Source organism: Musca vetustissima, unplaced genomic scaffold (genome assembly GCF_032173495.1).
Source record: "Musca vetustissima isolate MV318-11 ecotype Yass unplaced genomic scaffold, APGP_CSIRO_Mvet_v1 utg15604, whole genome shotgun sequence".
Taxonomy (NCBI): Eukaryota; Metazoa; Arthropoda; class Insecta; order Diptera; family Muscidae; genus Musca; species Musca vetustissima.
Genome location: NW_026881352.1, coordinates 2,157 through 74,245, shown reverse-complemented (window position 1 = coordinate 74,245; position 72,089 = coordinate 2,157). Strand labels below are relative to the sequence as shown.

At 34.2% G+C, this 72,089-nt stretch overlaps 1 protein-coding gene across 1 annotated transcript; it reads left to right on the top strand.

Annotated features, from left to right (window-relative positions):
- Positions 1-17,207: 17,207 nt before the first annotated feature.
- LOC133327326 (methylcytosine dioxygenase TET-like) lies at positions 17,208-64,893 on the top strand. The gene is made up of 5 exons (XM_061535889.1): positions 17,208-17,311; positions 17,976-18,018; positions 25,761-26,509; positions 26,570-27,826; positions 64,770-64,893. The coding sequence occupies exons 1-5, from the start codon at positions 17,208-17,210 to the stop codon at positions 64,891-64,893; spliced, it is 2,277 nt and encodes a 758-aa protein (XP_061391873.1).
- Positions 64,894-72,089: the final 7,196 nt, after the last annotated feature.

Here is a 72,089-nt window from a genome sequence, read left to right as displayed (position 1 = left end):
GAATATTTTAATTGACCAGCCGCCGATCGTATTTATTGTCTGTCGAAGAAAAAATCTTCTGTCAATAAATATCCTCTTATAGGAAAATATGTTCTATAGAAGTGGATTCTCATGTATTCAGAGACCATCAGAAGGCTGATAAGTATTTAGCAAAGGACCCTCGGAACTTGGTCTTGAATTTTTATATATTTTTGGAGGACCACCTAGGCTACTATAGTGCATTTTTAACACTAGATTTACGGATATTGACAATATATCTAATTTTACGGAAATGAGCCAGTATGAGTCAATACTAGAAAATTTAGGTATTTTGTAAAGAAAACTTTTCCAATTCAATATAATTAAAAAATCTATTTATATACACACAACATTAAGGATGAAATGTCTGTCAGGGTTGTATATATCTGCCAAGTGATGGTCATAATACCCATCCGTAAAGGGCTGAACAACACTGTTCTAGAACCTCCTCTACAAATGGTGAAAATGTTGCTGCAAAATAAATTTATTATATCCTGTGAGATGATTATCCGCTTTGACCCTAACTTTACATTATTTTATGTTCTTACTAAAACTATATCGAGTTCTAAGGTGATGGTCCTCTCCTTCAAGTACTTCAACCACAAACGACCCATTACTATCCGATCAGACAAAGAATTTTTTTTTATTAAATCATTGTGGTGTTTTTAAACAAAAAGTCGGAATGTTGTAAAAAAATATTTTTGAAGAACCATTCTAGCTAAAAGCGTGAATTTTTATACCATATTTTTGAAAGATTTTTATAGAATATTTTTTCAAGAAACCTCTGAACTATTTGTGAGCAGTTTTTAAGGATATTTTGTTAAGGTCCTTCTGAACTATAAGCATGGATTTTTAAGAAAATTTTTCATAGACCCACTGAGCTATAGGCCTGGTGTTTGGAAGAATATTTTGGGACCCCCTGAGCATTTTCTCTTTTTTCTTTTCAGGACCCTTAGAGCTTTGTGGAATAGTTTTAAAGTATGTTTTGTGATGGTTCTTCTGTCCTTTTACATCTTATTTTACCAAGGACCAACGGAGCTATAAGCATGGATTTTTAAGAAATATTTTTCCATTTTTTAAGAATATTTCTTCAATGATAATCTGTGCTATAGGCGTAGGATTTTAAAGGGAATTTTTTTCACCTATCATCTGAACCACAAGCTTCGATGTTTTGCAGAATATTCCTCAATATATCTCTAACCTATAAATGTTGATTTTCTGAAGAAAATTTCACAATAATCCTCTAGGCTATGAGTGTTGATTTTTAGGAATTTTTGACGCTCCAGGGTATGAAAATAACACCTTTTCTTTAATTATATTTACAGCGGTATATACCAGAGCAAAAAATTAGCAAATTTTTTAAATTATAATTTTAGTAATTCACCCAAAAACCGTATTATACCCTTCACCACACAGTGGGCAGGGTATTATGTCTATGTGCATATGTTTGTAACAGGCATAAAGAAACGAAATAGAACTATGGTTCATTTTGACAATATGCATTGAATCACTTTCTGAGTCGATTTAAGCATGTCCGTCCGTCCGTCAGTAGATGTTAAATTGTAAACAAAGTACAGGTCGCATTTATAATCCGATTTGGATGAAATTTGGCACAAGTCACTTATTTGACCCAAGGGCGAACCCTATTGAAATTGGAGAAAATCGGTTCCAATTTAGATATTGCTCCCATATATGTATATTTTTGTCGGATTAAAAACGCAAAGTTTGGCCGATTGACACACAATTTTGTACAATGTACTGAAGTTACTATAATTTTACGTGTTTTCTTGAAATCGGTTGAGTATGCAAATCTGATAGCACCCATATATACGTTTGTCCGATTAGGACGAAATTTGGAATACCATACACTTTTGAGTCTATAATAACGAGAGTTGAATTGCATTTAAAACGGTTCAGATTTAAATATAGCTCCCATATATATTATTCTCCTATTTTAGGTCAATGGTGCACCAAATCCTTATATTGAGCCTAGAATGATGCCTGGCTTCATTGAAATAGGTTCAGATTAAGATTTAGCGCCCATAAATATGTTCGTCCGATTTCATCTAAATGGTGCACCACAAAGCCGCATATAGAAATATATCAGAATGATTTCTATAGAACTTCCAAATATACAGGGTCATCTAGGCGTAGAATATCTGTATATATATACTCATTCGTAGACCTTCTTTAGACGAACAACCTCCCCCAGAACTTTCTTCACAGGACAATTTCCCTCCACAAACTCTGCATGGGTTATCTATAAGTATGCGTCTAACATAAAAATGAAAAATGATATCACTCTACATTTCTTTTTTATTAAAATTATACTATCCTAGAAATAAAAGATTTTTTACACCTGCTGACCAGACAGTCACTCATTTGGGGTAAAACATAAAAACATTTTCGAATTTTTTTAGATCATTTACTACATTTTATCCTAGAAAAATAAATATTTATGTTATTCTAGCAACGTGACGTCCCAGTTTATGCTCAAAGGGATGAGGGTGAGGAGAAGGTACATTACTTTTTCCAAAAATTATTAAATCCTTTTTACGTCGTTTCGTCTGCAGGTCTTTTTTGGGGGACAGGCAGACGCAAAAAAATCATTAATCATAAAACCATCATGGTCTGAATCCGTCAACTAAACCCAGAACCCCGTAGACAACTAACCAACCAAACAGTCCAATCTATTGTCAGCATCATTAGTAGATGAAAGGAAACGTTTTATTAAAACAAAAGTAACAACAACAAGAAAAGACAATGCAATAATAAAATAAGTTGGAAGTAAATGCCCCTATAGCTCCGCTGGATATGGTTGCTATGACCAAAAAGAACCCAGCGTGTTGCAAAAAAAATCTAAGTGCTAGACTGCAGTGACTGATGCCACTGCCGCTCACAGCAATAATTTCGATGGTAATGATGATGACGATTCGAATGCTGGCGGTGGTGGTGGCGTCTCCTTACTTGGTGTCGATGTCAAAACAACATTTATAATTTGTGATATCTTTATTATTTCGAATCGGAGACTTCCAACATGGTGTGAAATATGAATGAACTGAACAGAAACTTAGCCAAGCATTGGTTTTTGCTTTTTTTTCATTCGTCTGCTGTTGCTGAAACAATTTAACCCTAATTACAGATAACTTTTAACGCCTTCGTTTGTTTCAGCGTGATTGACAATCTATGGTTGCCACGATACGATAAAGATTATACAAATTGCAGGGTATGGGTGGATAATTTCTTAACATAGATATGGGAGGCGAGAGATGTTGCTGATGATGATGACGCCATCTACCCACCCGCATATTTTCGGCACGTTATATTTTTCGGTAGATGTGGTTGGCAGATAGTCTTTCCGGCGGTCTGTTTCTTTTCCCACTTACAATTCATTAATTTTCATTTTTCCCATTACCTGAGGCTATTATAAGCGTAAATTAGTAATTAATCTTATGCCCCAACATCACGATGGCATTAAAGATGATTTTCTTCTAGGAAAATGTTAACATTTATTGGAGCTTTAAGAAAACCTAAAGGTATTTGAAAAAATGTATATATTTTTTAATGCACCATTTCATTTGCTAATAATATTAACAAAAACCAACGTCTTTGAAAAAATGTTAAAAGATTCTCGCTATTATTAAATTGAATGAATAATTATCGAAAAAAAAATTAAAAAATTCACGCCTTTATATCTTTGAAAACGTATATTTAAAATATCCACGCCGTTAGAAAATTCAGTATTTAAAAATTCAACCCTTAGGTATCTGGCAAAAATTAAAGAAACCCACGCTTTTATGTATTTCATTTTTTCTACAAAAATAATAAATAAAATACTACGAATTTAAGATTTTGAAAAATTTTCTTTAAAAAATCCACGACTTCGTCTTGGAAAAAAAATTCTTTAAAAAGTCCACGAGCTTTGGTCTTTAAAAAATAATCTTTAAAAATTTCACATTAAAATTTCTTTATATTATTGAAAGGACATTTCTTTTTAAAAAATCGAATCCTTTAGATCTTTAAAAAAAAAAATAAAAAAAATCGCCTCCGAACCATAGTGTGCTAAGTCGACTTAGCATGTTTTAAAGTTCTTTACGTTTTTAGATACTACGGTCCTTAATTTAAATTCACTGAAATTTTGGTAATCATCGGCCAATCCAAACCAAAGTTATAAGCAAAAATGTACTTAGCATGTACGATTAAAGAAACTTCCATACTTTGAAAGCTTCTACTGAAAAATTCACTTTTCAGACTTAGCATGGTTCGGAGGCGTCGATATGTATCCTTACAATTGCATGTCAATGTTCCCTCGAAGGAACATACTCATGTCTTTCTGCAACCTATGCTAAATTTAATTTAATTCGGGCAGATTTAGATTCGTCCGCGTACCATGGGACACATTTTTGGAAAACGGTTTATAGAAAAATTGATACACGCTATTAGGGAACTCTGTACTATTAAAAATGTAATCTCAATCAGACACCCGTTCGAAATAAAAAGTTCTTCCCAATTTCGAAAAAGCTTCTTCCCAATTTTGATTGAAATCAAAAATGCGAAATGTACTTTGTTTACAATTTAACATGGGCAGACAGACGGATCGGACATACATAAATCGATTTTTAAAGTGATTCTGTGTATATTCTCAAAAGGAACCACGTGTCTATATCGATTCCTTTTTTCCTGTAACAAACATAGGCACAAAGGCATAATACCTTCTACCACAGTGTAAATTTAATAAAAATTTAGGTTTTTATGTATTTTGTATAGATTACCTGTGGAGGTTGTCTCTATAGAGGATCTCTACAAAGGCTTCTATATATTGAAGCCCCATTGTAGATATCCATGGGTCTTCTGTATATAGATGACCTATAGAATAGACCACTTCGAAGATTTTCCAATAAAATGTGGGTTAATGATCGAATGGTTATTTTTTAACAAAAAGGAGAGTATGGCTTTACCACCCTATGTCTCCGATAACCTTTAAAAATCGAATTTGAACTTTTGGCGTAGACTTTTGATCCAAAGGAAGAAGTCCAAAAACATTAAATAACAATATTTCGGTGGTCGCTTATAATCATATCCCTGAGAGATAAGAAGTAGGACCTAAATGACCCCGAAGAAACAAAGTTGTTGACAATCAATTAGATTTTAAGAAGTATTTTCTCCATAGAAAATCTCGATGTATATGGAAGACCTCAGATGTATTTTTCATATATGGAACCCTATATCTTTTATCTTTAGAATTTCTCTAAAAAATTATTTAAAAATATTTCTTGAAGCAGTTTTTTCTAAATAAAAGACCCTTATGTATACAAGACCTCTAAACAGGAGGGTCCTAGAATGTGTTCTATATATAAAAAGGTAAAAAGTCTTCTAAATACACAGGACGCCTAGAAAATCTTCCTCATAGATGGTCTTCCAGTTATAGAAGCACTTCTTTTTATAAGAAGCCATCTGTAAAAAATCCGCAGATTTTGTCTATCTATATAAGATTTATAAAAGATCTGATGTCTATGTAATATGTCTACATAGTCTTCCGTTTATAGGAGATTCGTAGAATATTCAGATGACCTCTTGATGTGGTTGATGTAAAATATCTGCTTCTATTTAAGGTCCTAGAAAGACTTTGGAAGACATCCAGAACTTTGTTTGTGTAATGGGATCCCTGAAGAGACATTACTCTATAACGATCAATAGAAATTTCACTTCACGTAGAGTTCATTACATTAGGTCGCTAAATGAATGATAGTCTCTTTATATACTTGTATTTATTATCCCAAATATGTTCTGTTTTTAATATATTTATCTATTATTTTTAGCCTAAGAAATCATTTTTAGATTCCAAATTTCAATTTAATGATAATAAATTGTTCATTCAACTAATCTCCATTTAGATTAACAACAACATGATTAATTTCGTCTTACACCAAGATAACAATTCAATTAATACGGTTGAAAAATGTTTATTGAAAATAACATTAAACATAAATCCCTCCACCTCATTGATTTCGATTGTTTTTCTGTAAACCAAAGTAAGATGGTGTACCATCGAAAATCTATTGGAAAACCTGTTACAATAACTTTACAATAGCTTCAAGCGTAAAACTTGTCGACCAGCTATACAAACTGGGTTAAATTGTTACTAATTGAATTGTGTTTTAGTCAAAACAACCGATAACCCAACCACCATACAACACTTTATTTTTTAAATGATACTCTAAGAATTAAACGTGCCGAACACCAGCAACAACAACAAATACCAAATGATATATCTATTTAAAATGAATGAACCAAAAAAAATCTCTCATAACACACAGAGCACCGCAACAACGACAACGCGAAAAACCCTTGGGGATTTGTACTTCTGCTCTCGTTCAACAATTAATAAATGTTTCATTTTTACCGCCACCAACAACAACAACAACAAAACAAAAACCGCAACAAAATGTTGAACTAACAACGTCTAGCATCTAACTTTTCTTATGCGGTTTAGTTGCGGGTTTAATGGAATAAATTAGACGGCGAGTACCCCTACCGCATAACAGCAACAACCCATAATTAACACTTTAATGCCTGCAAAACAAAATCTCAAAACGTGAATTGTTGCCATAAACCACCAAAAACGGCGAACCATTAAAATTCTCCCACAAATCGCATATTTTAATCGTTGGCTGTTGCAAAGCAATAAATTTTGGTCGATTTTAAGAACTCCATGCCATATCATCATACTGGAGGGGGAATGAGGAGGAAGTGGCGCTAGTAACATTACAAAGTCCACAAAAGAACTTAAGTTGTTTTCCTTCGTTTTTTCGCATTGCCAACAATTTCTATTTACTGCAATAAAACGAAATTGTATTTGCTTGCTATTCATGAAATGTTGTGTTTCCATTTTTTTCGCTCTCATGTTCGGCATTTCATATTTGCATTTTGTTTTCCATTGCCAACTATTTGAATGTTGAATTGAAACCAACACAAACTCATAGAAATATGAAGATCTTTATCACACCTCATTTGAGTGGATAAACAACATAGAATTTATATGAGAAAGTTGAATGCTTTTGGGGTATTATTTTTTTGAAATCACTCCCTTCTCTCTGGTTCGCATAGTCAAATATATATTCAGCCAAACCGAATAAAATAACAAAACGTACCGACATAGAAAAGCATAAATGCCAAATCTCATACGGTATTATTTGCAAAACATCAAATGTTCTACACACGAGATTGGTTTGTTTTTGTAAGAAAACCAACAACAATATGATATGGATCTAGCTTTGTGAAAAAAGAAATGGAAAATGTGTAATATATATATATATATATATAAAAGAGGAACGAGGTTGGATCTATTATATTAAAGATAACAAGTCAAAGTAGAAAATATTAGGTGCAAGGTTTGGATCGGCTGAAACGGAGTTGATAAAAAAATTGAGTTCTAAAATCGATATTTCTATAAGGAATATTTTTATACCCTTCACCACACTGTGGTACAGGGTATTATGTCTCTGTGCATATGTTTGTAACAGGCAAACGGAAACGAGATAGACACATGGTTCCTTTTGAGAATATGCATAGAATCACTTTCTGAGTCGATTTATGCATATCCGTCCGTCCATCTGTCCGTTTGTAGATGTTATATTGTAAACAATGTACAGTTCGTATTTATGATCCGATTTGGATGAAATTTGGCACAAGTCACTTGTTTGGCCCAAGGACGAACCCTATTGAAATTTGGAAAATCGGTTCAGATTTAGATATAGCTCCCATATATAGTTTTGTCCGATTTTATGTAAATGGTGCACCAAAGTCCCAATATATCTTTCGATTTGCATGGAATTTGGTACTGCGTACTGAAAAGTCTAGAACGATGTGTGCTAAGTTTCGGGAAAATCGGGCCAGATTTAGATATAGCTTACATATATATTTTAGTCCGATTTAAGGTAAATGGGGCACCAAAGCCCCTATATATCTTTCGATTTGCACGAAATTTGGCATAAAGTACTGAATTAGGTCAATAATGACGTGTGTCAAAATCGGATCAGATTTATATATAGCTCCCATATATATTTTCGTCCGATTTAAGGTAGTTTCCTTTAATTCGGTTCAGATTTAGATATATCATAGCTTTCATATATAATTTCGACCTATTCATGTTGAGTGTAAACCAAATAATCAATAAGTGATATTACATTTTAAACAATGAATCGTACCAAATAGTATGGAGTAGATTGCAGAATGGCATGTGTAAGGATTGATGTTAGTCGGTTTACTTATAGATAAAGATCGCATTTTTAAGTTCGTTCAATTTCATGTCAATGTTCCTTCGAAAATACGACATCTGTAAAGATACATATCTAGAATATCCCCAATGTGGTGAAGGGTATCATATAGTCGGCCCAGTCCGACTTTACTACTTTCTTTATTGGTTCTTGTATCAAGATGTACGAGGTCTCATAAAAAACTATAATATTGAACCAAAGCCAAATCATAACAAAGAAAACGCCCTGACAAAATGTGCAGATTTACGAACTGTTTTCTTCGTCCACAATAGTATCATATAAAACCGTGACACGAGGAATTGTTCAGGGATGTTTTGAAAATAGGAACTTTAAAGGGGTAAGATAGTTATTGATGAATAAATAAACGGTTAATGTTTTGATCAGCTCATTGTTATTTTTTGATGACACTCATTAAGACTAAGGGTATAAACATGGTGGAAATCTTGCAGCCACAGTTCACAGAACTCAAGAATTTTAGGGTCTTCGTGAAAAACCTTACCGGACCGTAGTCCAAAAATGGGTGGACAAATTCGAAATATTGAATAGAATAAAAACATAATGAGTATTTTCATAATTTACTCGATTGGGTGTAATCTAGCATTTCGTTGTTTGTTTGTTTCAGACACTGCATTGCTATTATAAAATTCGCATATGTATTTTCCAAATTCTTTTGATATAAATAACAGATATGTCAAGCACTCGGTTGCTCAAAATCATTTGGAAAATACATATGCGAATTTTATAATAGCAGCATTGTTATATATGATAATTGTTCTAATAGTGACTTAACATGCGAACATAGATGTTAATAAGACAACGAGACAAAATATAACACAATAGAAAATAGGAACATTTAAAATGCGGAAAGTGTCTGTCCATAGAAAAACCTCCACCACCCTATCACACTCCAAAGTTGTTTTTTCTCTCTCTATTTCTGACAAGAATCCAGTATTTACAGTTTTGTGAATTGCATTCATAAAATGCAGAACATTGTGAACACTATCAAGAACAAAGTGTTGAAAAAATCAATGTTTTTCCATTCATCATCGTGGTATAGAATTCGACAAACGACATGATACCTGTTTTTGCATAAACACATGGGGCCTAAGGTGCATAATTTTCAGTTAGCATGAGATCTCTAGCCTAATGTAAAAATATATAAAAATTATCCGAAATTCTATCTTAAAATAGTCTTGACTGATGAGGGCTATTAATACACCCTGGATCTGTATTGGAAAAATCTGCCAGGTGTACTAATTTCCTCTGAGAACCCGGCATTTCAAATTTCTCATTTTGGTTTGAAAATACTTCGAGAATCTTAAAAAATGCCTCAAAAAGGCTGATCCTGTCAAAAAAGTGATTTATATTGAAATGTTTCAGTCAAAAATGTTGTTATGTCACACCCTACATACAGGGAATCTTTATGGAAAGAAGTCTATAAAAGTCTGTGAACCCGAATTGGAAAATTACATTCACTTTAATGGGGGACAACTTCCAGAACCTTAATAATCCTCCAAATAGGACAAACTTTCTGTATAGGGGATATATAAAACCATGGACCTACATAGAACATTTTTGCAGTGAGAACCCGAAGGACCAAATTAATTATATGGAGTTTGTCTCAAAACATGATTCCAAATATCCCGTTTTCATTTTTTCTATATTCTCCACCATAAGGCGGAGTCATTCCAATTGTAAAACCTCGATGTATTCCATGAGACCCCAAATTTCCACCCTAGAGGGCGAAAATATAGCGCTGATCGCTTTGAAATTTTCCATGAGGTTCCAAGTATGGTCAAGCACAACGCCTATAATTTACGGTGATGATCAGATAATAATAATGGACTGATGTGGACCGAAAATTTAAGTTTTTGTGTTTTTTTCCCCCAGTTGATAGGCCACAATTGAAAGCCGAACATCACAACACAAATCACGGTGAAAGTAATCTTGACAAGTACTTAGAAGGACTGTACTGACTATTAGTAATATTTGTTGACCTCTAATCCGTAAAGAGGATTGCGAAAATTTTGCCCAAGCTCAGAATATAGAACTACAGATAGTTAGATTTTCGTGGACGTTGTGTAGGGTATCATATGGCCGGCCCCGTCTGACTATACTTTTCCGCTGACTGGTTATTGACTTAAATTTCGGAGCAAGCGCCCTATAATCTCTCGAATTTCGGTAGCATGAGAGCGCTTCTCAGCCGATTTGAGCTTTTTATTAGGTTTCCGATTGATTTTACATATGTATTTTGATTGTCCATCTCATGGTGAAGGATAGAGTTTTTTATGTCCAGCTTTTTGTGAATCGGAATCTGGCATTCCAATCTCCACCTCAAGGAAGGAGAATGGTATTAAATTTGTTATTCTGTTTGCAGCTTTTTGAAATGTTCATCTAAGCCCCTATGAGGTATATCTCTGGCTTAACATGAAAAGGCAATAAGTCAAATTTTTCTGGAATTGAGATTTTGATATAGATATGTTCAATACCTCGATTTGTTGTTGTTGTTGTAGTTTTGTAGTGATGAGTTAAGGCGCATTCTATTTCTTGTCTCTCCTGAAAATTTTTAAAATTTGGTATATAGTGTTATCACTGGGTAGACTATGTTCCTATATATCGCTACATTCCAAATTTCGGTATTCGGAGAGTTGAACACTTGTTTCAATCAAATTGACTCTTAGTTGATTATTTAGGTTCTCATACGTTGTTAAATGTCCAGACAATTGTTACCAATATAGGTTAACGTTTTCGTATAGCTGCCTTAAAATGGTATCAACCCGTTTTGTTAATATTCCTCATTCGATTGAACCGAATATATATGATCTCGAAATTAACCTGCACGAACTTTGGAGTTACCAGTAAATAAGTCATTGCAACATAACTCGAAACTTGACCTGTTCTCTTTGCTCCCTAATATACTCATCCTCATAAGGGATTATTCTAATCCCCCCCGACCATGATGCTCGATTTCAGATCACATTAAAATTAGTCTTTGTTGCCCAGATAACTTAAATCCTTTTTTATATAGATTGTATAAATGATGTACATATTCTACCAATTAACTTATCCCCGTCGTTATTTTTACATCCCGAGAATTTTTCTGCAATTTTCATCCAACCCTACTCCCTCTTTTACAAATCATAGCACCAACCGACAATCGCAATTCATATAACATAACTGAGAGAATATTTCATAAAGCAACGGGTTCGCATACTTTTTAATAAAGCTCAGAATTTTGAAGAAGGATTTTGTGTTATTTTTACACACTCACACACAGGATGATACAGATGTGTACTTGATGCTACTCCCAGTTTCATATCCTGTTTGAAGGATTTTCAAAATGTAATACAAATGTTTGTATTAGTCACAAGAGAGAGTTGAGGTGAGATGAACAGCAGGCAGTAGGTGGCATGATATGGTGACCACTCAACATACTCCCAATTGTGGCCCCATGCCATGCAATGGCAATGCCATAAACGTCATGAATGAGTGTTTTTTTCTGTAAATACAAGGATATATCAGACACACACTCACGTGTATGAAAACAAAAATCTCTCATTCCGTTTAAAGTACTTGCCATTATTTATATGTTTGTCTATTGGCATGGGTATTTCGATAAGAAGAAGACTAGAATATGCTTAAGCTTATTATGGGGAATTCTTGGCAAAACAAAAAATATTGTTCGTGCACTGCTTGCTGGTGGGATGTTCGTGGCGGGAAAATAAACAACTCTCAAATCGGCAAATGCCATAACACAGCATTCACAATTTTTATTGGGCTGATGAGGGAAGGGGTGTAGCAGGGGAAAAATGGAATCATTCCTGGGAAAAATACATATTCTAGAATTAAATTTAAGTACTACTCCTCTGCGATTGTTGTCGTTGTTGTAGAAGTAGGTGCCAAAGTTGAAGTTTAGGGGGTAATATGATACAGGAAATTAAGGTGTTTGTTGGTTGGGCAGACACTGTGCTGTGGGATTAGCAATGCCATGGGGTTAAGTTCATTGTTTTTATAATGACAGGCATGAGGCATGCTATAGATGTGAAGCAGGGAGTGTGGTACTTGATTGCTATTTTTATAGTTGGCAACTTATTTTAGAAAATAACCCACAAGTCATGTGAGCAAACAAACATTCTCATTCATTTCACTGGATGTTTATGATATATGTATTTAGCTGCGAAAGATGTTGGGATGGAGGAGTCTGCATGCGTTTATTTTCCAAACAATTCCATTTTCATAGCTTGATGATTAACTACAACATGTAGTTATGGGAGTCCCATGTTAGAGATAACATTCCTCCGTTTGCCTTAGCAAATAAATCACGGGAAGTGAGATTGACAATCTTCCCCTTTTTCAAAGCATTCCTATTAACTACGCACCTATATGTTTGTTGTTGTGTTTTAATAGATAACAATTGAGTGTGTTTTTCATAACTGGCTCCCCAACATGACATCCTACCGAACCATTTAAAAACATTACAAAGCTGCAGGTGACTGTTTACTAGGTAGGTGAATGAAATCAACACATCATCCCCTAAAGAACACATCATTCCCCTACCAACAATAAAAATGCATCACATCGAGGGGCCACAATTATTGCTTTGCTCGTACTCCTCATGCATCCGCATCATCATTATCACCTGAAATAACGAACGTGAAAACGTGGGCCATTAAATTGCAATATAAAGAGCTGGAAAAATTAATGTCACTCCCGTGATGAAAACGGTCACTATAAAAATATCTCTCTTGTTTTTGATATTTGATTTTTTTTTTGCAATTCAAGCACTTTTAAGAATCGTATAAGAATATTAAATTAAGAACTCCTGGTATTCAATTGGTTTATGACAAAGATAAACATCAAAATGATTTAAATTTAAATTAAAAACAATAAAATAATAAATAAACATTGTTCATTGTACACCGTCGGTTTTTTAAAAGACGTGGGTTTAAAAAAATTAAACTTGCATTTTTTTTTAAATATATTCAGTGAATTCTCACTGAAACAGATGTATGGTCGTAGGCTTCCATTGTGGAAGGTAGGTCAATAATTTGGGACACATAAAAACATGTTGCATTTGAATAGTAAAATATATGTGTATGAATAAACACATTTAAGTTCTGTCGGGCTGTGCTTTTTAAAAGCCCCATCATGAGGTGGATATTATTCAAATTTCTGTGGGTTATTACCCCAAAATCTATCGATATTCATAATTTGTGGACGCAAATTTCCTTACTTACATAGTTGGCTTGTGGCTGAACTTTCGTTCCATAGGACGAGCTTAAAAAAGATTTCCAGGCGCGTCGGTCTATTGCGCAGTTTTTCCAGTTTGAAAGATCATATTCGGCAATGTTGTCTTCCACTTCCACCTTCTGCGTGAACCATCAGTTGGTTCGCTATTATGTATATCCCTTTGGGCTGGGGCATCTTCATCCATTCTCACAACATGACCTAGCCAACGTAGTCGCTAGTACCCATGCTTCAGACCAATATAACAGCACGGGTAGTATCAGCGAATATTAGATTCGATTACAAAAAAAAAAAAAAATTAGTACTTCAAATGCATGGATTAAAAAAATATCCCCTAAAGCGGAATGGCGTTAAAAAATATTAGTTGAAGGCCTCTGAATGACGCGATTTTTTTCTAAAAAAAATTTTTTTAAAAAGCCTCCAATAGGCGTAGATGTTCTGAAACATAATTTTTTTAGAGATTTTTTTAAAAATAATTTTCAGATGCTTCTATTAGGCATGGGTTTTTTACTAGAGACTAGAATAAGGCGTGGATTTTTTGACACCGGAATAAGGCGTGGATTTTTTAGAGACCAGTATAAGGCGTGGATAAGAAGTGGCGTGGATTTTTTAGAGACCAGAATAAGGCGTGGATTTATTTAGAGACCATAATAAGGCGTGGATTTATTTAGAGACCAGAATAAGGCGTGGATTTATTTAGAGACCACAATAAGGCGTGGATTTATTTAGAGACCAGAATAAGGCGTGGATTTTTCAGAGACCAGAATAAGGCGTGGATTTTTTAGAGACCAGAATAAGGCGTGGATTTCTTTAGAGAATATTTTTTAGAGACCAGAAGAAAACGTGGATTTTTAGAGACCAGAATAAGGCGTGGAGTTTTTAGAGACCAAAACAAGGCGTGGATTTTTTAGAGGCCTGAATCAGGCGTGAACTTAAAAAAATATTTTTTTAGAGACCAGAAGATGACGTGGATTTTTTAGAGGCCTGAATCAGGCGTGAAATTAAAAAAAAATATTTTTTTAGAGACCAGAATAATTCGTGGATTTTTAATACAATATGTTATCAAGGGCTCCAACAGCCGCAGTTTTTTTAAATAATTTATCAAGTGCTCCAATAGAAGTAGATTTTTATACCCTTTACCACACTGTGGTACAGGGTATTATGTATTTGTGCATATGTTTGTAACAGGCAAAAGGAAACGAGATAGACACATGGTTCCTTTTGAGAATATGCATAGAATCACTTTCGGAGTCGATTTACGCATGTCCGTCCGTCCATGTATTTTTGTGAACAAAGTACAGGTCGCATTTATGATCCGATTTGGATGAAATTTGACATAGGTCACTTATTTGGCCACAATAAGGTGTGGATTTTTTAGAGACCACAATAAGGTGTGGATTTTTTAGAGACCACAATAAGGCGTGGATTTTTTAGAGACCAGAATAAGGCGTGGATTTTTTAGAGACCAGAATAAGGCGTGGATTTTTTAGAGACCACAATAAGGTGTGGATTTTTTAGAGACCACAATAAGGCGTGGATTTTTTAGAGACCAGAATAAGGCGTGGATTTTTTAGAGACCAGAATAAGGCGTGGATTTCTTTAGAGAATATTTTTTAGTGACCAGAAGAAAACATGGATTTTTAGAGACCAGAATAAGGTGTGGATGTTTTAGAGACCAGAAGAAAACGTGGATTTTTAGAGACCAGAATAAGGTGTGGATGTTTTAGAGACCAAAAAAAAAGTGGATTTTTAGAGACCAGAATAAGGCGTGGATTTTTTAGAGGCCTGAATCAGGCGTGAACTTAAAAAATATTTTTTTAGAGACCAGAAGAAGACGTGGATTTTTAGAGACCAGAATAAGGCGTGGATTTTTTAGAGGCCTGAATCAGGCGTGAACTTAAAAAATATTTTTTAGAGACCAGAAGAAGACGTGGATTTTTTAGAGGCCTGAATCAGGCGTGAAGTTAAAAAAAATATTTCTTTTGTGACCAGAATAATTCGTGGATTTTTAATACAATATGTTATCAAGGGCTCCAACAGCCGCAGTTTTTTTAAATAATTTATCAAGTGCTCCAATAGAAGTAGATTTTTATACCCATTACCACACTGTGGTACAGGGTATTATGTATTTGTGCATATGTTTGTAACAGGCAAAAGGAAACGAGATAGACACATGGTTCCTTTTGAGAATATGCATAGAATCACTTTCGGAGTCGATTTACGCATGTCCGTCCGTCCGTCCGTCCATGTATTTTTGTGAACAAAGTACAGGTCGCATTTATGATCCGATTTGGATGAAATTTGACATAGGTCACTTATTTGGCCCAAGGACGAACCCTATTGAAATTGGGAAAATCGGTTCAGATTTAGATATAGCTCCCATATATATGTTCGTCCGATTTAATGTAAATGGTGCACCAAAGTCTCTATATATCTCTCGATTTGCAGCGTAATGAATTAGGTCTAGAATGATGTGTGTTAAGTTTCCTGAAAATCGGTTCAGATTTAGATATAGCTCCCACAATAATTTCGTCCGATTTAGGGTAAATGGTGCATCAAAGTCCCTATATATCTTTCGATTTGCACGAAATTTGGCACAGCGTACTAAATAAAATACAGAATGATGTTTGTTAAGTTTCCATATGTTTTCATCAGATTTTAACTGAACTATATTTTCCATCGTTTTAATGTAAAGTGTACACTAAAGACTCAAAGTTTGTACGATTGATACACAATTTTGTTTAAATCGGTTCAGATTTAGATATAGCTCCCATTTGTATTTTCGTTGGATGTTAGGTAAATGTTGCACCGGTTGACACGAAACGTATCAAATTGAGACCAGAATGACGTTATAGATTTTTTAATTATGTAGCAGATATCAGATGCTGACATAGCATAGGTTCCAGAAGGATCACATATTCAAGTTTGTTCACTTTTATGTCAATGTTCTTTTGAAAAGACGGAGTCTGTTAGGAGACATACGTAGAATATACCCAAAGTGGTGAAGGGTATCATATAGTCTGTCCAGTCCGACTTTACTACTTTCCTTACTTGTCGGCTTTAGTTTCGGCTATCACTTCATCATCTTCTTAATAGCCTATTTTTCGGCTACCACTTTGTCAAGTCTATTTTTTGTATGTGTATTTACCAAAGTTCGCCATATTACAAAGGTCAATTTTGTTTACATACACCTTTTCAATTTCACTAATTACAAATATTACTACCAACCTCCCCCACACCTCTTGCATATTTTCATTACCATATTATTTTCACTGAAATCTCAAAACATCAATGAATATCATTAGAATTGCTTTGATTTTTTTGTTTCGTATTGTTTCCATTACTAATAACTATTTTCCCTCCTTCCCATATCTTTGCAGATAAAATTGTTTGTACAAATGTTGCCCCACAACAAGAACCATAACATCAACAACGACATCCACTCATCATTATTGTCAGCGTCAACATTATTGGAACTAAACATTCCAAAGCAAAGGTTGATGATTGTAATGACAGAACACGAACTACGTCAGTGTCGCAACTACTGAAAAGAAGAAGTAAAGATAAGGATTTTATTTGTTTGTGTTCTTTTTTTTTCGACGCATATTTTGCGTAATATTTTATTTACAAAATTGAGAATCCTATTGTACATATAAAGGATATAAAATGTTAAAACGTTCCAAATCAAATCGTTCGCAACGAACAAATCGCAGGTCAGCCAGTGGTAAGGCCCAGCAGCAACGTTTGGAGACTGTGGAGGATAGTAATAGGTAAGTGTTGGTATTAAAAATACGTTCAGAAATTAATATTACAATTGAAATGAAAAAATTCGGACCGTGGACAAATTAATGCCCTTCACCGCAGAGGTTACATGCAAGAGGTGTTTTTAAGCTTTATATTGTATACATATTGGGAAGACAGGATTCAAAACTAAATTTTGTGACCTGTGTCAAATGTCAAGTTAATCGGACAATTGTCATCGGTGCACCACTTACATAAATTCGGACGAAAATAAAAATGAGAGCGTAATTTAAATCTGAATAGAGTACGAAGTATATTCTCATCAAATGCTCAAAGACATAAGACGCTGTACCACGGCTGATTTAAGACATAAAATGTCTTTGTCCAAACAAACACACATCCCCTTAGAAAATACGTCCCATAAAAGATGTTTGCAAAGTAGAAAGTTTCACATAAAACATCCCTTTTAATAAATTTTTATAAATGTAACAACACCACCAGTTTGTGTCTTTGCTTATTCCTAAAAAGTAGTTCATCCAACATATACAAGCGACATCTACATATCAACAAGAAAATTAAGTATATTCGAATATATGTGGTTCTTGACTTAGCTAATTTTTACAATTTTTTCGAAATTCTGTGTGGTTATAACTTGTACTAATAAAACTGTTCTCATTTTTTGTTTCATTACAGGCACAGCGATGGAGATTCCTCACAATCATCTGTAACAGCACCAGTAAAAAAAAACAATTTCTTGTGGCGGCTAGTGAGAATAGGCGTTCCCAACATTGACACAGGGTGTCTGACAATAACTGTTGGGTTGAGTCTTGACTATTTAGTACAATTTCAATCATACTGTATAATGGTTCGTGGATATGATTAGTGGATGGATAAAAAATTACATGTCTTCCCAGTATTTGCCCAACAATATTTTTGGTGTTTTACATGTATAATATAATACCGATTTTCATTACTCGGTAAAAATTGAAAATCAATTTTGAACAGGATTACCGAAATCAAAGGACGGAAAGGCGACATTTTAACAAAAAATTAAAATAGACTCTTTGGTCGGAGGCAAAAATCGTAAAGGCTAAAAATCGACTTTTGGGTTTGACTACGTAACACCAATGCGTTGGCACCTTAGTCATATGGTTGTAGAGGCTATTTATCATTTGATAATGTATAAAGTGTACCAGACGAACTACTGATTTCAAACTGTATATTTTATCAAAAGGAAGAAAACCCAGAATGGCGCCCGAATTAAGTTTTCCAAATCGTTAGGAAGCTCTCCCACACATGGAGCCCTTTTAGGCTATACTAAAGCTACTTAATATATTTGTGGCCAAATAATTAAAGTTGGGAATATTTATCATCAAAAACAGGTTTATTTTCCTTAATATATTCACCAGCATGATTTTTACACTTAGTCATGGTCTCATACCCATTGTCGAAGCATCATTTCTACTCTGATTAGGACACTTTTTCTTGCTTTTAACTGCAGGCAAAAGAATTGTGGTGTTTAATTCCGAATTGCCCGCCTATGTTGTCCCAGGGGAAAATTCGTCACATGTCCAGCTTTGCCATTTCGTTCGAAGTGCATTCAATTTTTTACAATCTTCGATTGAAATAATCACCATATCATGCCTTTTTATACCCTCAGCCTTATGGCTAATATGGGCAAAAATGTGTCTCATCGAAATATTGCTTTCCGACCCCTTGTTTCTTTGGACCAAATCCGTTTCAGACAACTTGGAGTCGATTTTCAATTGTACGTCCGTCTGCCTTTCTGGCCGCCTCATCCATACTTTGCACATGCATATTTCTTCCATGATGGGGAATATCGAGCCAATCCTTCCGATAGCTCCCCCACAAAATGGTCACGAGTTTCCTCATAATTAATTGTAATATCATGCGATCGAACTATCCGATTTAAATAAACTTTGTACAACTTATTCTCTTTACCAAGCTTAGATCAAGTCCAAAGATGGGACCCATTGGTGCACTCCTTCTGGTATCTCCCACATAATAGACCATTCAATATTTATAAATCCAATATCATGCGAATAGAATGTCCGATTTGAACCAAACTTTCACAACCAATTATATTTACTAAAATATAAATTTCGAATAGGGGACCAATTGGTCCACTCCTTCTGGTACCTTCCCCACAAAGGGTCAATATTTTATAAACTTGTAAATTTAATTTGAATCGAATTGAATAACCGATTTGGTCAATATTAAATCCGAAACCTCTTTGATAAATACGTACATTTTAGATAAAGCGAATAATAAAACCTGTGTGTAATACCGAAGATCTCCGCAAACAATAGGCTGAGGGTATATATCTGTCGGCAAAATCGAGTGACATTATTTTACTTGTTATACCCCCTCTTTAGACCACCTTGTGTTGGAGTGTGTTTGAATTTGTTTTATTCGTTTGCAACAGCTCAAAATATTCTAATGAGTTCAATGAAGTATATATTCTTGATCGGTATACAATTCTATGCCGCTTTAGCCATGTCCGTCGATTGAAATAGAGCTCATATTATTAAAATGTGCACTACTGCTCTCAGGTTGAAATTGGAATTAAAAATGGTATATTTCGATCCATAATGTAGGTTAGCCCTCAACCTAATCATTTGTAATTTGGTATTTCGGGTTTTCACTGTATTGATGTTGTACCCAATATTGCTTCACTTTTTAGGGTAAACCCCATATAACGCTACATTCCAAATTTCGTTTTTTGGACACGTGTTTCAAAATTATTGGCTGCAATTTTGTATGTTGGATACTTAATATTGGTCCAAGGGTCCGGTTAGTCTCCAAATAATAGTAACTGACATTGTTGGCTGTTTTTGGTGTTTGGACTCCTTCATTGGACTCATTTGGACTCCTTCTTCATACAAAAAGTGTCTGTGTCGTTTTTCGTTTGGGTATAGCTCTCATATAATGGTAACGATACCCCTCTTTCTGGAAAAATTCGAATTGTGTCTTTGCAATTACAAGTTGCGTTGGTTGAGCTGCTTTGTGGGTTACAATTTTTAGCATCTGTAGGTCCTGCTGTAGAATCTTTTCTTTCTTTTATTTCTTTTATTTTTCATTTTTACAACCTATAGGATTTGCTTTTCTCGCTGCTCTACTGTACTTTATTCTCAATGACTGAATGGCTTGAAAGTGCTTCAATCTGCAGTTTAGCGACTCCTCCGGAAAGATCCACGAACCATGCTGTTATATAGGACTATATGAATTTCCCATTAAAGATAGACCTAAGTTCCTAACTGCAGCAAATACATGCTATATAGAAGTGTGGCATACGTGTTTTAACTTTTTATTATTATTTAGTTAAAAAAGTTTTCCAAGTTGTGTCCTCTTTTATCCACATGCTTAAACATATTGTTTCCAAATGTAATTTTCCCTAATTGCCAATGTCATGAACAGGGAATTTTTTCCATTCTCTCATTTTGGTGTCAATTAACATTAATCATTGAAGAAATTTGCTCCCTAAATAAAAAGAATTCCATTACAAAATACATGTAACTCTTGGAAAAATTCTTCAAAATCCACTTGGGCGTTCCTTCAATTTCCTTGGATGCAATCTATAGTATATGTTTAAATTAATTGTCAGTGATCTCGACAAGCAACCACTGAAAATCGAAAAGCGAATCATCTCTAAAAATATCTCCCGAAATGTACACACTTATCATTCATTTATGATTGACTGGATTGTGCCACAACGCTACACTACCACGACAGGGAAGGCAACAATTATTGTTCTGTGGCTACTGGGCCACCAAAACATTTTATGATGTCTGTTGTCTGTCAGGGACATACATACACAGCCACACACACACCCATCAAGCATCACAATGTTGCACTTGTCATAAAAATGGGCATTTACATCAATTCTTCTGTTCAGGACAACATTCGTCATCGTGTTCTTTTATTTGGGTTACATTAAAATCAACACGAATTCACGTTTTTATACCCTTCACCACACTGTGGTACAGGGTATTATGTCTTTGTGCATATGTTTGTAACAGGCAAAAATAATCGAGATAGACCCATGGTTCCTTTTGAGAATATGCATAGAATCACTTTCTGAGTCGATTTATGCATGTCCGTCCGTCCGTCCGTCCGTCTGTCCGTCTGTCCGTCTGTCCGTCTGTCTGTCCATGTTAAATTGTAAACAAAGTACAGGTCGCATTTATGATCCGAATTGGATGAAATTTGGCACAAGTCACTTATTTGGCCCAAGGACGAACCCTATTGAAATTGGGAAAAATCGGTTCAGATTTAGATATAGCTCCCATATATATATTTAACCGATTTAATGTAAACGGTCCCTAATATCTTGATTTGCACGAAACTTGGTACAGCCTAATCATTTAGGTCTAGAATGATGTCTGCCAAGTTTCGTGAAAATCGGTCCAGATTTAGATATAGCTCCCATATATAGTTTCGTCCGATTTCATGTAAATGGTGCACCAAAGTCCCTATATATCATTCGATTTGCACGAAATTTGGCATAACGTAATGAATTAAGCCTAGAGTGATGTCTGCCAAGTTTCGAGAAAATCGGTTCAGATTTAGATATAGCTCCCATATATAGTTTCGTCCGATTTCATGTAAATTGTGCCCCAAAGTCCCTATATATCTTTCGATTTGCACGAAATTTGGCATAACGTAATGAATTAAGCCTAGAGTGATGTCTGCCAAGTTTCGAGAAAATCGGTTCAGATTTAGATATAGCTCCCATATATAGTTTCGTCCGATTTCATGTAAATGGTGCCCCAAAGTCCCTATATATCTTTCGATTTGCACGAAATTTGGCATAACGTACTGAATTGAGCCTAGAATGATGTCTGCCAAGTTTCGTGAAAATCGGTCGTGATTTAGATATAGCTTCCATATATAGTTTCTCCCGATTTTAGGTAAATGGTGCACCAAAGTCCCTATATATCCTTCGATTTGCACGAAATTTGGCATAACGTACTGAAGTGAGCCTAGAGTGATGTCTGCCAAGTTTCAAGAAAATCGGTCCAGATTTCTATATAGCTCCCATATATACTTTCGTCCGATTTCATGTAAATGGTGCGCCAAAGTCCCTATATATCTTTCGATTTGCACGAAATTTGGCATAACGTACTGAATTGAGCCTAGAATGATGTCTGCCAAGTTTTGATAAAATCGGTTCAGATTTAGATATACCTCCCATATATAGTTTCGTCCGATTTCATTTAAATGGTGCCCCAAAGTCCCTATATATCTTTCGATTTGCACGAAATTTGGCATAACGTACTGAATTGAGCCTAGAGTAATGTCTGCAAAGTTTTGATAAAATCGGTTCAGATTTAGATATACCTCCCATATATAGTTTCGTCCGATTTCATTTAAATGGTGCCCCAAAGTCCCTATATATCTTTCGATTTGCACGAAATCGTTCTGAATTAAGCGTAGAGTGATGTCTTCCAAGTTCCGAGAAAATCGGTCCAGATTTAGATATAGCTTCCATATATAGTTTCGTCCGATTTCATGTAAATGATGCACCAAAGTCCCTATATATCTTTCGATTTGCACGACATTTGGCATAACGTACTGAATTGAGCCTAGAATGATGTCTGCCAAGTTTCGTGAAAATCTGTCCTGATTTAGATATAGCTCCCATATATAGTTTCGCCCGATTTTAGGTAAATGGTGCACCAAAGTCCCTATATATCCTTCGATTTGCACGAAATTTGGCATAACGTACTGAATTGAGCCTAGAGTGATGTCTGTCTTGTTTCGTGAAAATCGGTCCAGATTTAGATAGAGCTTCCTTTTATTATAGATTGATTTTAAGTAATTGATGCACCAAGGAACCAATAGGCTGATAGGAACAAAACTTTCTGAAATTAGTATAACCTAACCTGTGACAAGTTTGTTTGAAATCGCCTAATATTTCGATAGAGCTTCCATATATATTTTCGCCCGATTTCAAGTAAATTGGGCATCAAACTCCTCATGTTAGTCAGATTGAAATCAAATTTTGTACAACTTACAAAATTGAGCATAGAATTACGTAGTTGCGTTTTGTAGAAGTACAGACATAGCCCAACGGATGACCTATTTATATTTGTTTGAAGTCGATTTACATACTTTATGGATAGATTTAGGTAGATTCACATTTAGATAAATATCACATATTTTATTTCATCCAATTTCATCTTAATAGTCCTGTTTAATATACCCATAGTGGTGAAGGGTATCATATAGTCGGCCCCGTCCGACTTTACTACTTTCCTTACTGGTTGTGTGTGCGTTTTTGTTTTATTGGCCATGTGTTTCGTCATGGGGCATTTTTAAAAAAATATATTTTTTAATTATTTAAGAGGCTTTTAAATGTTGATTCATTATCTTGCTAAATATTTTGCTTCGATAATATATGATTGATGATATTCAAATTTGTGTTTAGTAGATCACTAAAATTTGGGTGTTATGTTTGCGATATATGTCACAGAAGTGATGCATAAACCATAAATCCACGCCTATATCTAGTCATTGAAAAATAATTTTTAAAAACTCCACGCCTATGGTGGCTAGTCCTTGAAAAATAATTTTTAAATCCACGTCTATGTCTAGTCCTTGAAAAATAATTTTTAAATCCACGTCTATGTATAATCCTTGAAAAATAATTTTTAAATCCACGTCTATGTCTAATCCTTGAAAAATAATTTTTAAAAAATTCACGCCTATTGCGGATAGTCCTTGAAAAATAATTTTTAAATCCACGTCTATGTCTAATCCTTAAAAAATAAATTTTAAAAAATTCACGCCTATTGCGGATAGTCCTTGAAAAATAATTTTTAAAAAATTCACGCCTATTGCGGATAGTCCTTGAAAAATAATTTTTAAAAAATTCACGCCTATTGCGGATAGCCCTTAAATAATAATTTTTAAAAAATCCACGCCTATTGCGGATAGTACTTAAATAATAATTATTAAAAAATCCACGCCTAAGGCGGCTAGTCCTTGAAAAATAATTTTTAAAAAATCCACGCCTAAGGCGGCTAGTCCTTGAAAAATAATTTTTAAAAAATCCACGCCTAAGGCGGCTAGTCCTTGAAAAATAATTTTTAAAAAATCCACGCCTAAGGCGGATAGTCCTTGAAAAATAATTTTTAAAAAATCCACGCCTTGATATGGACCTTGAAAAATAATTTTTAAAAAATCCACGCCTAAGGCGGCTAGTCCTTGAAAAATAATTTTTAAAAAATCCACGCCTAAGGCGGCTAGTCCTTGAAAAATAATTTTTAAAAAATCCACGCCTAAGGCGGATAGTCCTTGAAAAATAATTTTTAAAAAATCCACGCCTAAGGCGGCTAGTCCTTGAAAAATAATTTTTAAAAAATCCACGCCTAAGGCGGCTAGTCCTTGAAAAATAATTTTTAAAAAATCCACGCCTAAGGCGGCTAGTCCTTGAAAAATAATTTTTAAAAAATCCACGCCTAAGGCGGCTAGTCCTTGAAAAATAATTTTTAAAAAATCCACGCCTAAGGCGGCTAGTCCTTGAAAAATAATTTTTAAAAAATTCACGCCTATTGCGGATAGTCCTTGAAAAATAATTTTTAAAAAATTCACGCCTATTGCGGATAGTCCTTGAAAAATAATTTTTAAATCCACGTCTATGTCTAATCCTTGAAAAATAATTTTTAAAAAATTCACGCCTATTGCGGATAGTCCTTGAAAAATAATTTTTACATCCACGCCTAAATCCTTGAAAAATAATTTTTACATCCACGCCTAAATCCTTGAAAAATAATTTTTAAATCCACGCCTAAATCCTTGAAAAATAATTTTTAAATCCACGCCTATGTCTAGTCCTTGAAAAATAATTTTTAAAAAATCCACGCCTATGTCTAGTCCTTGAAAAATAATCTTTGAAAAATCCACGCCTATGTCTAGTCCTTGAAAAATAATCTTTGAAAAATCCACGCCTATGTCTAGTCCTTGAAAAATAATCTTTGAAAAATCCACGCCTATGTCTAGTCCTTGAAAAATAATCTTTGAAAAATCCACGCCTATGTCTAGTCCTTGAAAAATAATCTTTGAAAAATCCACGCCTATGTCTAGTCCTTGAAAAATAATCTTTGAAAAATCCTCGCCTATGTCTAGTCCTTTAAAAATAATCTTTGAAAAATCCACGCCTAGTTTTATACCTTCTAAAATTGTTTTTTAAAAATCCTTATATCTATGCTTTAATAATATTTTTTTAAATAATCTGCCTTTTGTTTATTTTTAAGTTCATTGCCAAACTCTTCCACTATGACCCTTGTGTTTGTCCTGATGTAAAAAAACAAAATAACGCAGAATTTAATTTAAAACCAACAGGAATTTTTAAATGTTTTTCCAGCTATGATGATTACAAATTCCGTAATTAACAAAAATATTTAACATATTTTTCCATTTTCTCTTATTTTCATTTTCATACCACACGTCCAGGCCTCTGTCCATCGTACCAGGCATGCGGGTATGAAACGCAATGATGCTGCCACAATCAACAACACATCGGCAGCAGCCACTAACGGAACTACAGCCGCCATTGTGCATACCACGGGGAATACAATGGCAGCCGGTGTTAGTGGTGGTTGTGGAGGATCGGGAGGTGGTGGTACGACAAGTAGACCATCATATCAACAGTATCAACAGCAAAGAAGAATGCAATTTCAACAACAGCAGCAACAACAAAAGCAAATGCATTTCCAACAACCCTACTACAGTGTAAACATTGCAAATATGCCAAAGACCAAATGTGCAACGAATATTGGCCAACAACAACAACAGCAAATAGTTGGGGGTGCTGGTCCAGTCTATGATGTACAACAGAAACAACAACAGCAAAATCATTTTTTGCAAACTTCAGCCTTACATCACAATCATCAACAACAGCAGCAACGTCTAAACCATTGCCAACAACAGCTAACATCAAAATCCCTAAATTCCCAAGCAATGAGCCGCATACCAATCCAACATCAAAAGATGCAACCACAACCACATCAGCAGCTACAAAATCCTCATCACCATCTAAACCAACAGCAGCAGCAACAACAACAGCATCAGCTACCGACAACATCAACATTCAATCACATTTCAAAGAATGCCACAAATCTCCTGAATGATATCTACGAGCGTAACTTGTTGAGTCAGACAACGTTCGGAACGGAAAATGAGCAACAACAGCAGCAATTCATGTTACAGCAGCAACAACAACAACAGCAGCAATTCATACAAATGCAGAGAAATGCAACCAGGCCTCAAATACCTTTGCCTCCGGCAGCTAATGGATCACAAAATTGGTCACAAAAGTCCCGAGAATTAAAGACTTTTAATAAAATTATAGCCCCACCCACGTCGGGCGCCACTTCTATCTATCAGCCATCACATTTTCAATTTAGCGATTCCTATGTGGAACCCGTTGATACTAAGAAACATTTTCTGATGGAATCACAACCGCCACCACCACCTGCTCCGCTAAATCATGTCTATGAAACAATCAAGGAAAGGCCTCCGCTACCCTTACCTCCTCCACCACCCGAACGTAATCAAAATGTAAATAATACACCTCCGCCTCTACCTCCTTCTAGGTTACTAAAGAAGAAATTGCTAGCGGCTGCGGCTGCAGCAGCTCAAGGTGAAGGTAACACTGGTCGGTCTGGTCATAAATCTCACAAAAAGTCCAGCCATGACAAACAGCTGGAACAGGATAAGAAGTCACACCACCACCATAATAACAAACTGGCACACAATCAGCCGCCGGCTTATGTGGCGCCACCGCCCATAACCATGGCATCCAATGTCAGTAGTACGAAAAATCCTGCCCAGCCAGCACCATATAATCCTCAGCAAAGGACCAAAGCCGATGGAGAACATAAATCCATGTTGTATCAGCAGTTGAGGGAACAAAAATTGCAACACCATCAGCAGCAGCAACAACAAAAGTTAATGCCATCCACGGAAAGTGCAGGAAATGGAGGCCAGCATTTAAGTAATAACATGCAGAAACATAACGCGGACAAGTTACCCGTGAACGGAATGCGTGAACATCCTTTAGGTGCCCATGATGAAGGCGTTACAACGGACCAACCGACAACCAACAATAATCACAACTCACAACCGGCAGCCGTTGTTCCAACCTCAGGGCAAAATGGCGAAACAATTACAAATGACATAATAGACATGGAACCAGAATGCCAACCGGATACCGATGGCATGCAACAACTGACTGTGGAACAGGCATTACATCAGGCAGGTCTATTGCCAAATTCCAACAGCAACAATAATAACTCATCTGCAATAACTGCCACTGCACAAGGCAGTAGCAACAACAATGGACACAACAATCGTCCATCTGCCTTGCCCATTGTTTTCGAAGAGGACACCGGTGAATTTCAGGATGTACTCGTGCTCGAAGAGGATGGCACAGCTAAATTACCCTATCGTCATGGCAAAAAAATCGAAGTTAGTCTGGAAACAGCGCAGGCCATGGCTGCAGCAGCCTATTATGCCAGGTAAGTGTAGTAAATTTGATAATTCCTGTCCCAATGAAATGAAAAGAAGAGAACAAAAAACGGCAGGTTTAATTAGATTTTTTTACACGAGGTAATGGGTGTGGTGGGGTGTGTAAACCCATAAAAACCAAGTCAAGCATTTCCCACCCAATAACAGTGAAAGTAATTTCCTCAACATCGCAACGACCAAATTCGACAATGGAACTCCATCTTAATTAAGTGCAGTGTTGTGCCTTTGTTTGTTTTTTTTTCTGGAACGCTTTTGTGTTCGAGTACCGCCTGACTGCCTGCGGTGCATCTTTGAATACAGATTAGTTGCCTATTTTGTGTGCATTGTTTGCAGTGTGGCGTGGAACAAAAAGTTGTTTTGAAAAGAAAATGCAATTTGTTTTGTGGAGGAATTGATGGAAACGCTTTTCTAAGGAAATTGCTGAATGAGCTATTAATGAGGTTTTCGGTTAAACGACATTTGAGAATTTTAAGTGGGAGAATTTGAATGGAGGCATATTGCTTTGATGAATAGGAAAGCGATGGAGGGTCTATAGATAATTATCTTTTTCGCAAAAGTCTAGAGAATTAAGGACCCAGATCGATATTCTATGAAAAAATCAAAGAAAAATTTGTCTTTTAGGTGCCGAACTGTTTTCACAAAAGTCTAGAGATTTAAGGACGTTTCTGAAAATTATTGAACATCACACGTTGGGCGCCATCAACAGTTAGGCACATAAAAAACAATTTAGTCTTTCGCCAAACACGAATTATCCATGGATGATCGATTTGGATCTATAAAAAATCTTTTAAAAATCATAACAATTAGAGGCATTTAATTAAACTATTGCATACCCCACGTTGGGCGCCAACAACGAATGCTAATTGTAGTTTATATGGTACCTCAATTTTTGGGCGTAAACAATGACTATAAATTACCGATTAGGATGTCGGTTGTGTACTTATAATCGCTCTTCTGTAGAAGATCCAGAAGACTTCTAGAGGATTCCCTATTGTAGAATACTTTTTTAAAGAAGTTCTGTAGAGCAGTATGTATCTATCAATTAGTTGAAGCAGGGATTTTGTGTAGAAGATCTGAAGGCCAGTGAGTATTTATAGATGAGCTAAATATCAGGGTTTGTGTATAAATGAGCTGAATGTCAGCAGAGTCTTTATAGACAAACTGAAGGTTATAAAGTCTTTGTAGACGAGCTGTCTTCAGAGGTGAACTAGAGTTCAGGGCGTCTTTTTGAAATAGCTGGAGGCCAGGGAATCTTTATAGAGGTGCTGAAACTTAGGATATTTCTATATAAACTTGAGAAGGAAGTATTTGTAGACGTAATGGATATCAGGGTGTCTTTATAGAGATGGATATCACAAAGTTTTCTCATATGAGCAGATGTAAATGGGCCTTATTAAGCGAAGTGAAGACCAGGCAGTCTATATAAGAAAACTGAAGATCAGGTAGACTATTTAGGCGAGCTGAATGTCAGGGAGTTTATATGGGCGAGGTGACGGCCAGTGAGACTTTATAGATGAGGTGGAGGTCAAGGAGACTATATGGACGAACTGAAAGGGATTCTTGATAGACTAGCTGAAAGGAGTATTCAAGAAGAGCTAAAGAAGGAAGTCTCTATAGAGCAGAAGGTCAGTGAATCTTTGTAGAGGAGTTGAAGGTACTGAAGACTTTCTACCCGAGTTGATAGGCTTTATAGACGAGATCAGGGAGCCTTTATGGGTGAGGCGAAGGTCAGTGAAGCTTTATTGGCGAGCTAAAGATCAGTGAGTCTTGTATGATCTAGCTAAGGGTCAGGGAGTTTATATGGGCGAGCTGAAGGTCAGGAAGTCTATATGGGCGAGCTAAGGGTCAGTGAGTCTTTGTAGACGAGGTGGAGGTCAGCAAGTCTTCTTATACGAACTGAAAGAGATTCTTTATAGGCTAGCTGAGGGGGGTCTCTTTAGACGAGATAAATACATTAGTCTCTATAGGCGTGATGGAGAGCAGGGTGTCTATATACGCAAGCTGAAAGTAAGTGAGTTTTTATAGACGAGGTGAAAGTTGGGGAGTCTTCATGGAGGCCAATTTAAGGTCAGACTGTATTTTTAGATGAGCAGAAAGTCAGTGAATCTTTTTAGAGGTTTTTATACGAGTTGAAATTCAGGGAGAATTAATAGACGATCGGAAGATCAGAGAATATTTATAGATGAACAGAATAACAGGAGTTGAGGTTAAGAAAGTCTTTAAAGACGAGTTAAAGGTAAGGGAATATTTTTAAAAGAGCTAAAGCGAGATAAATGTAATGGAGACCAATTGATCCGTGAAAAAATTCTTTGCTGAAAACAATTTGCTATCTGCGTTATATGTGTATACGACCTCCAAGTAAACATTATTAGGATATTACTGAACTCTCCTTTTCCACAACTGTTTTCATCTTCCACATCATTAAAATGATATAATCCTAAAAATACTCTTCTGCAACAAAGGCGTAACAAATTCCCGATACTCATGAACATGGAATGCCATGACAAATTTGTCTAACACAACATTGAACTTCAATCTGAAAAAAAAAAACATTTTTGAGAACTAATAAATGAAATACTTCGACATGGTGAATGCATCAGCAAGCAGCCACTTCACTTGATAATGTTGGGCACGCAACAAAATTTTAGGCTACATTTACAAAATAAACCATTAACAACAATGATGGCGACAAATCCGCTACTACTCTTCACAAAATTCCGACCTAACATAGGCGGAAAGACAGGCAGCAAGAAGTGGCAGGAAAACTCATAACTTCAACATCATTAACTTGTTCATAATTCCGACAAAAGCAATTGTGGTGGTCTTCTTGATACTCAGTTTTATGTTGGTTTGGCTTTGGAAGATAGGCGAACAAAAAGGGTGTTGGTGTCGAGGGGATTTTGGGAGCCAACGACAATGTCAAAATGATGAAAACTCATTTGACTTGGGGAGAAATCTTTCCTGCGATAGGCCTTTTTGGAATAGGCCATCATAAAATACATAACAAACGGCCATCATTGCCTTCATACACCATGGTATCTTGGTCCTCATAGCTCTTGTTGTTGTTGTTCTTGTTCCTGCCAATTTCTTTTGTTGTTTCTTCGTTAAATCATCTTGTCAACAGACACTTTTCACACTTCATAGTTCGTTGGAGAGTGTTGAAGCCGTTCCCCATGAATATGTTGATGATGAATCCAATGAAAAGACATGAAGTGCGGATGATGAAGATGACGAGATGACTATGACGGCCAACGCCACCACAAGGATATGCATGAGTAAATCTATGACGAATGACGAATGGAAGACGAAAAAATGGCATATGAAAATCCCTTGAAAATTGAAAATAATTTTAATTAATAACTTTGACAGTCGGTGTTTTTTTTTTTTGGTTCGATGGTTACTGGGTGGGATGTTGATATTACCGCAGATTGGTTCTGTAGAAAATTTTTACAGAAGAAAAATGAGTATAAGGATAACTTGTTGTGGTTTAAAATTTACGAGATCGGGTAATATTAAGAAAATTATATTTCAAAATTTAGTAGGTGGTTTTTGAAATGCGTGCAAGATATATCAAAAATCGGTAATTTGTGATACCAAATAAGTAGTCTCTATAGACATACTGAAGTGGGCTTTTTTAGTCCATCTGCATACGGTCTTTATAGACATGCTAAAGACGGTTTATATTGGCGAACTGAAGGTCATAGTGTCTTTATAGTCGAGCTGAAGATCAGGGGGTCTTTGTCGGTGTGTAGAAGGTCACCGGAATTTATATATTAGATGAAGTTCAGGGAGCCTTTATAGAACTGAATGATGGGGGTATTTATAGACAAGCTGAAGGAAAGGCTTGAAGATGGTGGGGAGTTTATAGGCGAACTAAATCTATATACGAACAGCCTTAAAATAGAGAAACAAAGTTTCTGGCGAGTAACTGTAGATGTCCTAGCGGAATACGACACCTCTCCTGTGGACCAATTCTGGCCGTTTCTGGTCAATTGCTATCTTCAAACGGTCCAGTTGTTGACGGTAGAGATCAGAATTTAGCGTTTGACCATATGGAACAACTCATAATAAATAATCCCCTTCCAGTCCCACCAAATGGGTTATCGTATGTCATCCATTTCTCATCTCCAGTCACCATCCCTTTTAAGAAATGGGTCTATCTCATTCCTTTCGGCCAAGACTTCGCAGATGGTAATTCGATTGGAGTGGCACCCATATAATACATAGCACTCTATCTTAAAACAAGATTGAATGTTTCGGAACCAGACCTTAGATTTCCGGAGCTTTAAATAGAAGTTGTATATATATATATATATATATATATAATGTTGATTGATTTAAAAAAAAATTCTCACCCAAGGGTTCCGAATTTATGCTTTAAAAACCAGTGAGCGGAGAAGTATAGCCGGGGGTCTATACAACTACCATGAAAATCTAGATTTCTATATTCTGAGCTTGGGCAATAATTCGCGATATTTCATTCCTCTTGATCGGTTATAGGTCAACAGCTCCACTTTTAAACCTTGACCGAATATTGACCGATCATCATCTAAACAGCCGTTCTAGGTATTTCGTGTAAAATATCTCATGTTCTGCATATAATAAAGGTATCCCGAGAGACAATAAAAATCTGACAAAAATTAAGTTTTCTGTTCATTTCACCCCATAAATATAATCTCAACATCACCGAAAATTACAGGCGTCGTCCATGACCATAACTGGAACTCTAGTGAGGTAATAGTACTACTAAAAAATATCATTACGCATAGACACCTTTAAACAGGGGTTTTAATTGACCGGAAATCCCCTTTGGCCTTTATTAAGTCTTAAGTCCAGGACCAATATTTAATACCCTGACATCATAGTTGTGTAGGGTATAAAAATCGTTGAACTTGGACTAACGAAACTTTTAATACACTTCACCATGAGTTGTGCCTTTAATAGAATCGGCGCGGGTTATATCAAAAGCTGGGCCTGTTTGTCATAAAAAAAAATATTTTAATTTAACTTGTTTGAGCTTTTTTCCATATCATTATCCTAAACCCCGATTTTTCTGACCCTCTGAGCTAGATATGCCCACAATCAAAGTCGAAAATTTGAGAACATGCCCTTCGAATTTTCATAATACGACCTAATATATGTAGCACAATACGACTTAGTACACATTCATACTTCCAATTATTTCCTACCATTGCATTTTTCTCTCATCTTTCGAACACCAAACAGAAACGCTGATCCAATTTATAAAGTCATTGTAAGTAACTTCTTCATATAGTTTTGAAGTGGTGACTAAATGTGGAGAACATGGCAAATGGAAATATAAAAATTATTTTTGATGAATTTCCTTTAGTTGAATAGAATAGTGACGTCAAAAAACAGCAGCATCAACAGCAACAACATCATCTACAGCGACTCTAAAACTAAATGAAGCGCAGTGCCTTTTTTAACACTCGTAAATATTTTAAGTGGCATCCCAGAACATGCACGTAAACGAATGGCGGGCGTAGCCACTCATCTTCTTCTAGTTGTAGACCTCTTCATCTAGAAATTGTTTGTCTTCTTGATCTAGAAATTATTCGTTTTCTTGTGCCACGAAGTTCGACAAACAAATGCTGTAACAATGTCACTTCAGAGCTAAAATTCAGGCTGAATTGCTGCTACTGATGGGGTGACTAACTGAATGGCCGTGTTCGAAAACTCATTTTTATGACTTTACAATTCCACTCAAGATTTTCATGCGACTGCTGCTGAGGTCTTCCTTTTTTCTTCTTCTTCTTCTCTGTTGTGCTTAACTAAATTTAGACAATTCAACTAGAGTGCTGTTGAGGCAGGAATATAAACTAAAGTGTAGCCTGGAAGTCCTTAAGAAGTTACTTTAATGGGAATTAACTGGGAATCAACTTATTGCTCATTATGCCGTGCAGAAAAAAATACTTGAAGTTTATTTTCCACGTTTTGGGTTCCTTTACAAAAAATAAATAAAATTTTGTGATATCTAATTAGAGGAAGAGAAGAATGGAGAGAGCAAGGAATTCCAGCCTCCGGCCACATTTACTTTTGAAGTTTAAATGTGTGCTGTGCTGTTGTTGTAATGGTTCCCTCGAGTATTTGTCATGTGAAATCTTTGGGTGAGGGTGAAGATGAACCCCAGACACGTGCGTTTGTGTATTACGTTTCATTACATCTTATTTTATTTGGGAAGTTTTCTTCCACCTGTTCTTGTTGTAAACAAAAAACAATTAAACACGTAGCCAAAAATATCTTCAACAAATGTAAAAGGCAAAAAAAAAAAATCTCTTCTGATTGGATTTTTTTAGGGGGAGGTTAAACTAAATGGGTGTAAACCATTTGAAATATATTTGTAATTGGAGTATTTTAGATTATTGTACAAACGAGGGTCAAGGGTCATCCATGAACAGGAAACATTTTTTTCGAACAGACTAAATCGTTTATTTGTTTTTTAAATAAATTCTTGATTTTTTAGTGGCATTTGGGGACTTTGGGGATTGGTTTGTGTTTGATTTTTTTTGTGCAAGTGGGAAAATTCTGAGGGGAGTAATAAAACAGATGTTTTGTCATAAAACATGTTCTTTTCATATGTATTATAATATCTATGAAAAATCAAAAACAAAGTAGAAATCGTTCTATTGTTTCTTTAAAACAATATTACAAAACTGACAATTTATTAGTCTTTGAAAAATAGTCTGAAAAAATCTTAATCTGAAAGTCCTTAACAAATACACGGACTATTTGTCATTAAAAAATATTATAAATTAGTAAATTCAAGTTTTGTTTAATGTTTTTTAATTAAATAAATAATTAAATCCGCGATTTTAATCCTCAAAATCCTTAAAAAATGTCATTAAAAAATCTGCTCCTAGTCCTTAAGTAGAAAAGTTTAAAAAAAAATTCTGCACCTATGGTTCTGACGGCCCTTAATCCGCTGTGCACGTTCTAAAAATATATATTTAAAAATCCCCGTATATTTCTCAACTCATTTTTTTATATTCACCCAAAGCTGATAAAAATGATATTTAAAAATATATTTTAAAGTGATTCTGGTCTCTAAGAAAAAAATTCACGTAACTATGCCCATGACTTGCTGGTCCATAGGCCCGTGGCTCTGCTGACCCTTAAGAAAACAAATCATAGAAATCCAAACTAAGACTTTTACGAAAATATCAATGGTTTAGATTTGCTGGTACTAATGAAAAATAACTGTAAAAGTCCATGCCTATGGCTCTGCTGGTTCTTGAGAAAAAATTCTTCAAAAAATATACGCCAAAGGTTCTGTCGGTCTTGATGAACAAATTATTACAAATCCCCTTAAAATTACAAATTTTTAAAAAATACCAGGCCTATGGCTCTGTTATTCCTTAAGAAAAAAAACCTGGTCCTTAAGAAATTTTTTTTAAAGAAATCTACGCCTATGGCTCTGTTAGTCCTTAAAAATTTTTTAAGAAATCTACGACTATGGCTCTGTTAGTCCTTAAGATTTTTTTAAGAAATCTACGCCTATGGCTTTGTTAGTCCTTAAGAGTTTTTTTAAGAAATCTACGCCTATGGCTTTGTTAGTCCTTAAGAAAAAAATCTTTAAAAATTTCCAAACCTATGACTCTGTTAGTCTTTAAAAAAAAAATCTTTAAAAATTTCCATGCCTATGGCTCTGTTAGTCCTTAAGAAAAAATATCTTTAAAAAATTCCACGCCTATGGCTCTGTTAGTCCTTAAGAAAAAATCTTTAAGAAATCTACGTATATAGCTCTGTTAGTCCTTAAGAAAAAATCTTAAAAAAACCCACGCCTATGGCTCTGCTGGTCCTTAATAATTTATCTTTAAAATCCACATCCACTGCTCTGCGGTTCATTAAGAAAAAAAAAGCTTTTAAATCCACTCCTTAAGAAATATTTAAAAAAATCCACTCCCATTGCTCTGCTGGTCCTTAAGAAATATCTTTAAAAATCCATGCCTATGGCTCTGCTGGCCATTAATAAAACATCTTCAAAAATCCAAGCCTGCGGCAGAGTTGGTTCTTAAGAAAAACTCATTAAACATCCACGCCCATGGCTCCGCTGGTCCTCAAGAAAAAATCTTTAAAAAATCCACGCATCAAGAAAAATCTTTAAAAAATCAACGCCTATGGATCTGCTGGTCCTTAGAAAAAATCCTTAAAGAATCCACAACTATGGCCGTGCTGGTCCTTAAAAAATCCACGCCTATGACTCTGAACAAAATCTAAAAAAACTCTGCAGGTCCTTATGAAAAAAATCTTAAAAAATCCACGCCTACGACTCTGCTGATTCTAAAGAAAAAAATCTTTAAAAAAATCCACGCCTTTGGCTCTGCTGGTCCTTAAGAAAATATCCTTAAAAATCTGCAGGGCCCCTATGAAAAAATCTTCAGAAATCCACGTCAATTCTGGAGGTCATTAAGACAAAAATTTGTAAAAATTCCACGCCTATGACTCTGCTAGTCCTTAAGAAAAAAATATTTAAAAAATCCACGCCAATGTCTCAGTTAGTCCTTAAGAAAAAAACTTTTAAAAATCCAAGTACAAAAATATATGCCTATGCTGCTCCTAAAGATAAAATTCTTAAAAAAAGTCCTCGGTTTGGCCTTAAGAAGAAAATCTTAAAAAACCTGTTTGTGCTTTAAAAAAATCATTTAATAACTCATGAAGGTCCTTAAAAATCCACTCTAATACCTCTGCTAGTTTTTAAAACAGAAAACATTAAAAACGATGCCGAGACTTTTGATAATCATTAAGAAAAAACCATTAAAAAAACAGGCTTATAGCTCTGCTTAAATAAGTTTTCTAGAAATCCACGCCTATGTCTCTACATTTATAAGTCCCTAAAACCTTGAAAAACATATTCTTTATTACATTCAAAGTTGGTAGCTTTCACATTTTAGGGATGCCTTTGCACATATTAGTCCATATTGCAATTAATTTCCCAAATTTAATTTCTCTTACAAAAAAACGAGAACTTCCTAAAAAAATTGCGTAATGAAATCATATTAAACGAAATATCCTGGAACAGAAAAAAAATATGGCCAAACCTATAACAACTTTGTCACATAACACAAACAGGATAATAGAAATATCCCGAAAAAAACGGAAATATGTTTCTTTTTTTGCCGTTGTTATTACATTTCAAATGCTAAAACACGTAATGGCCTATTCCATTAAATCAAAATGTATTAACCTAATGAACCAACAATGTTTTCTTTATTTGAGTTGAGCTCTATTTTTTGCTTCTTTGTGCGCAGGAGGAATAATTTGACTGAATGCCACCACCCAGTCAACATAACAGAATTATAAGTTCCATAACAAAAAAAAAAAATATATATATACGGTCGTAGGGGACATCTAACAGTCTAAATAGGTAATACATTTCAGGCATCCCTGAACAATTGTTACAACAAAACAAATTGCTTAATCCACTTAGGAAACTTTACAAATTGAAGAGACGAATAAATCCAAATGCCACAGCAGCAGCAGTTACAAAATAGGGAACACACACAAAAAACAAACTTTTTCTCAAAATCCCTCGCACATACATCCTCATCTTCCATTCCCCAAAAACACAATCCACAACAGAAAAAAACTGCAAAGAAATTACATAAAACAAGAAATTCTAAGCACATTTTCATCAACTAAATGACTTTCGAAACATACGACAAAGTAGAACAACAACAACAATATAAAGCCCTGTCATCGTTGTCATACATACCAAATGACTGGCAATCCCTGGCCTTATGAAGGCCATATTGAAATGCCAAAATAACGAAAAAAAACTGTCGCGTTTCTCATCAAAAACTGTGTTGAGGTACACCATCAGTTTGTACGCGAAGTGCGCGTAGCCTCCAATATTTGAATTGATATGAAACCATGACAGCATCAACAAATCCTCCATTGCCAAAGACAAGGAATATTGAATTGATATTCCAGTGATGGCCACAAATGCAGATATCCAATATTTGAAACAGATGAGAAAAAACCAACAACAGCAACAACAGAATCCTCCTAATTTATATATCATTGATTACTTTGGTAACCTAATGTCAAACTTTAATCAAATTCAGCAGCTTATGTCAATGAAACGGACAAGAAGAATACAGTGGGTGCGAACTTTAAAAATTTTAAAGGAGTTATATTTAATACTCCGTAATGAAATCATTTTTATCAATCAATTTTATTTAGGGTCGCAGAATTTTTTCTTAAGGACCAACAGAGCTATAGTTGTGGATTTCTTAAAGAATTTTTTTGAAGGTTTTTTGAAGATTTTTAAATAATTTGTTTTTTAAGGATTAACAGATCCATAGGTCTGTTTTTTAAAGATTTTTTCATAAGGACTAGCAGATCCATAGCGTGGATTTTAAGGGGTTTTTTAAGAAAAGAGAACCATATGATTCTTTAAATGTTTTTTTTTTTCTTAAGGACTTACAGAGCTATTGGCATGAATTTTAAAAGATTTTTTTAAGGAACATAGGCATGGATTTTTTCTTAGGGGATAAGCGAGAATTTTTTAAGAAAAATTTTCTTAGGAACAGAGTCATATTTTTTAAATTTTTTGTTTAGGTCCAGGAGAGCAAAAAGCGAGAGTTTTAAGAAGTTTGTCTAAGTGCAAGTAGATCCATTGGCTTGGAATTTTCAAGAATTTTTTCTAAGGAACAGATGAGTCATAGGCGTGGATTTTTTACGGATTTTTTCTTGAGGACCACATAGCCATAGACGTGGATTTTTAAAGATTTTTTCTTGAGGACCAGCAGAGCCATAGGCGTGGATTTTTTAAAGATTTTTTTCTTGAGGACCAGCAGATCCATAGACGTGGACCACCAGAGCCATAGGCGTGGGTTTTTTAAAGATTTTTTCTTAAGGAACGGCAGAGCTGTAGGCGTGGATTTTTTAAAGATTTTTTCTTAAGGAACGGCAGAGCTGTAGGCGTGGATTTTTTAAAGATTTTTTTCTTGAGTACCAGCAGAGCCTAGGCGTGGATTTTTTAATGATTTTTTCCTGACGACCACCAGAGCCATAGGCGTGTATTTTTTAAAGATTTTTTCTTAAGGAACGGCAGAGCTGTAGGCGTGGAGTTTTTAAAGATTTTTTCTTAAGGAACAGCAGAGCTGTAGGCGTGGATTTCTTAAAGATTTTTACTTAAGAACCGTCAGAGCAATTCTGTGGATTTTTAAAGATTTTTTCTTAAGGAACAGCAGAGCTGTAGGCGTGGATTTCTTAAAGATTTTTACTTAAGAACCGTCAGAGCAATTCTGTGGATTTTTAAAGATTTTTCCTTAAGGACCGTAAGAGCAATTCTGTGGATTTTTAATAATTTTTTTTAAGGACCAGCAGTGCCGTAGGAATGGATTTTTTAAAGATTTTTTTCTGAAGGATCGTCAGAGCAATTCTGTGGATTTTTAAAGATTTTTTCTTAAGGACGAGCAGAGCCGAAGACTTGCGGTTTTTAAAGCTTTTTCTTAAGAATTTTTAATTTTTTAATGACCAGCAGAGCCAGGCATATAGTTTGTTAAGATTTTTTTAATGATTTACATTTCTAAAGATTTACAGAACCAAAGGCGTGGATTTTTAAAAGATGTTTTCCTATGGTTCAGCCAAGTCATAGGCGTGGAGTTAATTAAGATTTTTCTTAAGGATTTCCAGAGCCATGTGCGTGGATTTTTAAGATTTTTCTTAAGGATTTCCAGAGCCATGTGCGTGGATTTTTTAAGATTTTTCTTAAGGATTTCCAGAGCCATGTGCGTGGATTTTTTAAGATTTTTTTAAGGGTCGGCTGTGGAGTTTGTTAAGATTTTTCCCAAGGGCCATATAGGGCTATTTCTTCTTTAGGACCTGCAGGGAGCCAAACGCGTGGAGTTTTTAAAGATTTTTTACGAATTTCCAAAGCCAAAGGCGAGGCATTTTCAAAGATTTTTTTCAAAGATTACCAGAGCCATTGCCGTGGAGTTGTTTAAGATTTTTTCTTTATATAGGCGTGAATTTTTAACATAATTTGTTTAAAGAATATTTTCTTAAAGCAAATCGCCAGTTCCATAGTCTTGGATTTTTTAGAGAATTTATTTAAGGCCCATCATCTTCAAGGTGTGGTTTAAAAATATTCGATTGTACCAACAGTACCCTAGACATAAATTCTTTAAATAGTATTTTTCTTGAGGTCAACTTCAGGTTTAGGCCAAGATTTTAGAGAATATTTCTCTTAAGGGCAACCATAGGTTTAAGAGCGGTTTCTCAAAGATCTTTTTCTTAAGGTCTAACAGAGCTAGAGGTATCATTTAACCAAAAGTTCTTCTGATGGAAACGAAATAACAAACAAATTCTAATCGGATACTGGGCGCTCGTATAAAAGGCCAATATATATACTTATAGAACTTCAAAAGGTCTTCTTATCTCCCAGAAGCCTAAGAGATTCTCTTATAGAACACCAACCGGTCTTCTTATAGAAGATCCAAATGTTTTCTTATAGTGGACCAAAGGTATTATAAAAGATCCGACGGTATTCCTATAAACATATATTTCGTCATCTTTAATAAGTTCCGTTACTTCTCTCTAAGAACAACGTCATAGATATTATGTTCTCTATCCACTGTCCATTCACCCCATGATGAACTGCCATTGACGTAATATCATACCACACCAAAAGTTCATTCCCTCTACTTATTGAATATCGACATTGGCAACAGTTGTGAAATTAATCTCGGCTAAGTTGTATTTTTTTAAAACTGTTTAAGGAAACTTCATCAAGTGGCTCGCTCCAACGACTACTGATGATGTTTTCATAGTAACCAATGCCATCCTTGAGTAGAAACAACACAAATGGCCACTAAAGTGCTGACATTGATTGTTTTTCTTTTTGTTTTTGTTTTTTTCTGAGTGGCATTAGACGATGCCACAATCAAAATGGACAAATTGTTGATGTAAAAACAAAATCCAAAGTCATTTGCATGATTCAGTGAGGGCGCAGTGGTTACAACGACCTTTCCCTTGCGATGTGGACAAAATGAAAAATCAATCAAAAAAGATAATGATTCCAATATACACACATTCATACAAGGAGACAATGGAATCAAATTCAGCAAAAGAATGAAGACATTTTCTTGTAAAACAAAAAAACAACAGAATTGGGAAAAACTGATGACATTGAATGTCTGAGGTTTTTCGGATGCCTTAATTTGGTTGTTGGTGTTTTTTTGCAATTCGAAGATTTTCTTCAGTAAAAACTTGTTTTTTTTCTCAATTCAAATTTTTGATGTTTTCGTCATTCCTGTCTGCCATGTGGTGGCGTCTAGAAATACTCTCAAAAAACAAAAAATCACAGCTGTCATACATCCCATCCTGAGTTATTGCCAAAGAAGAAGTTGTCACAATATTTGTTTGCAATTTTTGTTACTTGTTTTTCCTTTGCCTTTTTCTCATGTTATTGTTATTCCGAAATCAATAGAGTAAGTCAAGTGGAGCCATCTATTCATTCGTTACGAATCAGATGATTTGAACTGCAAGCCACTTTTCGTCGCATCATTCAGTCGTTCAATCATCCATCCAGGAAGACAATAAACCAAACTGTTTTTCTGTTCCTTGTTCCCATTTTTGTACGTTTTTTGCTGCTCTCTTTTTGGTATTTTACCTTTTAACTTTGACTATTGTTGCTGATGTTGACAATTGTCATTGATGTAGTGAACAAAGAAATAAATAAATGAATGAATTGCATTTATTTGCTGAACTTTCTTTTTTCGGGCTAAGTTGCACAATAACAAAAAAGAAGATATCTTTCTTTCGAGGAAGTTATTTTAAAGTTAACTTTTATTTCATTCACACTTTTTGTTTGGCAATTGCCAATTCATCTTTTAACGTAGTAAATCGATGAGTATTTTGTTAAGGTAGGTGACTCATGAGTATTGAATATAGGTTTAAACGAAGTGACGGAATGGTAGCAAGTTTGGAAAATTTTATAACAGAAATCTTAAGAAATGTACAGTATAAAATTATTAGTTTTATGCTGTAAAGTACTTAGAAACTATTGAATATAAATATATATTTTGTTTTGGAATTTGACGTAGAATATTTTATTCTTTGACTTAATATGCCTAAAATTAAGTTTCATGTCACTTTAATGCGCATAGTCGAAAAAAAGTACTGGGGAATGTTTTTGAAAAAAAAACATTTTGATTTTTTTTCTTCAAAATGTAAGACTATATATACGATATATACACAGATTTCTCTTGTTCAGTGAGTTATGCCAAAAATTGATGCCATCGTTCTAAAACGGCATTTTGTAGGAAAAATGCTCAAAAACTGGCAATAAGTTCGTTTTTAACCCTAAAATAATTTTTTTGTTTTTAGGGCTGATTTTTTGAGTTTTAGTCTGTTCTTAGACTTTTAGTAAAACATTATGGCGAATATTTCTGTAGAATATTCAGAGCAGCTTAAACCCCGTTTTGAATGAGTTTTCAATCACTTCTGGTAAAGGGGACCGAAAAGACCCCTTCAATGAGTCGGTTGAGGGTTAAAGTTGGTATTTTCTTAAAGACCAAGGAGGATATTTTAAAGATTTTTTTTCTTAAGGACCTGCGGAACCATATGCACTGCTTTTTAGTTCTTGAGATCAGTAGAGTCGCTGACCAGCCAGATGCCAGCGACTTGATCACCACCTCTCAAATAGCAATCACTTCCGCGAACGGCTTGAGACGACTTTTGAAAATTGTCCCCAATATCTTGTGGTATTTGGCCGTCTAAGTGACGAACATAGTGGCGGTTTGGATTTTTTAGTATCCTACCGACATTTATATTGGAACTGCAGTGTATTCTTATTATTAAAATTATGTTTTCATCCCAAAATCAATACCTGATCATCACAGAAATTTATTATTTAATTTTTCACAAATTTCAAAGTCAGTGTCCTTTTGACTATGTAAAATGTTCGGGCCAAAATTGCGTCTTCTGGAGCGACCAAAAAACTGACAAAAATTAAATATCCGCGAAATATTGGTCCTAGACCCACCTTTAAGTATACCGATCGTCATATCTCGACTAGCTGAGTCGATACAGCCCACAGTTATGAACCAATCTTCACGAAATTTTGCATGTAGGATGTGTTGTGTGAATACCCCTATTGTTTTCGGTGAATATTTAGGGGATGAATTATGATGGACGGACGGACGGACACACATGTCTAAATCGACTCAGCTAGTCGAGATATATATATCACGAATTCCATGTCACGCACTGTTACAGCGTGCGAAATATAATCGTTTGTTTAGTTAAGAAAAATTTGTTTCCGAAATTTCTTTCGCAATTTTTATTAAATAGTTTTACGCCTTTTACAATACCTGCTAATTGTTTTATGAATATGTTTGTAAATGTCGGAGATATTAAGAAAAAATTAGAGTACGCACGCGCTACAAAATTTTCCCTTTAAAAATTGGATATCAGTTTCGATATGAAATTTCTGCGAATTGGCTGGAGATAAAATTGCGGATTTTTTTTACAGCTATAATGGGTTATTCAAGATTATATTGACATTCAATTTTTTTGAGAAAAAAATTTCTAAGATATACTTTTTAACTTTGAACACCGTCACGCACATGTTACACTCGTAACGCACTGTTACACACACATGTACTAAAAAAATTAAATTCAAAACAGAATGTTTTAAAAATGCTAGTTCTTATACCCCACACAACCATGTTGTCAGGATATTATAGCTTTGTGTGGCCCCAAGAACTTTGGTAAATCATTATGCAGTTATGGACGACATTTTTGCCTGTAAATTCGGTTCTAAAGCAACTTTTTGAGGAAGAATGTAACATGTGCGTGACGGATACAAATTTGTTCGATGGAGATAGAAGACAAACTTTGTTTTATTTTAATTTGTCATCTCAAGATCCACACATAACAGCATTATCAAAAAAAAAAATGCTCATATTAGAGTCTGTATAGAAACATATGTTAATTTTGTCACGCACGCGTTACATATTTTCTTACACTATTTAACTGCACTTACCACGGGATTCTCTTGGTATATGTATAGGTTTATATATATGTAATTCTTAGTAAGATATTACTTTATTTGAATTTAATATTTATTATTGATAATGTTTTAGCTAACAGCGTTCACACTTACGACAAATGACACTCTAAAACTAATAAAAATATGCCCAAGTTACTCTCCACGCGAAAATGGTACAACGAAAAGAAAAACTACGGTTATTTTTCAAAATTCAACTAAAAATATATTGTCCGGATTGCAAAGAATATTTCCTATATAATTTCATATCTCTCTTAACGAATTGATTTTTCACCTGTGTGGTTGACCTTTTTGTGGAATTCGTGATATATATATATCTTATACTTAATAGATACTTATACTTAATAGATTAATATACTTAAAGAAGGGGGTAGGACTATCTAGACCACCAGGCGTTACAAACTCTTGGGACTACTCAAATCTATAATACAATTTAGTTGTGTAAAAATGTACCAAATTGTAGTTTTGAACCATAAACATGTTACTCAATTTGTCACAAATATATAATTTGTAACAGTTTAGTTTATCCAATCTTACAGTTTAGTTTATCCAATCACATAATTTTCATATTACATTTTGTTTACATATTTTAAAGGATATTTAACATTATCATGGTAGCTCCGACAAATTTAAATCGTGACTTTCTACAAATTATCAGAACTTTTATTCAAATGGATTAAAGGATCAAAACTCAAGAATACTTAAAATATTTTATCTTGAATCAGATTTAATAAAAAACGAACTCCCCAAAAAACATTCACCTCCTTGAAGATAATTTCCTACTCCTCTTGCTCCGTCATCCATCAATTAGTACTGAAAATTCTCAGCATTCTCACGTTTCACTTATCGTTTAATCCATTTTTCAATAAAAAGAACAAAATATTCAAAATAATGTCTTTGGGAAAAAAAATATTTCAAATTTTCATTAGACCTCAAATAGCTTGTATAGCTTCTACTCTACAAATATACATTAAAATACCTCACAGTTGTATTGCATTTCAAGTTGTGTTAATAAACAACTAATCCCCGGTAAGTGTATTTACGCACATGCAAATGTCAGACTGTGTTTGTATTATGGAATTCCAAGCATTTTATTTTGAAAATGCATTCCAAAAGACAAAACGCATAAATATCATAACTTAAGACCACTTAATGCCACCCACTATCTGTGAGTGACATCCTTAATCAGTGTTGTCTTGTTATGGTTGGAGAAGACCTTAGAATATTTTGTTTTGTAAATATGGCAGCTGTTTAATAATTCCTCCCCCATCCCCATCTACTCAAACAGACAACATGAAATAATAAAACATACCAAATAAAATTCCTCAAATCAAAAGAAAGGAATTAAGATCTCTAAAACAAATATCACCGGGAATAATACACAATGGAGTTTGAGGGTGGGGGAGTGTTGCTTATACTCCACACACATAGCAAGGGATGATGATGGTCGCTGTATTCATATGGAATATGACAATTATAACAATTCTAATCCCCTTGTTTAATAAAACAAACCAAAAATTGAATTCCCCCAAACTAAGCCCAGACAAGACATATTTCGAATGTCTTGTGTTGTATTTCATGATATTCAAGGCTATCTGAGAGAGGTAGGGGAGACATTGTGTGTTTACCTTATTTGGTAAAAATAGAATCTAATAATTAAATGCATTTAATACTCGTGCCTTAAGTGGGCATTCACCCAAACACTCTTACGATTTTGTGAGTTATTAAAAAAATTGGTCGTTTTTTTTATTTAAATAAAATTTGGTCGAAATTCTGTACAATAAATTTGGTCGAATTTTTTCTAAAAAATTGATTAGTTTAAAATTTGAGAGGACTGTAAAATATTGTCATTATTATATATTTGTGAATTTATTCAAATCATAATATCGAAAAAGGGTCCATTTTTAGGAATTTATAAGAAAATTGGTTACAATTATTTAGTTAAAAAATGTTCCAGTAGCGTTGGCGGTTTATTTGGGATACCATTTGTATTTTGTTTTTGCAAAATAGTCAGGCTGAATCCCAGTTTGTTGTTTTTATAAAAAAACAATTATTATTGGTGGGGAATGTATGGCATTGTTTGCCGAGGGTTAAGACAGAAAAGACTATAGTTTCGGATCACGCCACTGATCCTCATCATATTCATATTCTCCCCAGAAGCTATTGCTATTTTTTTCTATTAAATAATTTCCCTATTAAAAAGATTTTGATTTTTTATAAAAGACGTAAACATTTTTATTTGAAATTGGTACAATTAGTCAAATTGTGTATAGAATATATTTTGAATTGAAAATTTGGCCGGCTGGTATAGAATTTTGTATATTCATATTCTTCCTTAAGATATTTTTATTTTTTTAATATTTTCTATTGATTCTATAATTTAGTTCCTAATCCCCAAAGCAATATTTTCCGAATATCCTAAAAATATAATATGGCAACCCTGTACGTAAATTGCATCATAACTTACCAACCAAAGTATTTCTCTAAATACAAAAGGGTGGCCAATGGTGGATTTCATTCTCCTAATATCAATTTAATTTTATATAAAACACTGAATTGTTGTATTAGTCAATGTTGATGTTCGTGATTTGTTCAACAGTTGATCGGCTAAGGAGGGAAGGGCGGAGGAATTTATGCAGGCACAGATGTTTAGTGTCATAATTTTGGTCTTGTAAATACACTTGGCGACACTGCGATACCAGTGTCTACTACGACATTTCAAAATCCACCACTTTCCGAGTGGTTCATTTGTAAATTATTGATGTCTGCGACAAACACTTGAGTGGATTTTCCCTTCAATTCAGTTTTCTATTTTCAAATATTTTGGATTCTACTTTTAAGTTATTTGAGCACCCTGACCTTTCACTGAATTGACTAGAAAATGTCATCATTGAACATTTGTTAAACATCGATATTGATGGGTGTTGGGAAATTATGTGACATCACTTGTTTATTTTTATTGGAATTATTGTAAAGTGCGCCATTTCAAAAAAAAAAAAAAAAAATGTTTCATTTTTGTGTATTCAAATAAATTTTTATAGTCATACAACATTATGATATTATTAGTTTATTTATTAAAAACGTAAATTTTTGAAATTATTCAATAGTTTTTGGTTGTAAAAGCAAATTTAAAGTATTTCATTCAATGACCAGGAAGTATTTTTTAACGAAATAATAAGGCGTGGATTAAAAAAAATTCCGAAGCATTAATGAGGTTTGTATTTATACCCTACACAACTATGTTATCAGGGTATTATAGTTTTGTACAGTCCCAAGAGTTTTGAACGCCGCGAAATATCTCGACTAGCTGAGTCGATCTAGACATGTGTGTCTGTCTGTCATTATAATTTGTAAACACGATACAGGCCACAGTTATGGACTAATCTTCCCGAAATTTTGCACGTAATATGGATTCTGGCCAATGAAGACCCCTATTGCTTTTGGTAAAATCGGTTAATAATATTTAATTTTTGTCGGTTTTTTGGTCGCTCTAGAGGCCGCAATTATAGCCCAAACATCGCGAATTTTTACATGGAGAAGGAGATCGGGACCTAGAATAAGCATGGCTGTTTGATAAAGATCGGCCAATATGTAGCGGGTCAAATAGACCCTGACTTTTATGTGAAAAATGACAAAATTTGTATTCTATGGCGTATATATTTATTCCTGAAGGACATAGTCCCGAGAAGTTGATAGTATATCCAAGACGAGTGGTTGGCATTTAAATTGATACCAATTACATTGTCGTATGTACCTGGATGTGGGAGTTACACTTAAATTTTTACAGGTGCTTACGTATTCTGATATTATTTAGTAACCCATTACCACACTAGAGGGCGGAAATATGCCGATGATCGCTTTGAAATGTTTCATGAGGTTCCAGTTAGGGTCAAGCACATCGCCTTTAGTTTTTGGTGATATACCAAAGCTTTTTTATATGTTATATGTTTTTTATATGTTATCTATATAGTCGATCTATAGGCCACAATTATAAGTCGAACATCACAACCCACGATGAAGGGAATCTAGACAAATAATAAGAAGGATTGTACAGAGTACAGAAAATATGTCAGTGTAAAGAAGAGGTGCTCTTGACCTCTAATCGGGCAACAGGGTGTAGATATCTCGAAATATTGACCAGGCTTGGAATATACATCCGCAGACATTGACAGTTCCGTGGTAGTTGTGTAGGGTATAGTATGGTCGGCCACGTCCGACTATACTGTTCCGCTCACTGGTTTAAAAGATATTTTTTCCAAAAGATTATTGGGCGATGATTTATTCAAATGTTTTTTTCTAAAAGGGTTTTTAAAATATTTTTCCTCAGTCGTAGATTTTTTAAAATATTTTTTTTTCAAAGCATTATTAAGGCGTGGATTTTTTAGACATTTTATCCAAAGAATTATTGAGGCGCTTTGAACAAATTTCAAGTCGTACATTTTTAAGTATTTTTTCCAATGGTTTTTTGAGTTCTATCAAAGGACTTATTTTTCTTTTTTCCGCCCACAATTTTTTTGGTAGTATAACTTTCTATTCAAACATTCTTGTTTGGTTTTATTTATTTATTTATTTTTTCTATTTTTCTAAGGGTTGATTATATAAACAATGTATCCCCTTTCCATTCGCTCCCCATTAAAAATATTTGGTTTCAATTTCATTTTAAATCCAAGTGAAATAGGATTTGGCCACAACCACCACTTTGACCACTTGAAATATTTACACAATGTGACCACTCAAACATTAAAAACCCCCCCACACAAAAATGAAACATTTGCTTAAGGAATCAATTATCCTTGGTATCATTTCTCTTTACATTTTGTAATGGAGTCGTATTTATTTTTCCAAACAACCTTTTCGATTCCATTACAAAGACAACTGAATGAAGTGTTATGAGGCACGAAGGCGCTAATATGCAACACGTGCAGTTTGAAAAGGGCGGCACGTGTATGAATACCGGCAACGGACTGCACGAACATCCTGAAACCATAAACACCACATTTACCATGAATTTTTAAAATCCCAGTGCCAATGAATTCTTACAAATGGGAAAGTGGAAGAGCGTCTGCTTGTGGGTTATTTCCGTTCAGACATACCCTTCGATTTTTTTGGCCTTCAATCCAATGCAATTGACTCTTTTTTGTGCTTGGCTGAAATTCTTAAAAATCCAGTTGGGAACTACAACATCTGTACTTACAGTCGTCAGTTATCCTGACTGGCGTCTATATCAATAATTAACAAATGTACTTTGGTAAATCTTCCGTAATGCCTTTATAGTGGGGGGAGGTATAGAGTTAACGAATTTCCGGAAAAGTGCGTCGCCATTAAATCTCAGCAAAAACAACGTTTAATTTCCTGCTGCCGCATCACCCTTTGCTGGAGTGGGTATTTGCAATATAAGTTTGCATTATATTACGGGCATTTAATGTGATACTCCTTCTCGTAGCCACACAACCGCATGAATGACATCTACGTAACTTCGTAGTTAAACTCTATGTTGGAAACACTTTAAAGTTTTAAACTTCGATTTTTTCCTCTTCCTATAACTTTGCTTGGTCGCTGTTAATGTGGCTTTTTTGTAGAAAACTTTCCTCACGGGCTGTACAGTGGGGGAGTATTGACAGACCATCATTTTTAAAATATTTTTTCAAGGATTATCAAAGATTCGATTATTTAAAAAATGTTTTTTTTTCAAAGGATAATAAAAGAAATAAAAGGATTTTTAAAAACTTTTCCAAAAAATTATTACGGGCGGCTATTTTTAAAATTTTTTTCTGGGGGCCATCAAGATTTTCAAAATAATTTTTTTCCAAAAGAATTTGAGAGCGTTAATTTTTAAAATATTACTTCAAAGAAGTGGCTTTTTAAAATAATTTTTCCTCGAGTCTATATAGTCGTTAATTTGTTAAATTTTTTTCTTTCAAAGGACATAATCATTTGGCGTAGATTTTTTAAAATACTTTTTCTAAAGGATTTATAAGGCGTAGATTTTTTAAAATATTTTTTTCTAAAGAACTTATAAGGCGTAGATTTTTCAGAACATTTTTTCAAAAGGATATATTTTATTAAGACGTAAATTTTTAAAACATTTTTTCCAAGATTTGACAAACTCTCTGTGCGTATATTATTTGAGAATAGTTTTCCAAGGACTACCAAAACTAAAAGCCTGAAATTTTAAGAGAATATTTGTCTAAGGAGTGTCTTAGGTAAAAAGCTGGGAGCTTGGAGAGAATACTTGTCCAAAGACTAGATTTAAGTATAGGAATATCGAATATTTGGATTTGTTATTATTTATTCATATTTTTTTATTATCATATTATTAGATCATATTTTTTATTTATCATATTATTTTTTAATTTCCCCCCACTGTCCTGCTATAAAATGTAACTAACCACACAAATTGCGATAATAAATGTTACCAAGCATGTTTTAAAAGTACTTAACAACGTCGCATTAGAAAAGTTTTATTAGTGTCTCTCCACCCGCTAACCATATTCTCAGGGATAAATGCAAACTTTCTCTTTGGCAATAATTTCCAATTTCTAGATGAGCCACGAGGTGGCCAGATCTCATTTAGAGGACGAAGAGAAGCAAATAATTTAATTTTTTTCAATAACTGTTAATTACTTTAAAATCCGCCAAAAATAACACATACACACATGCAAGGGCACAGACACATCTAGCCAAGGGACAAATATATGACGCATCAGGATAAGATTTCCGATCATGTCTGGTCTGTATTTATCTCCATTAAGTGGCTAAAGTATATGTAAAGCATTTCGTTGTCTGCTATTTTTCCTATCTCTGATATAGGTGGATAGGCTGGCAAAGGGTCGTTCATATTTCCATATGAATCATTAACTATGAGCTGAGCATTTTTTCATCTGCATTTGCGACACATTGTAAATCTTTCAAACACACATGCACACAAACATAACTTAAATACTTTTGCCATAAAACTGTAAATGGAACAATTACATTGTAAAGTGATTTATGAGCACATTTTTATATTAAATGGCGCTTATTTATGGATTCGAAGAATTTCGAATTTTATTTTTTGCTCAGACACCAAAAGATTGCTTTTTAAAATATAGCAACCCCAAAAATATTGGCTTACACTTTAACATATGCCATGAAGCCTTGGGCTAATGCAATTACAATTATAAAATTAAAGATGGCAAGAATAGGACAGGAGGATACTAAGTTGGGTAGAAGTGAATTTTATATGCCTTACACAATTAAATGTTTAAATATTTGCTTCCAAGGCTTATCACAGTTATAATAAGAATTTTAAAAACATTTTTTATACTGTTAGAGCTATAGATATAATTTTTTCCACAACTGTATAGCTATTTATTACATTTTTTTGTTGGATTAAAAAAAATGTTTTTTATAAAAAATAGTCAGACCTACATGTTTATAAGCGTGGATTTTTTAAAAATATTTTTCGAAAAATTATCCTTCCCAAAGGGCGTGAATTTTTTATAAATATTTTTTTCAAAAAATTATCCAGCCCAAAAGGCGTGGATTTTTTATAAATATTTTTTTCAAAAAATTATCCAGCCCAAAAGGCGTGGATTTTTTATAAATATTTTTTTTCAAAAAATTATCCAGCCCAAAAGGCGTGGATTTTTTATAAATATTTTTTTTCAAAAAATTATCCAGCCCAAAAGGCGTGGATTTTTCATAAATATTTTTTTCAAAAAATTATCCAGCCCAAAAGGCGTGGATTTTTTATAAATATTTTTTTCAAAAAATTATCCAGCCCAAAAGGCGTGGATTTTTTATAATTTTTTTTTTTCAAAAAATTATACAGGCCAAAAGGCGTGGATTTTTTATAAATTTTTTTTCAAAAAATTATCCAGCCCAAAAGGCGTGGATTTTTTTATAAATATTTTTTTAAAAAAATTATCCAGCCCAAAAGGCGTGGATTTTTTATAAATATTTTTTTCAAAAAATTATCCAGCCCAAAAGGCGTGGATTTTTTATAAATATTTTTTTCAAAAATTATCCAGCCCAAAAGGCGTGGATTTTTTATAAATATTTTTTTCAAAAAATTATCCAGCCCAAAAGGCGTGGATTTTTTATAAATATTTTTTTCAAAAAATTATCCAGCCCAAAAGGCGTGGATTTTTTATAAATATTTTTTTCAAAAAATTATCCAGCCCAAAAGGCGTGGATTTTTTATAAATATTTTTTTCAAAAAATTATCCAGCCCAAAAGGCGTGGATTTTTTATAAATATTTTTTTCAAAAAATTATCCAGCCCAAAAGGCGTGGATTTTTTATAAATATTTTTTTCAAAAAATTATCCAGCCCAAAAGGCGTGGATTTTAATTTTTTTTTTTAATATTTTTAAGCTCAGAAGGGGTGGATTTAATTTTTGTGTTTGAAATATTTTTAAGCCCAATATGGTGCTTAAAAAAGTTATTTTAAATATTTTCAAGCCCATAAGCGGGATAAATCGTGGATTTTTGAAACATAATTTTTGAAATATTCTAAGGGCTATAACTGTGGATTTTTTAAAAAATATTTTTTGAAATATTCTAAGGGCTATAACTGTGGATTTTTTAAAAAAATATTTTTTGAAATATTCTAAGGGCTATAACCGTGAATTAAAAAAAAATATTTTTTTAATGCAAATGACAAACTTAATATACGTCCCACATTCTAGGTTGGAAACTCATAAAAATAAATGTGCACTCATACACACGCGTCTCAAAACACAACAAAAGCCAGACAATAATTCAAATTTCCCCTAAAGATAAATCAAAATCAAAACCAGTAAGAAAAGTAGTAAAGTCGGACGGGGCCGACTATATGATACCCTTCACCAATATGGGTATATTAAACAGGACTATTAACATGAAATTGGATGAAATAAAATATGTGATATTTATCTAAATGTGAATCTACCTAGATCTATCCATAAAGTATGTAAATCGACTTCAAACAAATATAAATGGGTCATCCGTTGGGCTATGTCTGAACTTCTAGAAAACGCAACTACGTAATTCTATGCTCAATTTTGTAAGTTGTGTAAAATATGATGTCAATCTGACTAACATGAGGAGTTTGATGCCCAATTTACTTGAAATCGGTCGAAAATATATATGGAAGCTCTATCCAAATATTAAGCGATTTCAAACAAACTTGTCACAGGTTAGGTCACACTAATTTCAGAACGTTTTGTTCCTATCAGCCTATTGGATCCTTGGTGCGTCAATTACTTATAATCAATCTATAATAAAAGGGAACTATATCTAAATCTGGACCGATTTTCAGTACGTTATGCCAAATTTCGTGCAAATCGAAAGATATATAGAGACTTTGGTGAACCATTTACATGAAATCGGACGAAACTATACATGGGAGCTATATATTAATCTGGACCGATTTGCTCGAAACTTGGCAGACATCTTTCTAGGCTCAATTCAGTACGTTATGCCAAATTTCGTGCAAATCGAAAGATATATAGCGACTTTGGTGCACCATTTACATGAAATCGGACGAAACTATATATGGGAGCTATATCTAAATCTGGACCGATTTTCTCGAAACTTGGCAGACATCATTCTAGGCTCAATTCAGTACGTTATGCCAAATTTCGTGCAAATCGAAAGATATATAGCGACTTTGGTGCATCATTTACATGAAATCGGACGAAACTATATATGGGAGCTATATAGAAATCTGGACCGATTTTCTCGAAACTTGGCACACATCTTTCTAGGCTCAATTCAGTACGTTATGCCAAATTTCGTGCAAATCAAAAGATATATAACGACTTTGGTGCACCATTTATATGAAATCGGACGAAACTATATATGGGAGCTATATCTAAATCTGAACCGATTTTCTCGAAACTTGGCAGACATCATTCTAGGCTCAATTCAGAACGTTATGCCAAATTTTGTGCAAATCGAAAGATATATAGCGACTTTGGTGCATCATTTACATGAAATCGGACGAAACTATATATGGGAGCTATATAGAAATCTGGACCGATTTTCTCGAAACTTGGCAGACATCTTTCTAGGCTCAATTCAGTACGTTATGCCAAATTTCGTGCAAATCGAAAGATATATAGCGACTTTGGTGCACCATTTACATGAAATCGGACGAAACTATATATGGGAGCTATATCTAAATCTGGACCGATTTTCACGAAACTTGGCACACATCATTCTAGACCTAAATGATTAGGCTGTACCAAATTTCGTGCAAATCGAAAGATATATAGGGACCGTTTACATTAAATCGGTTAAATATGTATATGGGAGCTATATCTAAATCTGAACCGATTTTTCCCAATTTCAATAGGGTTCGTCCTTGGGCCAAATACGTGACCTGTGCCAAATTTCATTCAAATCGGATCATAAATGCGACCTGTACTTTGTTTACAATTTAACATCTACAGACGGACAGACGGACGGACAGACGGACGGACGGACGGACGGACATGCATAAATCGACTCAGAAAGTGATTCTATGCATATTCTCAAAAGGAACCACGTGCCTATCTCGTTTCCTTTTGCCTGTTACAAACATATGCACAAAGACATAATACCCTGTACCACAGAGTGGTGAAGGGTATAAACAGTGCAGCCACAATATCAAAAGACACAACTCTGCCATAATGGCCAATTGCAGTAAACTTCAATTTTAATGACATTTAAAAGAGCCCATTAAATATTTAGACTTTAATTTTATTAATACAAAACAAATGTTACCACCAGTCAGCAAAAGGCCAAATGGCTTAAGGCACTTGTTGTGCGCAGCGATGCTCATCTACTTCTTTTAAATAGCCTAATTATCTAATTTTCAAAACTCCTAAAAACAAAGCACCACGAAAAGTCATAATCATAAAAATAAAACTTAAATAGATTCTCCCAACCGAAAAGTGGCCATAAAAGTTAAGGTTTTCCAAACACACAATGTACATTGAATCCCGAAATATTTAACACTTGTTGGTTCAGATGTTGTTTCTTCTTGTTTCCCCTTCCCCTAATACGCATGGGTCATTTTGCCATTTAACTAAATGGCCAAAATCACATCACAACCAAAAACTACATGGATAGAACTTTGGTGGCAGTGGAAAACAATCATCACCATTTTAACGAAAATGAAATTAATATCAAACAAACAAAAACATTTATGTTTGGGCGTTTGTTTCTATTGTCCTTTCAAATAAAGGATATGCCAGCGAGCAGCCAACCTCGCCCCCATACCAACAACACAGCTAATCATCATCGGTAACAACATCACGTAGCCTAAGAATGACATCATATTGATGCAAACTGCTGCTCCACGCACACATATACCCAAACACATACATACATCTATACAAGTATATGTATATACGCAACAGCAATCACACCAAAAGTACTCTCAATATTGACACAATGAACACTTATGGGAGAACGACAGACGACAACAATTGGCAGGCAACCCAATCGTTTCAAGTGTTACTCGGGGGATGCATTAAATGCCAAAAACGTATCGAAAAGAAAACAGCACCGAAAAATTGAAAAGACCATCCAGCCCAGACCATTTAAACCGAACAAAAAAACCCAAGGCATCGATATCAGCAGAATGATTCTGCAAACAATACCAACCGACATACTCGTACATACACAAATACCAACCAATCACATGAGCATTCAACAAATGATGCCAAATATCCGAAAATTGAATGTCATGCCAATATGGCCTAGGTTTTAGGAAATTCTGCAGAGACTTGATTTCCTTCGCTTTTAATTTAATTGAAGCTTGAAATTGTTTAGGCATCTTGGGAATATTTGAATACTCATTGAAAGGTATTATTATTAAGAGGTATTTTTTAATAACGAAGTATATTGCGAAGGATGGAAATGAGATGCTGTTCAAGGGACGAGGTAGAGCTGTAACAACTACAAATGGCACATCTGATCATCATATAAAAATAAAATAAAAAGGAGAGCCATAATCGTGGATTTCTTAAAATATTCTATTTGAAAAATTCCCAGTATTCTTAAAACACATTTTTGACAAAATATTATTAAAATATTTGTTCAAAAAATTCTCAGCCATAGAAGCGTGGATTTTTTTAAATTTTTTAAGACCTATAAACATGGATTGTTATTAAATATTTTTCCGAAAAATTCTCGGCCTTTAATTTTTAAAATGTTATTTTCCACAAACTCTTAGGTCTGTAAGAACGGACTTTTTTAAAACATTTTTTCGAAAAAAAAATATTTTTCTCAGACATTGAAGTGAGGATTACCAGAGCTATGGGCGTGAATTTTTTAATATTTTTTCCATGGACTATCACATTGATAGGCGTGTGTTTTTTAATATTTTTTCAAGGACTATCAGAGCCATAGTAGAGGATTTTTAAATATTTTTTCTATGGACTATCTGAACTGTAGGCGTAGATTTTTAAATATTTTTTCTGTGAACTATCAGAGCCGTTGGCGTGGATTTTTTCGTTGGACTATCAGAGCCATAGCCGTGGATTTTTAAGTTTTTTTTATCATGGACTATTAAATTTGGATTTTTAAATAAATTTTCCATTGACCAATAGAGCAAATGGAGTGAATTTTTAAATAAATTTTCCATTGAACAACAGAGCAAATGGCGTTGATTTTTAAATAAATTTTCCATTGACCAACATTTTTTTTCCAATTTTTCCATGGACCATAGGCGTGGATTTTTTTTCATATTTTTCCATGGACCATAGGCATGGATTTTTCTCATATTTTTTCATGGACCATAGGCATGGATTTTTCTCATATTTTTCCATGGACCATAGGCGTGGATTTTTTTAAATATTTTTTCCGTGGATTTTTCTCATATTTTTCCATGGACCATAGGCGTGGATTTTTTTAAATATTTTTTCCGTGGATTTTTCTCATATTTTTCCATGGACCATAGCGTGGATTTTTTTAAAAAATTTTCCGTGGACTTTTTTAAATATTTTTTAAATATTTTTTCCGTGGATTTTTCTCATATTTTATCCACGGACCATAGGCGTGGATTTTTAAATATTTTTCCCGTGGATTTTTCTCATATTTTATCCATGGACCATAGGCGTGGATTTTTAAATATTGTTTCCGTGGATTTCTCATATTTTATCCATGGACCATAGGCGTGGATTTTTAAATATTTTTTCCGTGGATTTTTAAATATATTTTTGTCATTGGCTATCAGAATTATAGGCGTGTTTTTATTAATATTTTCCCATGGACTATCAGAATTATAATAAGCGTGTTTTTTATTAATATTTTTCCATGGACTCTCAGAGTTTTTTCCATAGAATATCAATATTTTCCATAGAATATCAGAACCATTGTCGTGATTTTTGAATTTTGATTAGATATTTTGACAAATTTTTAAAGGATATTTTTAAATGTAAACTGAAGAATTTTAAAACCTATTTAAGATTATTTTAAATTAATTTCGAAATCCAATTTGCATAAAATTCCGTTTATATCTCTCGATTCCCCTTCAAAATGTTCAGCAAAAAATGTTCGCTAAAATAGAAAAATAAACAAAGCACTTTAGATATAATCTCCCTTCCTTTCAATTTTAATAATGAAATGATAATTTCATGTGTTATTGCATGCAGCGAACAAAAGAAGAACAAAACAAAAAGTACGAGATACAGGAAAAATCTGACAGCTTAATAATATGAAATTACACGGAACAACATGTTACATAAGGACAATGCCATCTGAGATTCAGATATGACTTTGCAACAAAAAACGTACAACGAAAAAGAAATGTCATTGTAAGCTTAAGAAAAAAAGAAAAACAAACACAACAACATCTAAATACTTATCAAAACAATCCAGTGAGGGAAACATATGCTCTGCAGCACCATGGCAAATATTCGCCATACGATGATGATGGCGGCATACTGCGTCAATGCTACGTGGTCTGGGGCAGAAATGATGCTGTTTATTTTTGAGGTGTTGTGGAATGGGTAGCCTGTTTCCCAATGTATACGAGTATGTGTGTATGTGTGTCTGTGGGCCTTATGTGTGAAAATAAAAACTCATAAATCTTGCAAACACTCACTCGGTCTCGGTGTGCTGGAAGAAGCCAAAAACAACAGTCACAAAAACACTTCACCATGATTTTCTTTTCGTTTTTAGGTTATTTTCAGCATTGATTTCCTAATGCCAATAAGTACCAATGTCAGTCACGGTGGGGGGAAAGGAAGGAAGGAAGGAGTAATACTCCGTGTGCCTTTTCTATGATTTTATTATTTTTTGTTTGTATTCTTTTACGTTCCAAATTTCAAGGATTTAGGCATGAACAGCAATATGCTCATGTTTTGCCTAAAATACTTGTATGTTACAAAATGGAGAAAAATAGTTTAGAGGATATAATAGAGAATTCAAGATTTTTATCTGAAATGAGGAAAAAACAATGATGCTGTTACAACACATCCTGGCAAAGTTGGGGGAATTGGAAAGTTTTAAGATTGTATTTTTATACCTTTCACCACACTGTGGTACAGGGTATTATGTCTTTGTGCATGTGTTTGTAACAGGCAAAAACAATCGAGATAGACCCATGGTTCCTTTTGAGAATATGCATAGAATCACTTTCTGAGTCGATTTATGCATGTCCGTCCATCTGTCCATGTTAAATTGTAAACAAAGTACAGGTCGCATATATGATCCGAATTGGATGAAATTTGGCACAGCTCATTTGTTTGGCCCAAGGACGAACCATATTGAAATTGGGAAAAATCGGTGCAGATTTAGATATATATCTTCGTTCAATTTAAGGTAAATGGTCCCAACGTCCCTATATATCTTTCGATTTGCACGAAATTTGGCATAGTTTCGTGAAAATCGGTTCAGATTTAGATATAGTTCCCATATATAGTTTCGCCCGATTTTAGGTAAATTGTGCACCAAAGTCTCTGAAAATCATAGAATATACCCAAAGTGGTGAAGGGTATCATATAGTCGGCCCAATCTGACTTTACTACTTTCCTTACTTTTTTTAAAAAGAATTGTCATAGCTTCATAGAGTTATAAACTTGGATTTTTTGATATAAGAAGTAAAAGGACGATTTTTTTTAAGATTTTTTTTCAAGGATTTTTAGTTTTTCCAAGGACTAGCAAAGCTTTAAAAAAAGTCATTCAGAGATATGCATGTTTTCCAGAGGATATTTCGGCTATAAGCGTGGATTTATAAATAATTTTAAATTTTATTTCAAATAATCTCAGAGCAATAAACAGGGATTTAATTTTCCTACAGGGATTTAAATTTCCGACAATAGGCTTGGGTTTTGAAATAATTTTTTCAAGAGTTATCAAGGCTATAGGCGTAGATTTTCAAACAGGGATTTAATTTTCCTACATTTTCCCTAGACTATAGGCTTGGGGGTTGAAATAATTTTTTCAAAAGTTATGGCGAGGATTTTCAAATATATATAGGCGAGGATTTTTAAATATTTTTTCAAGCACTATGAGAGATAAAGGAGTGGCCTTTAAAATATATTTTTCCCAAATCCTATAAGAGCTATAGTCGTGGATTTTTAAATCTTTTTCTCTAGACCATATTTTTTTTTCATTGACTATCGGAGCTATATGCGTGGCCTATCAGAGCTATAGACGTGGATTTTTAAACATTTTTCCAAGGTCTATCAGATCTATAGGCGTGGATTTTTCTCTAGACCATAGGCATGGATTTTTAAATAGTTTTTCTTTGGGCGTTCAGAGCCAATTTTAATATGTCTTCAATGGGAAAGTTCATTCAAATTTAAATTTAATATTACAAATTCTTTAAAATCCAACTTTTTACTTTTTTGTTTAAAACTTTTCTTTTATTTTTTGCCAATTTAAAGATCCATATCTCGCCAAAAATCGTTCTTATGTGTTCATCTTTCACTTTTATTGTTTGGAATAATTGTGGTTGCGACAAATTTACGACTTCCGTTTTTCATTAAGACAGAGAAAGAGGGCCAGGAGGACTAAGAGGCAAACTAAACGAAAGAAGTAGCAAACAACAAATGAAAAATCTCCAAAATAGCAAACGCGTGCTACCATAGTATATATATGTGTGTGGGGGGGGTCTTCTTCTTTCCATTACAGACTACCGATACACTTGCATTGGATTCCATGTTGGTGCTATTTCATGGGTTCTCCTAGGCTTCCCAGACCATGTCACAAAATATACTTAGCATAGATCACATTACCAAAGTTAAAGATATGACGGCGAATGTATTGCTGCTGGTGTTCATTTTCCTGCTGCTGCTCATTTCATTTCAAACGCCAAGCGTTAAATGGCTTCTGGCGGTTTTTGTCATAACACCAAACACAGAGGAAAACTTCCTTCTTTTTCTTTTAGCCAGCCACCATTCCATTCGGAATGGCTGTCTGTTAAATGTAATAATTGCCTTAAAACTGTAACGATTTGTCACGTGCTGCCGGAGTTTCTATGCCTGATGGTATATCTGGAGTTTTGTGGAAAATTGTCTTTTCAAATGGAAAGTGTCATTTCAAAGTGTGTGCGTGTGAGAGTATGCAGGAACAGCCGTCTCTGATATTATCTCATATTACTCGTGTTTGATTCTCATATAACTGGTGGCTTTGTGGGATGACAGTTCTAATGAAAGTCATATGGCCGGTGTTGTCTTTGTGTAAGAGTTTTTGATTGAATGTTGTTGGCTGAAGGGGAGTATTTCGCTGTTTCTGTTCTTATCCCTTTTGACTTTAAGGACATCAAATATCCTTCGATTTTTTAAACCTACTCTTTAAATATCAAACATATCCTTGCAAATTCACTCTTACAAGTTACATTTTTCCAAAAAGTACTAGCTTATTTTCTAGAATTATTGGCCATAAATTCAAAGTCATTGTTAAAGTTATCTTCTTAAATTAGTCCCAAAATTGGCCCCCATTATTTCTCAAGCAACAACATTAGTTTAATTTATTTGTTCTCAAATTTAAGTAAAGCTGCTTATAAATTGATTCCATTGACTGGGTCCTATTCTTCCTTAAACAAAATGTTCCATATCTTACTTTACTTTTTTGTTGGTGTTTTCTACTTCATTTAGCAACAGACCAGCTCAGCTTTCTTTTGTTCTTTCCCTCTTCTGTGCTTCTTTAAATGATAGGGAAAGAGAAGCAATTTGCCAATGCCAGCAGAAAACAGGAACATTTCCTAGCCAGAGAATCTCCAGTGAACAATGTTTTGTTCTATTGTGATGTTGTTCAATCACCATGTCTGCAACTCCTATTACACAAAAGACCCAATGTCTACAATAAAATACCGGCCCGAGAACCTACTATAGGTCATCAGGGGTTGGCTATTTGGTGTTTTTCTATGTTTTATATTTTTGTTTCTCCTGGTATTTTTTCATGTCCATTTTCTTTATGTATAAAAAAAAAAAAAAAAAAAAAAAAAACATTTTATTGCTTCATTTTTGGCAGCACAATTTTATACTGCCATCTTTTGTTTTCCTGGTAATGCTGGCCATGTTTGAAGAAGGCATTGTTGCAGGATTCGAAGTTAGGTTTACTTTGCTAGCTGGTGTTTGTATTTCGTTGGTTGTTTTTCGGTTATTTTTCTCTTTTTCTGTTATTTCATTTTCACAAATGTTTTTATTACCTTCATATTATTTGCACCTTTGTTGTTTTATTATATATATATATATATATATATATATATATAGGGAGTTTGTTGTGTAGCGGCAGGACAAGCATGGCTTTGTTGGTGTTTATGAGTTCTATTTGCAAAGGAAAAATTAAAAAAAAAAACTACAATAACAAAGTATGTTCTTAATGGTCAATAGTTATTGTGGTTATCATGAATATAATAGGATTGAAGGCCACCATGTAATGGTAGGAAGGTAGAACGGAAGGAAGGTTCGAACCATGTTCATTGAATTGCTTCAAAATTAAATTATCTTAATGTGTCTGCAGGAAAAAGTTGAAATTTAAAGACCAATGAAATACGGTGAAATAAAAAACTAAACTTAGGGGAATGTTGGTGGAAAGATCCAAGAATTAATATGCTCCGATTTCTAAAAACTATATTTTCGAGAATCACCAATAATGTTGAAATCTTCAAATTAATGATGCTTTAAATAGTCACGAATTATCAGGGGACGTAGTTTTTTTAAAGAATATTTTAGAAGGACTACCGATAAGAGTTCATTTTTAAAGAAAATACCCTATTTGGTCCAAGGACCTTCTATAAGCGTACATTTTTTAATAAAAATGTTTTCAAGGACCTTCGATAAGGGTGTATTGTAATTTTTTTTTTAATTTGTCCATCGTGGAATAAGGGGTGTTTTCTTCAAATACTTTTTTCAATGGCCAATAAGGCCTGAATTTTTATGGTCCTTTTGAGAATATGCATAGAATCGCTTTCTGAGTCGATTTATGCATGTCCGTCCGTCCGGCTGTCCATGTTAAATTGTAAACAAAGTACAGGTCGCATTTATGATTCGAATTGGATGAAATTTGGCACAGCTCATTTATTTGGCCCAAGGACGAACCCTATTGAAATTGAGAAAAATCGGTTCAGATTTAGATATAGCTCCCACATGTAGTTTCTTCCGATTTAATGTAAATGGTGCACCAAAGTCCCTTTATATCATTCGATTTGGACGAAATTTGGCATAACGTACTGAATAAACCCTAGAATGGTGTGTGTTAAGTTTCATGAAAATCGGTTCAGATTTAGATATAGCTCCCATCTATATTTTCTCCTCGATTTGATGTAAATGGTGCACCAAAGTCTCTATATATCCTTCGATTTGCACGAAATTTGGCATAGCGTAGTGAATTAAGTCTTCAATGATGTGTGTTAATTTTTGTAAAAATCGGATCAGATTTAGAAATAGCTCCCATATATATTTTCGCCCGATTAATTGTAAATGGTGCACCCATATACATATATATCTGACCGACTTCGTGTTAATTCGGCTCCAAATATTCAACGGGAGACCGATTGATATTTGCTTTAAGTCGATTTACATAATTGTGTCCCATGATAGCAAACGAATGGCATGTTTATGGATTGATCTAAGTCGATTCACATTTAAATAAAGGCCACATGTTTTAGGTCATTAAGGGGACCCCCCCATTCTCGGGGTCAAAAAATTTTTTGATTTAGTTCTAATCTATACGAATTCAAGAAAGTCCCTACAAAATTTCAAGTGAAAATCTCAAGAACCCTTGAAGATATAGCCGATTTATTGTGTCAGCATCAAGTCACGGCTGAAGGGCTTCTCAAACTTTAAACGCGTTTTTCTCTAAACATTTTTTTGCGAATGACGGACGATAACTCAATAACTAATAATCCAATCGGTTCCAAATTTTGACACGTTTCTCTGCGAGTGTATAGCTCTCGTATGAACTAGGATATAGCCAATCGGTGAAGAACTTCCTTATTTTTAACTTAGTTTGTGGTAAAAAATAGGAGATTTTCCAAAATAAAAAAAAAAAATCAAAGTTCCGTTATTTTGTTAATTGTTGTGCGAAGTCAATAATCCTAGTTCATACGAGAGCCAGACATGTACTCTTTCTAACACCGTTGGAATTTTCGGATTCCGATGTTCCAGTGAGGAGTTATCATGCCCGCCATAAAAAATAAGGAATTGTCTTTGATCACAAAAAACAACAACAATCCTAAATTCGCGTAGATATATAAACTATCATTAAATAACGTTTGAAAGTGTTAAAAATGCGCCAATCACAATCTCTAAACTCATAAAATGTGAATAATTGGCAATAATAATTGTTTTAGTCCCTGTATACCAAAGGAAAACCAAGGTAGTTTTTGATTTCTACGAGTCGCCCTGATGGCCTCATGTTGTCTAGGGCCACAAAATTTTGCAGAGGGGTTGAGGAACACCTAAGTAAGATCCCAATAAAAAAATAACTAAAAAAGCTTAACCCATTCGTAAGCTATAACGAATTTACTATGATTGTTTTAGATAGAATATCATTTAAGCGTGGATTTAAATATATATTGTTTTAATGTATATATAATTTTGAGTTCCTACATCTAGATCAGATTCGTATAGACTAATTTAAAACAAAAACCCTCACGATAGTCCAATTTTTTAATGAGTTACAGAGCTATCTTTGGATGGGTACAAATGTTCCACGGTTATTGATCTACGTATACTTGGTTGGTTATTGACCGTAGGGTTAAAGAGACCATAAATAAGCGTGTTTTTTTAAAAACATATTTTCGACTAATATTAAAAAAATATTTATTTTTTAATGAGTGGATTTTTGCAAAAACAGTTTTTTATAGGGGAATTCCTTAAAATATAAAACCAAGAAATTAATTTAAAAAGTTAAAAAAATCAATATATATGAGAGGGTACATAGGACCTTATACTGATCAACATACTCATGCCTTTCATCTTTCTTTCTGCTTAATGGCACCCTCTTCCAATATTGTTCCAAATTTCTCGCTAAAAACTTCCTGTTTAACATTCATTTGGTGGAAAATTACGTTTTATCCTCGATAATCATAACAAGAAAAGCAACAAATTTCTTCAAGAGCCATCGAAACTTTTTTCTCAAAAACCATCAAATCAAAAAGTGATTTCCAACAACTTCAAAAATGGTCAAACGACGAGAAACAAACAAAAACAAAATCTCCCCACAGTTTTTATAAATATTCCGCTTTTTTGATGATAGAATCTGGTGGATATCTGCAAGTTGCATTTTGTATAAACACAATTGACTACAAGTATTGAAAATGAGTTTACCAAAACTCAAGATATTCATGGCGTTTCCAAATGGAGTTGGTGCGATGTGCACCCACTATGATGATGGCAGATGACAGGGTGTTTGATGATGAAGACGATGATGACTGTTTGCCACTCGGGTGATGGAAAAACGTGTAAATGCATAAACAATATTCCACAAGAACGATAGCAGCAGCAACAACACTTGTCCATCAACAACATCATGAAAAAGCGCCAACAGGAGCAGCAGCAGAAACATCACCATCATCATCATGGAATCAATGTACACAAATGACATTAATGTAAACAACTTAAGTGCAACACAATTTAGAACAAAAAACTGCGAGAAAAAATGATTTACAAAAAATAAGAACAACAAAAACGTCAAAAAGATTTCTTAACAGAACTGCAAGAAATAAAAAAAAAACATTGTGTGCGACACATAAAAGAGAACAGCCAGCAAAAACTTGCAATGTAAATAGAAGTAGCGAATGAAAACGATAGAAACAAAAAAATCTCGTAAAAGAAAATCTCCATACTTTGAGTAAAAGATGGAGCAACACAAATGGAAAACTTTAAATACACTTCATGGCATTTTCAACATAAATGGACTTTTTCTTAAAGGACCAGCATCAACACCGGCAACACCAACAGCAATCATGTCATAAGAAATCTTCGTAAAAGGACCATAGTAGAGAATAATAATGACAAAGCATTGAATAGGAATGTAGTAAGCACGGTAGGCAGAGACGGATTTCTTGTACCCTTCAAACGTGTGGCTCAAATATAAAATTCTTGGACAGATGATAGTAATATAAAATTTATTAATTTCAAAGCTATGTCAAATTTTGAATTCTGCATTCGGATGCAAAAGAAGTAGCTAGCCGAACATCCTCGTCGGGATATAGATTGTTATACAAAAAGATCGGTCTACGACGAATAGTAGGTTATAATATTTGGTGGGGTTACAAATTCTTGTGCCAAACCAATATTTCTAACACCCTCTCCGCATTTCTATGTAGGGTATAAATACTTAACATAAAAATCTACAATACCAACAAAAAACATCTCCAACGAAGAAATAGAAAAAGAACGAATGGTGTTAAAGAAAAAAACTCAAACAGTGTTTCATTTTCAACACTCTTGATTTGTTCTGTTCCCTTTTTGTTTAGTTTTCAAATCCCTTCACTGGAGCCTGATAGCAATTGATGAAGTCAAATAGCGGTTGTGGAGAAAGGAAGCGGGGTATTGGAAACTACAAATCCTTTTTGGCATTATAAATATGATTGAGATCAACTTAAGTTTATGGAACAACAGACAATATTCCATTTTTTATGTAAATTTGTTTGTTTGCTCCACTACGTTTTGGTGTAAATGAAACCTTTTGAGATTTGTGTAACAAGTTTTGATGAATTTGGGGAATTTGAATGCAAAAAGGGAGCCAGTTTCATGAAAATGGTAAAAAAGTGTATTGAAAAATATATTTACATAGTATTCCTTTATCAAGTGATATACTCAAAGGAAATTATTAGAAATGTTGAGGAGAATACGGAAAAGAAGTGAAAATGAAGGACTGCAGGGAAAAATGAGGATTGTTTGGCAGTTTATTATGTTTGATGGCTTTGATGTATGTTACAAAAATAAACTCCAAAACATTCACATTGAAGTAGAATTGGAGTTTCTTAATAAAAGAAGGGCAATATAAAAATATTTAGGTAAATTGAAAGTATACAGGAAATGAAAACTTGTAGAAGAACTAATGAATATATCTTCCCCATACTTTTTTTTCAAATGTCTTGTGATATTTTCATATTTTTCGCTTAAAACTATATACATTTTTTTTTAACCCTATATAACGCACTATATATTTTTATACCCTACACAACTATGTTGTCAGGGTATTATACCTTTGTGAGTTCCCAAGTGTTTGTAACGCCGCGAAATATTGGGCCTAGACCCACCTTTAAGTATACCGATCATATATCGACTAGCTGAGTCGATCTAGGCATGTGTCTCCACCCGCCCATGTGTCCATTATATTTTGTAAAAACGATACAGGCCACTGTTATGAATCATCACGAAATTTTGAATGTAGGTCGGGTTCTGGCCTTATTGTTTTCGGTAGTGATCGGTTAATATTAAGGGGGTAAAATGGACCAAAAACTTAATTTTGTCTGTTTTCTGGTCGTAGTGGTCACAATTATAACCCGAACACCACAAAATTTTACATATAGAAAGGAATCGGACCATAGGAAAAGCATGACTGTTTTGATGTAAATCGGTCAACAATGGACCAAGACTTTTGAGTGAAAAATGACAAAATATGTATTATTTGGCGTAGATATTTACATCTGAATGACATAAACCCGAAAAGGTGTTAGTACGTGAGACTGGGGCACCTTCGGCATCGGGGCACATTGGAAAAAAAATAAATGAAATAAAAATATAGAAAGCACATTTGGCATTTTGAAGTGGGGCACATTCGGCCATACACAGATAGTGCAATATTATTTCCTTAAAATTCTTTTGAGTTTGTCCTTTAGCATGGTTCGAAATTACAAATGTAAGACCAAACGTTCTTGTATTGTCGAAAATGTGATAGAAAAAAACTATTTCTGATGGTGCATGGGGCCTTGAGACGTCAACGTCCGCCGCTAGAAAATAATAAAGGTTCTGAATTCCAACCAGACTGATAGCGGTGATAATTACCAGGATATGACTATGGTGCTGAATGTGCCGCATCAAATGCCGAAGCTACTCCGGGTAGGGACGAATTTGACTTTTTTACAAAACTGTAAAAATGTTTCACTAATGCTAATTTATTATAAGTTTTTGGTATTAGTTTTTATAATTAAGTATCAGACGACAATAAACTGCCTTAAAGTTTTTATATCTGTTGAGTAAGTACTGAGATATAGAGCTCTAAAAAAATGTCGAATGTGCCCCAGTCTCCCCTATACCCAAGAGGAGTGGTTGACCTTTAAATTGATATCAATCATATTGTTGTATGTACTCGGATGTGGGACATATATCTAAATATTCAGGGGGAACTACGTACCATTACCACGCTAGAGGGCGGAAATGTAGCGGCGAGGGCTAGGAAATTTTGTTTGAAGTTCCGGTTATGGTCGACGACGCCAATAATTTTCGATGTGTATCGGGGATAAAATGGTCTGGTCGCTAAAATCGCCTCAATTATAAGGCGAACACCACAAAATTTTCAATAGGGAAGACGATCTGACGAACTAATTCAATGAAATGTCAATATTTAACGGGTCAAATGAACCAAAAATTTTTGTGTAAAATACCAAAATATATAAGCGTACCGATTGATTTTAGCGTACCGATTGATTTTAGGTATTTATGAAAATCCCAATCTGGTGGAAGAATTTTTCTTATTTTGGTTCATATTCTGACCAATTTAAAACATTTTGAAGGTCATGTATTCATTTTCTTACCAAAGTTGCCGTAATTTTAATAATTTCCATTAAAGGTCCAAGCTTTGAACAAGTTTTTATTATAAAATTTTGTTTTTTATTTTGAACAAAAATCTCTATTTGTCGATACTATTTTTCGATACTAATCTAATCTTCATTCTTCTAATCTTCATTCTTCGAAAATAAAATTATTTTAAGCTGATAATAGGATATTATTGCAGTGACCAGTCCTGCTTAACTTTAGATTTTTAAAAACTTTTTACAGACCCCCTTTGGAATTTAAGGGAGTTTTATACCGGAATTGGCTGTATTGACAAATTTTTTGGCTCTATTTCCTAATTGTCTCTAATTTAATTTTTTAGATTCTCGTTGGGTGCCAAATCTTCTTAGCAAAAATTTACCATGACATTTAGTCTGCCATATATAAAGGCCCCTGACGATTACATGTATTTTAAATGTCCACCTCATGGTAGAAGGAACAAATAGTTCCGTATGGCTAAATTTTAGTTTCTTCATTCTTGTTTTATTTCAATTGTTAATCTTTTACATACCAAATTTTATAAAATAACTAATGTTTTTTATTTTTATTTCATTTCAGGTAAGAACAATATTTTAATTGCTATATGAGTAAGTGCATATTGTATTTTAAGCGTCCCTTACAAAATCGAATTAACCTCTAAGTAACCACAAACCACAAAATATTGACTTAACCCCTTATATTCTCACGCTAATAGTCCTGAACAGTACACCCCCCAAAAAAATTGTAGCAATGACAACTATTAACTTCTAATTCCATTTGAGGTTAATCAAAACTTCATCAATTAGTTCCGCCATTCTAATAAATAATTTAATTAGAAAGGAGGAGGTCTTAACATGTCAACTCCAATGACAGATAGATAAACAAACAAACAGTCAACGGAAAATAAAAGCCACAAACGCATTAACAAACAAAAATTAATCCTTTTTGGAAGAGGAATGGGAATAAATGACTGATAAATTATTTGATATTGCAGGCGTTACTAATAAAATGTTAACCCTTTTAATGAGGAGGAAATCTGTGGGGACTTCAATGAAATATGGATGAACATATTGTTTCGAAAATGGTAAAGTTAGAAGGAGAAGACACTGCTATAATCTCCCTCCAAATATCCCTAGATATATAAAAAGGGTATTCAACCAACCTTTAGCCAACATCCAAATTATACTAAATCCCGTCTAAGCTCAGATGTTATTTGTTAAAAATTATACATTTTAGAAGAACTTAACCCAATCCATACTGAAGAATATATTGACAGTCCTCAAGGGAACCTTTTCATATTCAATGGGTTAATTACTATTAACTACATTTTGACAAACCCTTCTTTCATTCAACTGCAACTAAACAAACAAAACATTAACATGACAACAACCCCACTTTTGAAATCGAAACACACACACAAACGGCTAAATGAGGGGCGGAAATTCAAAGCGACAAACATTTCAACAGTTATACAAATAGATAACAACAACAATAACGCCTGAAAAACGATTGAGATTAATAACATTTGATATGTTAAATAAACAAATTAATGCAATCAAATAAAGGATAATCGAGATTTATTAACGATGGAAGGAATGTTGCTGAAAACTTTCTTTGTGTTTGAGTGTGTGGTACGCGTGTGGGGATGGCTTCTAATTAACGCGCCACCAAGCCACACAAATAACACCCTTCAGAGAAAAGTTGTTGTTTTCCACATTTGTCTCAATTTTCTTTCAAGAAAAACAAACTCACATTCTTTATTCTTTTCTAGTCAAAAACAGATATCTCGAACGAGAGAGAGAGAGAGCAGGATAGACATCCATGTCTGTCTGCCAACCACTATGTTATTTAATATTGCCTAAAGTGTCAGTTAATTTGACAAGTTGAAATGTTTAGGGGGTTTCTACACACCCGGCATATATTTACGTGTGTGTATAAAATCAGCCAAGAAGAAAAAATATATCCAAACCCCGAATATTAGAAAAAGAGCGACGGGAGAACAGCAAAAAATAATCTTTATCGTTTGTAACATTGACCTTACCACAAAAGCCTTGAAGCCAACATTATTGACACATTCCAGCCGAGCAAAACCAACAACGGCGAAAAAAACACCCTTCGAAAACAAGTCCTTGCACAGTAGGAATGCTTAACACCACTTCCATGGCTTACGAATATATTGACCTTCTTCATCTGCGAATGAAGCAAAGGCAGAAGGCAACTGCCAGCAGCCAACATTTCAGCTAGCCAAGTTAACACTTTCTCCCCCATAAACCAAAAAATTGGGGGAAAACACAACCCTCATCAAACTATCTTACGATGTCGACATATTGCCAGGGAAGGGAAACGTTTTATTTTGGGTGAGGGCCAATTTTATGAGAATTTTAAAATTTCATAGGAGACTCAAATTGCATTTAAATACCCTGCAACTTTACACAGAAAAGTGTAGATATAGATACAATTACCAGCAAGGTAGATAAAATCATCCATTAAAGTGGATAAAGTTTTCCACCAAAGTGGATAAAGGTATCCAACAAAGTGGATAAACGTATCCACCAAAGTGGATAAACTTATCCACCAAAGTGGATAAACTTATCCACCAAAGTGGATAAACTTATCCACCAAAGTGCATAAACTTATCCACCAAAGTAGATAAACTTATCCACCAAAGTAGATAAACTTATCCACCAAATTGGATAAACGTATCCACCAAAGTGGATAAACTTATCCACCAAAGTGGATAAACGTATCCACCAAAGTGGATAAACTTATCCACCAAAGTGAATAAACTTAATCACCAAAGTGGATAAACTTATCCACAAAGTTGATAAAATTATCCACAAAGTGGATAAACTTATCCACAAAGTTAATAAAATTATCCAACAATGTGGAATAAACTATCCAACAAAGTGGATAAAATTATCCACAAAATGGATAAATATATCCACCAAAGTGGATAAATTTATCCATCAATGTGGAAAAAATTCTCCACCAAAGTGGAGAAACTTATCCACCAAAGGGGGATAAAATTATCCACCAATGTGGATAAAATTATCCACCAATGTGGATAAAATTATCCACCAGAGGGGATAAAATTATCCACCAAAGGGGATAAAATTATCCAACTGTGCGGATAAAATTATCCGCTTCTTCTGTTAAATTTATCCACCCCAAGGTTTACCATCCCAGTCCCGTTCTATTCACATAGAAATTATTGTTGTTTTGATTTATCTGTAGTTGTCGTTGTTGTTTTTGTTGTCCAGGATTTTGTTTGTGATATGTTTATGCCATTCACAAATTGGCCTAATTTGACTTTTGTAACGTCGTTATTGTCTTAATGGTGAAACAAACTTAAAAGATGTTACTCGATCCCCCACTCTTTCTCGGCACGTCATTTCCCTTCCCCTCGCCATCACATCAAAAAGAAAAGACAATTGTCATGATTGTTGGTGTTGTTGTTGTCAGTCGATAAGTACGTTATTATTTCAAACTGTCATTGTGCGGATATAAGCGTTTATCTGGTCGTTTTGAAGTTGAATAATATTACCGACACGTTTCGTTTTTTGTTTCTCTTTTTTTCGATTTGGAATGGCATCGGTTGACGGGGGTGTGCGAGTGAAAGTGAACGAGAAGAAGAAGATATGCCAGTCCATATATAATTTATTTAGGAAATTTATGCCGGCGCCTTATGTGACAACTACTTGACAGTTGTACTTGTCAAAATAAAGACAGGCAGCTTAGTGTGTTCGTGTTTCTATAAAAAAAGAAACGAAAGGAAACTGAAAAGTAATCCAAGAATTTTTTTAATAATTATTAGGTGTGTCTGGTTACTTTCCCTGCAGGAATTGTCCAGTAACTTCTTTCTGAGAGAGTAAGGTAGTTTTATTCTCTTTTGCAAGAAAAATGCGAAAAGTAAACAGACGGCATCCCTGCAGAAGCTTGCAACTAATCAGCTGATTTGTCAAAACAAACCAATTTGTCCGCCATTATAAAGAATTAAAAGAAAGAAAACACAACCAGTTTAACAAGTTTTTGAACAATTAGTCTTG

Bases quoted from the DNA above. Each gene is read 5' to 3' on its own strand.
- LOC133327326 (XM_061535889.1), top strand. From the start codon at position 17,208: ATGTTAAAACGTTCCAAATCAAATCGTTCGCAACGAACAAATCGCAGG. The intron at 18,019-25,760 runs GTAAAAAAAAAC...CCACACGTCCAG, and splicing joins AATCATCTGTAACAGCACCA to GCCTCTGTCCATCGTACCAG. The intron at 26,510-26,569 runs GTTACAGCAGCA...AAATGCAACCAG, and splicing joins CAACAACAGCAGCAATTCAT to GCCTCAAATACCTTTGCCTC.